Consider the following 72,089-nt stretch of genomic DNA (forward strand, 5'->3'; position numbering starts at 1 on the left):
GTGATTAAGTGGCTTGTCTAAAGTCACATAGCAAGTAGATGAGACTGAAAGGATTTGAATCCAGATCTCTCTAGTCCTTTTCTCACTCTGCTGGATGACCTCGCTGTAATTTTATGTGGAATAATGATAGTGCTAACAGTAGTAGCTAGTATTTAGATCGCGCTTAAAGGTTTGCAAAGGGTTTCTGTGGTTGTTATTGAGTCATGTCTAACTCTTGATGACCCCATTTGGGTTTTCTTGGCAAAGACATTGGAGTGATTTGCATTTCCTTCTCCAGCTCATTTTACAGATGAGGAAACGGAGGCAAACAGGGTTAAATGTCTTGCTCAGGGTTAAACAGTAAGTGTCTGAGGCCATACTTAGACTCAGGAAGATGAGTCTTTCTGACTTCAGAACTAGCGCTCTATCTACTGTGGTGCCACCTAGTACGAAGGGGTTTTATGTATGTTAACTTGCTTGATCCTTACAAACCTGCAAGATGGGTGCTATTATTATCCTCATATTAGAGATAAGGGAACTGAGGCCCATAGAATTTAAATGCCTTGTCTAGGATCACACAGCAAGTAAATATCCAAGGCAGGATTTGAACTCAAATCTTCCTGACCCAAAGCCCCAGGATCTATTTCCTGTGCCATCAAGCTGTTTGTATGTAACTAATCTTCACAACTGTCCTTATCCATAAGACACTGAGAAGATGCGAGACACAAGGGCCCATCAGGCCTGCTCAGAAAGCATCTTTTAGGCATTGTCTTAAATCAAAACACGTGTCCCCAAAAGCACAGGATCAAGAGTGGGCTTTCTATAGCAGGGGAATGGGAACATGAAATGACAAAGCGACTGCAGGGAGCAGGCATGGACATGGTGCCCACATGCCTCTCATGCTTCAAGAATGCTTTGAAGTGTTCCAAATGGAAAAACTCCTTATGACTTCTTGGAGTCTCTGTTCCACTTTTGCACATGCCATTGTATTTTCTCTAATTAGTCCCAGTCAAATCACACCCTGGTATCTATTTTTTCCTGGCCCTTCATGATTTTGTTTTTTAAAAATCAATAGTCCTCAAGGAAATTAGGTTGTACAGGGCCTCATTTTGACCACAAATAAGCACTGGACAAGTTTAATTTTGTCAAACTGATATATACATACACACATATAAATCTATCTACACATGTATATATGTATACACACATGTAATAAAATCACAGGTTAGTTTTATAAAAGCACACAAAGGGCTGCAAAAACATTAGTACAGTTTCAGGCTATCAAAGCAAAAGCAAAAACTGGTACAAAGATGGTAAGAGCGTCTTGCGCATGCATATGTGTGCATGCATATGTGTACATATATACGAACACATGCATATACACATAATATGACTAACATTTATACAGTGCTTACATATGTCAGACATTGTGCTAAATATTTTGCAATTTTATCTCATTTTATTCTTACAACAATTCTGTAAAGTAAGTTATTATTATCCATGTTTTAAAGATAAGGAAACTGAGGCCAAGAGAATTAAGGTGAATTGTTCAGAGTTATGCAGCCAGCAAGTGTCTGAGATTGGATTTAACTCATTTCCTCCTGACTTCAGGCCCAGTCCTATATCTGGTGTGAGATACACACACACATTCATGCATACAGAGACACATGCAAATCATATGTAGCATGATTGTGTATACTTACTTGTAATCCTATATGTATGTATAGTTATATTTGCCTATAATATAATACAGATGTTTATATAGCACATGTAAGTATTGTACACACATGTGCACATATGTATACTTGCACATATACATGCATTTTAAATATAATTTACCTGTACTTTCATTAGTGGAGGAAAATCTCCAGGGAGGAATCCAAATTATGTGAGGATCATTTGAAGGGCTTGAGGATGCTTATCCTGGAGCAGACAGTTATCTGGGATCTTAGTATCATTACAGCTAACATTTCTATTAGTACCTACTATGTGTCAGGCGCTGTGCTAAGTGCTTTACAATTATTATCTAATGGTGCTGTTATTATGCTCTTTTACAGATGAGGAAACTGAGGCAAACTGAGGTGAAGTGACTTGCCCAGGGTCACACATCTAGCAAATGTCTGCAGCTGGTTTTGAACTCAGGTTTTCTGGACTCCAGGCTGGGTTTCCTATTCAATCCTAGCTGTTTCTAGGGTAATGATAACAGTCTTTAAGCATTTGAAGGGATCTCATGGTGATACAACATTATTAGACCTGTCCTGTTAGACACCAGAGAGTGGCAGCTGAAGGAAGGGGTAGAAGTCTGAAAGAGACAAATCTGGTCTTGATGTTGGGAGACACCTCCCAATGATTAGAACTGTCCATGGTAGCATAAACTGCTTTGTGAGGTGATGGTTTTTCCCTCATTGGTGACCTTCAACTAAAGACTGGTTGACTCTTTGTCATCACACATCACACACACTAAGTTCCTCTCAAAATCTAAAATTCCATGATTCCATAATTCTTTTAGGGGCAATGAAGAACTACTGAAGGTTCTTCAGCAAGGGAGTGCCTGTTCAGGTCATGGCTGGCTGACTTTCAGGTTGGCTTTCTCCTTTTATTTTTACTCTTACCTACTCCACCCCGAGGTTTGGGAGGATGTTAGGAATGATCCCAGCACTGGGTCCCCAGTGAAAGAACTAATACAACCTTCCTACCCTCCCATAGTGAACTCCACAACGTTCTTTTGCCTCTTTCTGCTTCTCCTAAGCCTTAGTTTCCCCTGCCTCCTGACCTGCAGATTTTTTTTCTTGCTGCCACCTGGGGGAAACAATTTCTTTTGCAGCTAAGGAATCTTAGACTGGGTGGAGGGGAACCTTCTGAGTATTCTTATCTGCTAACTTTTCTCATCCTTAGTCTTCTCTAGTGAAGATTCTTCACACTGGTCGTATGGGCTGCTGACTACTGTCTGGCACATGGAAGATGCTGTTGCCTTGGTAGTCACTTTCAAAGAAATCCCATTTCTTTCCCTCTTCTGAGGTCTACTTGGCACCATCTGTTGATATTCCAAATCCTTTCTCAATCTAATCTATCCTCCACACAGTTAACAAAGTGATTTTCCTAAATCATAGGTTTGACTAGGTTACTCGCCTCTACTCATTAGACTCTAGTAGCTCCTCTACTAGAGTAGACTCAAATGTATACTCTGGCATTTAAAATTCTTTCAAATATGATCCCTTCCTATGTTCCTGACTTCTTATACTTTCCTCCCCTCTAAGCACTCAACCACCCAGTCATCTTGGTCTACTTCCTTTTCTTCATATGTAAACCTCCCATCTCCATGATAATCCCTGGAATTCCCTATACTTTGAATCCCTGACTTCTTTCAGGACTCAATTCAGTTAGCACCTGGTGCGGGAGACTTCTGCTGCTAATGCCTTCCCTTTCAAAGTTTTCTTGTATTAACTTTGTATATATCTTCTATGTGTCTACATATATATATGTATTATGTAGAATTTAAGCTCCTTGAGGGTAGAGACGATTCTCTTTGCAACCCCAACATCATAGCACAGTACATAATGGATGCTTAATTCAGTTCAATTTAATTTATTACAGAGGCTCCTGGGAGTTCAGAATGGTGACCATCAGGTATCTATATCTTCCAGGACACTATCCTCATAGACCCCCAATACTAGAATCACTGTGTGGGAACTCTGCATGCCTCAGTGTCTCCAGATGCTCACACTCTGGGAATACATGCTTACAGTCATTGTCATACTTCTCAGTCATCCCATACACTGTTTGAACAGCCATATTTCCCAGAGATCATGCGAAAACCTCTGGAGACTTAAACTTAAATTCCTGAAATACCCCCCTCAGCTTGGTGAGAGGGACTTACCAGTCTACCAATATACACATAACCTCAGATTGCTTCAGGTCTCACAATTTATGCAAACCAAACATTAATCCCAATATACACACACTCAAACTCTGATATATATGTATGTATATACACATACATATAGACATATATACATATATGCACATATATACACACATGCATATACATATATGGATATATATACACACATACGTACACACATTGTATATACATATACAGGCATACATTTATATACATACAGAGTTATGTATGTATATATAATATATATGATATATATCTTACATATATATGTATATCATATATATATATGGCATATGTATCTATCTATCTATTCTTTCCATATCTATCTATCTACCTACCTATTTATCTATCTGTCTCTTTCCCAAGAAACACTATGGGGCCAGCCTCTAATAATGCACTCTACCAATTACCAGCATCAGAAAACTTCCCTGACACTCCTTTATAGCCTGGGGATGTAGTTTCCCACTCCTGTGGGCAGCTATGAGTTTCTCTGATTAAAACAATACAACTGCTAGCCCTTCAAATGAGGTAACCCAAGTCCAGCATACAGAGCCACTAAAGTTTATTGAGCAGGGAAGTGATATGATTGGAGGGGGTGATTTTGGAAGGGTAATTTGATTGTAGGATCAGGAATTGATGTGTGGGAGCCAGGGAGACCTGTGATGAGGCTGGTTGTGATGAACTAGAGGAAAGGAAATAAGGTCTGAATCATTGTGGTGGAGATGGGAATGGGGAGTCAAGGACAAATGAGAAACATTTTGGAAGTAGAAATGACAGGATTTGGCAATTGTTTAAAAGTAGGAAATGAGTTAGATGAGAAAATCAAAGATGAGCTAGAGATTTTGAATTGAATGGAAGAGCATTTATTAATATATGCATTTATTAGCATTTATTACTGTAAGCCATGCACGGAGATAAATGCTGGGTGTACAGATGGACAAAGGAGATAGTCCTTGCTGAGACAAGCCATATTCTGATCAGGGGAGGTAGCACATAGAGTGAGAGTGAAGAAAAATTGATGAATTGAGTCAGGGAAATTGTTGAGTCAGGTAGAAAACTGAGAAAGGTTGAGTAGATCAGAATACTTTGGGATCCTATATTTGGAGATGGAAGGGATCTTCAAATCAATTGAGCTCAAACACTTTTTTTTATAGGTGAAGAGAATGAGGCTCAGAGAAATTAAGTTACTTATCCAAGGTCACACAACAATATCTGTCTTCATGCTGCCTCATCCCCCTGGACTTCCTGTACCAACTTCCACTTGGCTGGCATACCAGAGTGGAGTACCAGAGGGTAATGCCTATTGTTCTCCCCAGGGCTACAGAGGAAACCAAAAGGGGTTTAGTACTGTTGCTTTTAAGCCCCCATATGATGTGTTATCCCTATCAATTCATTAGCTGAAATGCTCCTAATATCAATTAACCAGTTGATATTGATAACTTTTGTACAGAGATGATTTGCTGAGAATGTATAGCCAGGACAAGAGCACATTGCAAAACCCACCCAAACATGGGCACACTCTTCTTTGCTGCACATGTTTAGTCCCTGAGGAGAGGGCTCAAACTTAAAATGATGGGCATATCCCTTCCCCTTCCCCTTCCCCTCCCTCTTGACTTTTTTTAATGTTTCAAGGGAAAATGGGCTTACATTTGAAATACAAAGCACTGAAACACATATGAGTGAGTATCTTTGGTCCAGGGAGTCTTTTTCTCCTTTTGTAGAATCCCTACTACATTCACTTTTGGGTCTATCATAATCACTGAATGAATTACTATGTTACTCCTAGGATATGGTGACTGAGTGCTAGATCAATTGACAGCTGGTTTGGGCTAATCAAGTAACTCCTTAACACTGGCTTCTCCCTGAACTTAGATGCCAATAGACTCTGATATCTATTCCCAGTTCCTGTAACTCTGATGGTTCTTCCAATTTTTTGAAGCTCTTAAAATCATAGTGTGGTCTCCCCCCCTCCCCCCGCCAACATTTACTCATGTAAGATTAGGAAAGAATGAATACCAAAGAAACAAGCACCATGAGCTCAAGGAAACATGGCAGCCAGGTGGGAGATTGGAGGCAATACTCTCTCCCCATCCCAGACCCACAAAATTTTCCCCTCCTGCTTTGAAATCCATCAAGAAAATGAGCAACAGATCACTCCTTGAACCTTTTGTATGCACCCCCACTTAAACAGCTTTTCATCAACACATAGTAAGGTAACATAAAATAGAAGACTCCTGTGTGTGCTTATACATGCCAGGAAGCATGCTCACAAAACATCCATGCGTACTGGAACTAGGCAGGACAAATTATACATACTCTAATGCCTGGGGTCTTATCTATTACTGTATGATTTGCCTTTTATTGATGTAAAATGAGTCTGGACAAAATTTCATCTCAGGAACATGTGTAATATACAAAGTACAATGTCCAAAGAGAGAAGAGGTATAATCAGGAAAATGGTCATAAATAAAAAATAATAAATTTTTAAAAAAGGAAAAGAGATGTGTTCATAAAATATTCTTACATTCAATTTAAATATTATGTTGTGTTATTATTAGCTTGCCACCACAGGGCTCTTAGCTGACATGACATTTTAAGCTAGAATGGCTAGTAGGTGCAGAAGTGCCAGATGTGTGAGTATTGCCTTTCTGTCAATTTACATCACCAGTACTTAAAGGAACATTGTAGAGAAAGCGACAGGGATAGGCAATGTGAAACACAATAGAGCCTTGCATTTGGTAACCTATGGGTGGGACTATGTGACCTGACCTAAGGCATGCAAAAGAACATTATGGGGGAAGCAGAAGCAACACAGGCAGCCCTCACATTGGGCAGGACTAGCACCTCCAGACTAGGGTAGCCCACTAGTAACCCACCTCAACTACAGGGCCAGGATCTACCTCTAGAGTAAGATAATAAGATACCAGATCAAGAGTTGAAAGAGAAGTTAGAGGCAACCTCTTCATTGCACAGATGAGGAAACTGAGGTCTAGATAGGTAAAGTGATTTGCTGAGGGTCACATACCTAGTAAGTACTTGTCTTTATGTTGTAACAACCCATTTGGGCTCTTTCCATAGGGGAGTTTCTAACCGTCCACTCTAATGGCTTGATTTGAGCTCAGGTTCTCTGCCTATGGAATAACTGCTTTCTCAATAGTGCCCAACTCTCTTAGATCTAGAACTTGAAGTGCACTCAGAATTCATGTAGTTCCCCCTCCTTGTTTTACATAGAAGTAAACTGAGGCCCATCTAAGTGAAGTGACTAATAAGCCTTAGAGACAAGATTTGAATCCAGGGCTGCTGTTCTTTCCACTTCGCCATAAGAACAGGAAAGAAGCACAATAAGAAACATTGCCTAAGAAGTTTAGGATTGGTGGTCTTCAGGTTATGGTACATGTTGGGAATCCAGAATGGTCTTAGATTTCTTAAGTCATTGTTCTTTGCTTCAGAGTAGGTTAGATGTATTTAGCATCAAAATAACTTTCTCAGCACCAAGGACAGGGACCCCTATGTGAATAGAGGGTCTTACATGTTTGATGTGTGTGTGTGTTCATCCTTCGTTGCTGAAGACCATGCCATCAGAGAAATAATGACATGACTTGCACTTGACTTTGTTTTGAATGAGGGAGGACTGTGCAGGTCACCAGCCTCACTTCTCCTCCAGAGTCATCTGAATCCAATGACCAGATATTCATCAGGATGACTGGAGATGACCCAGGATGAGGCAAATGAGGTTAAGTGACTTTCCTAAGGTCACACAGCTAGTGAATGTCAAGTGTCTGAGGTGAGACTTGAACTCAGGTCCTCCTGACTTCTGTACTGGTGCTCTATCCACTGCAATACCTAGTTGCACCCACACATTTAATAGGGGAGGGAGGGATCCCAAATGGTCCCAATGGGTCCCTCTCCATTGAGATCATAGTCAGGAAGGTCTCATTCACTGGGAAATTGAGAGTGTGTAGACTGGAACAGAAAAATTTTAGAGTAGAGGTTTCATGGAGGGGACATAAGATCATTGAGCTGGAGATGGAAGGGACTTCACTCAGTGCAACCTTCTCATTTTACAGATGAGGAAACCAGCACAGAGTGGTGAAGCAATTCTCCAAAATAACAGAAATCAATCTTGAGCCAGGGTTTGTACTCTGGACTTTAAACTCCACATGTAGCCTTTTTTCTACTGTTTCCCTCTGGAAGTCCAGAACGCATTCAATATCAGATAAAAAGCGGGAGAAAATAAAGTCGTAGACAATAGCTCAGAAAAAGACTGGGTAAAAGCAGCAGTGGTTTCTCAGCACCACAAAAGTGCCCAGAAAAATGTCACAGTTTCCTTCTCTTTGAATTCTGTCTTCAAGGGTATAGCTGAAAACTTGGCTCTAGGTAGCAATCTAAGGAATGTTTGCTATGATTCCGCTGCTCTTACATGAGTCACCCTGGGAGGAAACTGTCCCAGCTGATCAATATTACGGTGCCATTTAGGTTCATCTGTGTCTTAGTTCTTATAAGGCCCATGTCTCAAGTTAGAGTGTAGGTCCTATTCCATTGTTTCAAATACCACCTTCATTGTTGGAGAGATAATACTTTGCAAACTTAAAAAGGTTATACAAATGTTAGCTGTCATCATCATCATTATCATCTTCAGCATCAAAGTGCTTGACCTGGGATCCAGGAGGATCTCAGTTAAAATTTCATCTCAGACAATCACTAGCTTGGTGGCTTGGGCAGTCCCCTCGACCTCTCTTGACGTCAGCTTTCTTCTCTATAAAGTGAGGTTGATAATAACACCTACCTTGTAAGGTTGTTGTGAAAAATCAAATGAATTAACGTATGTAAAATACTTTGCAAATCTTCCAAATTCTGCAAAATTAAAAATTTCTATGTCCTTTATAAATAATAGCTACTATTCACAGTAGAATGAGTGTTCAGGTTGTAGTTTGAATCTGACTTTTGGCCTTTTGAATGTAGGGCAGGGCATTCCTTTTCTCTGACCCCTGTTTCTCTTCTGTGAAATGGGGACAAGCATCCCTATGATGCTGTAACAACAAGGACCCTGGCATACACAGGAGGGCCTGCTGTACAGGTTCTCATATCTGCTTTTCTAAAAACAAAACAACTTTTGAGAGGTCAACAGTCACTTTAATCAAGCACATATATCATTCACTTCTTTCAGGGAAAAAAGTCAACACCCTGAACTTCAGAGAAAATAGAAATAGAAAGACCAACAGGCAGGGCTTCCAATTGTCTGACCATAAGCAACACATACATCACAGATCAAGAGACAGATCCAATTGTCTGACCATTACATACATACATACATACTTGGTTACCAGACAGAGAAGCACCAACATCTGGATTTTCAAAGCCAGGGGTAGGGGTGGGATGAATGGGGCTCCTTAATGGCTGCTCAGAGTCTCATCTGGGACACCACATTTCTTCTAAAAATTAGCCCCAAAACAAGACCTCACCTCAGAGGATGTGTACTCTCTTCAAAGTCGGAGGGTATGACAATTCATGATCCAGTGTCTTCCTTCCTACAAAACAAGCCTCCCCCAATCAAGCCTCCCTCAATAGCCCCATCTGAGGCCTATCAATGGGCGGGGAAAATTTTTAACTCTTATTACAGATGTTTGTGTCATAGGGCTATGGATATAGGGAAAAAGCACATTTCAAATCTTACATCTTAGATAAAGGTCTATCATTAAGATTACTTCCCTTTTTTATTTTTGGCTATTATTACTTTTTCATAAAGAGCAGGTCTGACAATGTCAACAAATTCTAGTAGCTTCCTATTACCTTCAGAATCCAATACAAAACTCTTAGTTGGCACTCAAAGCCCTCTATATCCTAGTTCCTTCCTACATTTCCAGTCTTCTAGTTTACCCCACATTCTTAAATCCAGCAACACTAGGCTCTTTGCTGGCATTTTCATGGGCTGTCTCATGTGTCTAGAACACTCTCCCTTTTGACTTTCTTCAGGTTCATGGGGAGAAAAATCCCATATTCTGCAGAAAAGGCTCCATTTCCCAAAGTCTCTTATTTCTAATACCTCTCCTCTGTTTATTACTTCCTATTTATCATATATAAGGTATATCAGCTACATATAGCTATATATAAGAAATATGTAACTATATACACATATAATTATATATAAATAAAAAATATATATATGCATATATACATACACACATATATGTGTGTATGTATATAACCAGCTAGGTAGACAGACAGACAGTGTTTGTGCACGATTGTTTATATGTCATCTTTTCCAATCAGATTGTGAGCTCCTCAAGGATAGGGGCTGCCTTTTGCTTCTATCCGCATTGCTTAACAGAATGCCTGGCACACAGTAGGTGCTTAATCAGTATTTATTGATGAGTTTGGATGGTCTCCTAAATAAATATGCTCCGAATGAGACTCCTATAGAAAGCTCTGTATCAGTAGACCTTTCATCTGAACCTCATTCCAATCTAGTTCTACTGAAGACCTGAGAAGTCTCAGTCATGCTCCCTCTGTTAACTGATTTAAGTTCACACTTCTTTGTCTGGCATTCAAGGCTCTCTCTAAGTTTGCACCCCTTTCTTTTTTATTCTTATCTATGCATTATGCATTCCAACTCTCTGTCACCCCATGGTGATAGCATGCTATAATTCAAAAGTCTATTTGAGCTTATTTTATCTCATTTGAGCTAGTTCTTGTATGAAAGAGGAGGCCACATCATCCATGGTCCATGATTTTTAGAGGCAGTTGGTGGTACAATGGATAGAGCATTGGGACTGTAGTCAGGAAGACCTAAGTTCAAATCCAGACTCAGGCATTTACTAGCTGTGTGATCCTGGGCAAGGCACATAAACTCTGTTTGTCTCAGTGTCTTCAACTATATAAAAATGGAGAGAATAAAGGAACTTACCTCCCAGGGTTTTTATGAGGATTAGCACAGTAACTGGTACATAGTAGAGGCTTAATAATTGTTTATTTCCTTACTTCTTGTGTGACCCTGAACAAGTCATTTAGCCACTTTGACTTAAGCAATCCTCTGTAAAATGCTGGAAGAGTTAGAAGAGTTGGAAGAGATAGTCTCAGAGGTCCCTGCCAGCTCAGAATCTATGATCCTATGATCTAGAACCATAACTCTTAATGTGGATACAAATTATTGTTTTTATTTCACATAATCGATAATCACCTTTCTCTCCCTCCTCCTCCTCCTCCTCTTTCTTCAGCAGATGAAGCAGGAGTGTGATATAGTGAGAAGAGAGCTGGACCTGGAATCAGGAGAGCTGGGACCAGGAGGATGCAGGTAAATGTTAAACAACTGACTCTTGAAAAAAATTTCTACCAACTATGCTTTAAAGTTTAATCTACATTATTAACATTTTCTTAAGTCTAGACAATCAACAAAATAATCAAGTCCTGATTTGTAGCATTTGCAGATTTCTAAGGTGTAAACAATCACATTGAAAATTTCACATTAGGCTATTGTGAGCATGTTGGAGCTGATCAAGCAAGCCCCTTCTTGAGAAGCTCCAATACTTGCTCCCAGTGTGACCATGGACAGATCACACAACCTCTCTAGCTTCCGCAGTACAAATGTAGTGGGGATGCAGATGTCCCTTACAAGTTTGGTACTTAAGGCAATTTTTTAAAAATATCTTCTCAAATCAACTTTTAATGAAGAATTCATTTGAGAAGACTGGAGACAGAAATACTAGAATATTTTGAGGTTGTTTTTGTGGAATCCAAACTAGGAACTGAGAAAGTAAAATGGAACCAGGATGGTGAGGAACTCAATTATGGGCACAGCATGGAGGAGGGAACGTTCCTTCTTGTAGTTTCCTGTTATGACTATCTAGTCTTACTAATTGAGTACTAAGACTACTTCTTTTAACTTGCAGAAAGATTGTAAATACTATCTATGCCCTCAGAGAACTCAGCTAAAGACTTGTTTGTCTCTATCTAGTTAAATCATTTGGTGGATGATCCTCCCAAAGCCTTTGCTTCACTGAGATCCTATAATTCAATTTTTTTTTTTTTTGGGAGATGGTTCAGGCTTATGGCATCTGATGGAAGCCTTTTGCAGCATAATGCAAATCTGAAAGTGACTGAATGCAAAGAGGCAAAAAAGAGAGACTGTGTATTTGCAGGACAATTAATGAATCAGAATCTAAGATGGAAAATTGCAGGAGAAGTTGGGACGAGTGAGCTGTTACAAGAGATCCTATTAGTTCCATCAGATGTTGGAAAGTTTACTGAAGTCTCACATTGCCTACCTGGCTGAGTCATTCTGCTTGCCCAATTTGTCTTTCATGTTGATGGATGAAAGTCCCAGGAAGCACAGTTTGTCCAGCCTCTCCTCAATGAGGAGTGCCATTAGCATACAGAGGGCTGCCCAGGTAATTCCTTAATTGCATTTTACTTTCACAGTGATGACTCAGCTGAGCATCAAAGAGAGGAAATCTGGGACTTCCTAGAAGAGTAATGCTGGACAGAGGTCTTCATCAGTTTCGAGACACTGTAATAAGTACAAAACAAGCCAATGTTGGAGAGGATGAAGAAGGCAATTACAGCCAAATGTAATCTTGGAGCTGTTTTATCAACAGCTGACAGGCACCTGGGCAGGTTTGTTGCTACTAAATGGGACAGAATTCTTCCCAATAATTTTGTCATACGTTAATTTGCCAATTAGAGATGTAAATTGCCAAAGTACAAACTGCACATCTTATTAGCTGGGAAATAATTCAAGGGGGACTAAGTGCTCACAAATATGAGTAGGTGGGTGGGGGTAGCTTTGAGAAGGCTAGAGATAATTGGTCTCATCTTTCCCTGTCCTCTCTGAACACCTTAGTCCCTTAGGTGAAAAATCATCCTCTCCTTTTGACATCTGCTTTGACAGACACCCAGTTAATTTGACTTCATTGGTCTTAACTTGATTTGGAGTCTCTATAAATGTCTTGAAATTCTATTCAAATCCATTTTTCTATCCCTTCTCATTACTTGAAATTCCTTCAACAATTCTTAATTTCTTTCCTTCTTCTGACACCTCTTCACCTAACAAAATAGATTATCCAATACTGGTTTTCCCATTGGACAATAAGAGCAAACCCTTTGGAGCTCAGGTATGACTGTAAATCATTAGAGACATTTCTGATGTCAATGGAAACTGTCTCCTGAGTCATGAAAATATATTCTTAAACTCAGAGCAGTTCCTTCAGCATCTAGCACAGTACACACATGGAGTGGGTACTTGATCAGTGTTTGCTATTTGATCAGTGAGGAATTTGGCCCTATTGTGCAATGCTATTGATCTATGTATGTCACTATGCATACTTGTGGGAATATTTTTACATATATATGTATCTGTATGTCTATCATCTTGTGATGGTAAGCAAAGTGAGATCTTTTGCTGTTTTTGTTTTGATATAATCCAATGCCTCTAACTGAATCTTGCCTGTATCAGCCAAGAGTCTTTACTAGGACAAAAGTACAGAAACAAGAGTTTCCTTAACTAGAAACAATTTATGTTTTGGTATTGTTAATGTGATTAGAGATCTTCTCCATTCATTAACAAGCTTGCCCTCTGACTCTAAAAAAGGCATAAATACTCTGAGGGTGATGTTTTAATTTAGGATTTACTAGAAGTGTTTGTTTGGCCAGATGAGGATTCTGGGAAGTCACTAAGGAGTTCCCCGCTTGGAAAACCCCAATATCAGTGCTTCCCTCTTTGGTATCTATGGTCAGACAGTTGGACCTGTCTGTTGAGGGTCAGGCAAAGGAAGCCATGTCTGTTGATCTTTGATTTCTCTGTATTTTCTTTGAAGTTCAGGGTGCTGACTCCCCTGAACTAGGTGAATGATATATGTTCTTGGCTAAAGGAATGATATGTGTGCTTGATTAAAGAGACCGTTAACCTCTCAAAAGTTGCCTTTCCTTTTATGAATGCAGATCTAAGAACCTGTGGTAGCAGGCCCCCTGTTGGAATACTTACTGTTACACATCTCTCTATCTAACTGTCTATATATTAGTGTTTCTTCCTGAACTTTAGGGCCAGAAAAAAAAAAGAAACAACTTTGACCACTCATGTAGTATATGTCCCCCAGAGGATTATTGATTAAAGAATGGAAATGACTTTAGGGAATCATTCCAGTACAGTTCTCTTATTTTACAAATGAGGAAATTGAGGACCCCAAAGAAGACATGACTTGTTGAAGTTCATGAAATTAGTAAGTGGCAGAACTGGGATCCCAATCCTGCTAATCCAACTCTACCTCTAGCATCCCTCTAATGACAAGGCAAATCAAGCCAGTTATTGAAGGTAGGTGCTCTCTTTTCTATTTCTTTCATCTTTCTTCTTTTAATGCTTAAAATGTAAACCCCTTGAGGGTAAGGACTATTTCTCTTTTGTCTTCCTTCCCCATTGCTTAGAATATCTCCAGACACATAATAGAAATATAATATGTTTGTTCATTGATCATTATTTATGATAATTAGATCAATATTAAGTGGCAGCAAGAGTGGATGGGTAGAGTAGCAGAGTTGGAGTTTGGATTCTCCCTCTGACATTAGCTGTGTGATCCCATGTGTAAGTTATGTAGTCTGAAAAGGCTAAATTTTCTCATCTGGAAAATGGGGATAGAAAAACCCATAATGACAACCTTCCAGGGTTATAAAGATATCCAAATGAGGTAATATGTGTGCAGTACTTTACAGGTCCTCTATAAATGTCAGCAATTATTAGTAATAACCTACTCTGATTCTGTGCATGTCTTATTTTTTTGTTGCTTTCTTGGCTGCTGTATTCCTGCTTCTTCAGCCTGTCAAACATGACCTCTCTGGTCTTTTCCATTTCACTCTTCTCCAATCCCCTCTATCTGTCCTAGTTAGGCACGGAAGGACCCAACATTACTCCTATCTGTTCTGTTTGCTAGTCAAAGATATTAATTAGTGAGGCCTTGGGTCTGCAAGAAACAAGCCTTCCTAGCAGGAATGGTGTTATATGTATGCAGAGTGCATGGTCATTTCTGTGGCGTGATTTAAAGGTGGCAGAGACACTCCTTCCCCAATCTCCCCAATTAAAATAACAATTCTAACAACAACATTTGATTTAACACCATTAGGGATTCATTCTTTGGGATCACATATTGACCTCTCCTTGATTGTTTTTTCTTTAACAATGCAATCCCTCTTGGACCAGGTAGCATATTAATTCTGCAGCTCCTTAATGTTACTTCATTTCTTTGATTGACCGCTCTAATTTGTTGGAAAGGACAGTTCTTCTAAAAGAACTATGCAGAAATGAAATAGATTCCTTATGAAGTAGAAGGTCCTCACTTCTGGAAACATTTCCATATACTGTGAGTCAGGTTACTCAGCAGCCTTAACTATTCCATGGCCTCCATCACCTATGGCATGGGTGGCCCTGGTCTCTGAAAGACTTAGCTCCTGGAGCATAAGCTCTGATGGCTTCCACCAAACCTCTGGGATATTGTCTGTCTATAGGACCTCAGGATCCTAAAGCTAGAGCTGGGAGGGACCCCAGGCCTCTTATAGTCTAACCCCTTCATGATGGAACTAAAGTCACATACTAAGTAGGTGGAGGGTTCAGGCTATGACCCAGATTTTCAGGTTCAATATTCTTTCCCCATGGGGTTAGGTGTGGAGATAAGCATTTCTATAGTATCTATTACATGCCAGGCACTGTGCTAAGCACTTTTAAAAATATACATTTTATCTCATTTGATAAAATCCCTCCAGGATTTTAGTTGTTCAGTTGTTCAGTCACTTCCTACTCTTCATGATCCCATGGACCATGCTGTCCATAGGGTTTTCTTGGCAAAGTGGTTTACTATTTCCTTCTCCAGTGGATAAGGCAAACAGAGGTTAAGTGAATTGCCCAGAGTCATGGGCTAGTAAATGTGTGTGGTCACATTTGAATTCAGGTCTCTTGACTCCAGTCCCAATGTCCATCCATCGTAGCACCAGCTGCCTCTATAAACCATGGATCGTAGACGTCATCATTTCCTTCTTTCATCCAAGGACCAGCCCAGCTGTGGTTGGAGAGATCTGTCCCCAGGATGGCTTCAGGGTGAGGAATTTTTCAGCCACAGTGATTCTTGACTGAAATCTGAACTTTTTTGGGGAGGAATGAATATTCATGATGCATATCTGACACGTCCATGGGTGACTAGTTCTGTCTCATGTCTAGTATAGATCTGAGTTCTAATAATCTCCTAAACTAGTATGGCACTTCATGGTTCCAATGTGCTTTTAAACCCATTACCTCATTCTAGAGTGCTAATGATAACCAAGATGTAGAACCCTCCTAAACAATCTGACAACCCCAAAATTTTATTTTATAATGAATGACTTGTGAAAACTTTTATTTGTAGAATCATGATTAAGAGTAATTTATTATTGTGAAGCTAAATTCAATTAAACATATCTATTAAATGCCTACTCTGTGTGAAGAAATGGGCTAGGTACTGGGGATATGAAGAGAAAACCCAAATAATCCCTGCCCTCAAGAAATTTATATTCTAGAATGGTGGGGTTGCCTAGTACATGCAGTGAGGACTGTTAAATACAAAGTACAGACAAAATTATACAAACATTTTATGAAGGGAGGAGTTCTGGAAAGGCCTGGCTGTAGAAGGTGGCACTTGAACTCTGCTTCGGGGGAAGGTACTGCTTCTAAAGGTGAGGAGGGAGAGTGGTGGATGGTGGGAGATAAAGGATAGAATATTGGGTATTGGGAATAGCTAAATAACTGGAGTCAGAAAGACTCATCATCCTGAGTTCAAATCCAGCCTGAGATACTCACCAGCTGTATGACCTTGGGAAAGTCACTTAACCTTGTTTGCCTCATCTGTAAAATAAGCTGAAGAAGGAAATGGTAAATCATTCCAGTTTCTTTGCCAAGAAAACCCCATGGACACCATGGTCCATGGGGTCATGAAGAGTCAGACACAACTGAAATGAATGAAGAAAAGAGAGTGTATGACAAGGAGTCATGAAATGAGATTGGAAAGGTAGGTGAGAACCAGATTGTGGAGGCCTTAAAATGCTTGGTTAAGGATTTTGTATTTTATACTAGAGGCCAAATGGAGTTATACCATGTTCTGCAATGGAAAGAGTTATATCTTGAACCAGAGAGTTCATTTAAATCAACTCTGTCCTTTATGCCTGTGTGGTCTTGGCCAAGTCACATTCTCTTATCTTCTCATCTAAGATGAGGCAGGGTAGGGGACTCAATCATCTTAAGATCTCTTCACGCTCTAAAAGTCTGTTCCCATGAATTTTGAAGAACAGATTGAAATGGTCCAATTGGAATATCAGTTTGGCATTTGAGGGGAGGATGGATTGGAGAGGAGAAAGATACAGGGCAGGGAGACCAATTAAGAGCTTATTATAATGATCCAGATTAGAGGTGATGGCAGATCTTAGAATCATTGGAATGGAAGGTCTTGATGAGGTTGTCTCCACCACTTGTACTCAGGTAGAGTCATACGTTTCAAATGGAATTGGAGCTTATTGGAATTTAAACTTTTGCTTTTGGCAAAATACAACTGTACACTTCTCAGAAAAGTTTTCTAACGGAATCCTCAGAGGTATTTTAGATGTCACGGGGAATTCACAAAGGGTGGTTTGTTCAATGCTATTTCAGGACAACCAGAGCCAGGCTGGGCAAAGTTTTGATTGAGATAAGTATAAATCAATCTGGAGTTGATGTAAATGTTTACATAAGGCTTTAAAAATGAAAGAAAAACGTTCTAGGGACAAGGTGCATTTGTGGTTTTGCTGAATCCAAAATAGAAATGTTTACAGATGACCAAACTTAGATACCCCTATCCTAGTCTTGATCAGAGAGTTACATTAAAGGAAAACAGACTGCAATGTGACCTGCTTCCTTGAATGGTAAAATGGAGCCCTGAGCATTTCTCCTTTTCCCCTATTCTCTTTGCTAGAATTCATAATCCATAGCAGAGGTTCCCAAACTTGTTTGGCCCACTGCTGCTTTAAAAAAAAAAGAATTACTTCTCCCCAATCTACTTTCTTTAACCCTTTAATGGTTTTTTGAAATTTGCATCATTTAAAAAATGAAATGAAATTAATATAGTTTTTTATAAACCTTAAAGTGCTATATAAAGAATATTATTAATAATCGCCATTTTTGGTTATTTACACATTATCTCTCCCATTAGCCTGAACTCCTTGAGAGTGGGGACTCTTTTTTTGCCTTTTTTTGTATCCCCAGTGATTAACAGATTTCATGATACATAGTAGGTAATTTAACAAGTATTATCTGACTAACACTGGGGATACAAAGAAAGGCAAAAAATAGTTCCAGTCTCAAAGAGTTCCCAGTCTGTTGGGGGTCATGTCATTCAAACTAGGTATAAATAAAATATATACAGGATCAACTAAGGGGAGTCCCAGAAAGAAGGCATCAAAACTAAGAACTAGGAAAGGTTTCTTTTTTTTAAATTAAATTATTTTATTTGTTTTCAGTGTTCTACAATCACTTTCATAGATCTTAGATTGTTTTCCCCTTTCTTCTCCTTTTTCCCTCTCCTTCCCCACTCTCTCCCTGAGATGGCATACAATTTTATATAGGTTCTACACATACGTTCCTATTAAATACATTTTCACCTTAGTCATGTTGCATAGAAGAATTAAAATGAATGGGAGAAATTATAAAACAAAATAAAACAGAATACAAAAGAAAATGGTCTGCTTCATTCTGCAATTGACTTCCATAGTTCTTTCTCTGGATGTGGAAGGCATTTTGCCTCAAGGGTCCATTGGGAATTTTTTAGATCCTTGCATTGCCGTAAAGGACTAAGTCTACCAGAAAAATTCCTCTCACACTGTGATTGTTGCCGTGTACAAAGTTCTCCTGGTTCTGCTCCTTTCACTCAGCATCAGTTCATATTAGTCTTTCCGGGCCTCTCTGAAGTGGAAAAGGTTTTTTTCCACAAAAAGTGGAATTGCAAAGGAGTCTTCAAGGAAGCCAAGAAAGCTAGGAGTATAAATGAGAAAGGAGAGAATTCTAGGCATGGGAGAAAGCCAGTGAAAATGCTCACAGTCTGGAAAGGAAGAATGTTATTTGAGGAACAGCAATGAGGCCCATGTCACTGGCTTGAGGAGTCTGTGGACAGGTGTAAGGTATAAGAAAACTAGAAAGATATGAGAGGGCTAGGTTACGACAGGTTTGGGATACAAAATGAAGGATTTTATATTTGATTCTAGAAGTGATACGGAACATTGGGAATGATTGAATAATGAAGAGACATGGTTATACTTGCTTGTTAGGAAGATCAGTTTGACATCTGAATGGAAGATGAACTGAAATAAGAAGAGGCCTGAGTCAAGAAAATCAACCAGCAGGCTATTGCTAAAGCAAACAGGGTTAAATGACTTGCCCTGGGTTATAGCTAGCAAACGTCTGGAGTCAGATTTGAACTCAGGAAGTTCTCTTCCTGACTCCAGGTACAACACTTTAGACGCTGTGACTCCCAACTTCCCAAGTTCCAGTGAAAAGTCCGAATTACTTTAATTTTCCTTATTTCTAAAAATATTGATTGATTTAACTCCTTCCTACTCAAGGATTTCTCAAAAGTCTTCTCCAAGTACTGTAATTTTAAAGCATCGATTCTGTGGCATTGAGTGCACCTCTCACAGCCATACATCACTATTCCTTTTGGTAGGCATACCAACTTGTTGACTAGTTCAGTTTTGATTGCAAAACCTACACCATATTCACAGCTCTCTCTTTCACTGTGGACACTCCAGAAAAATGTATATCCAGCTGTGACTACAGTAAGCTGGCCTTCATTTGCTAGCCTTGTTTCACTCAGAGATGTTGTTTGGTTGAGATACCTGTTGAGTTCTCTTGCAACAAGAGTTGTTCTTGCTTATTATAGGGATGTCATTTTGGTCCTCTTCGAGAACAAGGACAATAACTAACCAACCAACTTTGCTAATAGGAAAAAAAAATCATAGCTTTGACTATATGGATCTTTGTTGCCAAGGTGATGTCTCTGCTTTTTAGTATGCTGTCCAGATTTGACATAGCTTTCCTTCCAAGGAGCAAGAATCTTTCAATTTCCTGACTTATAGTCACTATCTATAGTGATTTTTGAGTCCCAAGAACATAAAATCTGACAATGCTTCCATTTCCTGTTGCTCCATTTGCCAGGAAGTGATGGAAACAGTTGCCACTCTCCTCTTTCATCCTCATCAGGAGGTTTCCTAATTCTTCTTCAATTTCTGCCATCACCATGCTTTCATTTGCCTATCTGGCTCTGCTGTCATTTTTCCTGACAACTGCAATTCCAGTTTTTGATTTGTTCAGTCTGGTATTTCACACGTTGCACTCAGTGTATAAGTTAAGTAAGTGTGATAATTTACAGTCTTGTCATATTCCTTTTCCAATCTTAAACCAGTTGTTTCATGTTCAGTTCTAACTGTTGCTTCTCAACCTGCATACAAGTTCCTCAGGAGACAAAATGATCTGATACTCCCATCTCTATGTAGACTTGCCACATTTTGTTGTGATCCACACAATCAAAAGCTTTAGTTTAGTCAGTGAAGCAGAAGTAGATTTTTTTCTCCCTGGAACTCCTTGCTTTCTCTAATTCAGCAAATGTTGGCAATGTCATCTCTAGTTTCTCTGCCTCTTTGAAAACCAGTGTTCTACTAATTCTTGGTTCACATATTCTTAAGCCTAGCTCACACAATCTTAAGCATAGCCTTGTTGGCATGTGAAATGAGTGCAATTGTTTAGCAATTTGAGCATTCTTTGATATTGCCCTTTTTTAGAATTGGGGCATAAACGAATCTTTTCCAATTAACTGCTGTTGAGTTTTCCAAATTTGCTGGCATATGGAATGTGACACTTCATCAGTATCATCTTTTAGTATTTTAAATAGCTCAGCTGGAATTATAACAATCACTTCTACTAACCTTATTGTTAGCAATGCTTCCCAAGTTCCCTTGGCTTTATTCTTTAAGATATTCTAAATCAGTCACCACACCCTAGTGTCCATCTGTGATGTTAAAACTAATTGTATAGTTATGTATAGTCTTACCATCTCTTAATCACTTCTGTTTCTGTTACCATCTACAGTTTTTACCTTTATCATGTCATTTTTTTTGCATGAAGCATTCTGTTGTTTTCTCTAACATTCCTGAATAGATCTCTTATCCTTCCCATTCTATTGTTTTCCTTGATTTCTTTGCATTGCTCATTTAAGAAGTCTTTCTTATCTCTCCTATCTATTGTCTGGAATTCTGCAGTCAGTTGGGTATTTCTTTCCCTTTATCTTTTCCCTTTTGCATTCCTTCTTTCCTCACCTATTCATATTTATCCTCATCAGATAGTCATTTGGCTTTGTGCTCTTCTGTTTTTATTTCTGGAGTTTTGTTGCTGTTGCTGCTGCTTCCTCCTGTGTAATATCGCAGACCAACTGTTCTTTAGGTGCTTGGTCTACCAGACTGAATCCCTTAAATGTATTTATCACCTCACTTCATATTCATAAGGGATGTTATTTAGGTCATATCTATATGGTCCGATGGTTTTCCCTATTTTTTTCCCATTTAAGTCTGAATTTTGCAATAAGAATCTCATGGTTTGAGCCAATCAGGTCCAGGTCTTGTTTTAAATGACTGTATATAGCTTCTCCACTTTTGACTGCAAAGTATATAATTAATCTGATTTCGATATTGACCACCTGATGATGCCCATATTTAGCATCATCTTTTCAGTTGTTGATAAACGTTGTTTGCTATGACCAGGGAGTTATCTCAGCCAAACTCTATCAGTTAGATTTTGTGCACTGGGGCCAAACTTCCCTGTCATTGTAATTATCTTTTGATTTTCTATATCAGCATTACAGTCTTTTATGTGGAATGTAACATTTTTTATCTGTTTTATTTCGAGAAAATATTGCAGGTCTTTATAGAACGGATCAACTTTGTCATTTTTGGCATCATTGGTTGGAGAACAGATTTGTATTACTATGACACTGAATGGTTTGCCCTGGATTAGAACAGATATCATTCTGTCTTTATTGTTATTATGTCTCAGTACTGCTTTTCTCAATCTTTTATTGACTGTGTTCTTCTAAGGAATTCTTGCCCACAGTAGTATATGGGGTGATCACCTGAATTAATTTCACCCATTCCTATCTATTTAAATTCACTGACACCCAAGATGCTGATGTTTAATCTTTCCATCTCCTTTTTGAATGCACCCAGCTCATCCTGGCTTGAAGATCTTACATTCCAGGTTCCTATGCAATATTGATTTTTACAGTATCAGACTTTCCTTTCATCACCAGACACATCTGCAACTGAGCTTCCTTTCAGCTTTTGCCCAGATGCTTCATTAGTACTGGAGATACTTGGAGTCGTACTCTGATCTTCCCCAGTAGTATGTGGATACCCTCTGACCCAAGGGGCTCATCTTCCAGTGACCCTCTAAGGGATTTTCTTGGCAAAGATACTGGAGTGGTTTGCCATTTCCTTCTCCAGTGGATTACCTTTTGTCAGAACTCTCTGCCATGCCCCATTCTTCTCATAATTTCATTGAGCTATGCAAGCCCCTCCTGCATGGCAAAGTAGTATTCCAGAAGAGGAAGGATGACTTATAATTTATAAACCTTAGGGATTGGAATGACGGGGGAATCCTGGACAGAAATAGAAAGTTAAAAAGAAAATTACATTTTTAGGGAAACATAGGTTGTGTTTTGAACAAAATAAATTTATGAAGCCTATGATACATTATATGTGAAGAGATTATTAGTTACCTAGTGACATGGGGCTGGAATTAGGGAGTGAGAAAAATAATGTGATTTTCAAGGCACTTAAAATCTATGGAGATGGAGTAATCTATAAAGACATTAACATCGCTCCCTAAGATCTTGTGGCAAATTGCCCTACTAATGAATGCTTGGACCTCAGATCAGGGCCTGAAAAACTAACCCTCTTCCAAATCCTGAATTCTGACCCTACCTGGGTATCTCTCCTTAATCCAACTCCTGATTAATATTTCACATGATATACTATATCGAGCCAGTCCTAAACCTTCTTTCCTATTTCCTTCTTTCCTAGAACCGTAAGTAAATCAATATTACTATTGTTAATCGAAAGTGTATGTCATTCTACTTTCTGAATCCTGAAACTTTCCACACCATAACATCTTGCTCTGACTCCCTCTCCCTTATATGTGTTGTTTTCTCCTATTAAAAGATCTACACTTTGAGGGCAGAGACTATCGCTATTTGTATAATTGTAAACTCCACCATTGCTTGATGCACTGTATAAACTTTATAAACTTTTTAAAAGTAAACTTCTCCCAAAGCCTTGCTTTATAGAGGTCTCAAAACTTTCCAGTTAAACACTTCATTTTCCACCAGCAGCTCTGCTTAGTCTTGACTCTGTGAACCCTTTTCCAGCTTCGTGTTGGGTGTTGTCTTTCCCCATTAGGTTGTAAGTTCCTTGAAGTTATGGAATGTCTCTTTTCCTTATTTTTAACTCCAGGGCTTTGCCCAATGTCTGTCACAAGGTGCATCCTTAATGTTCATTGATTATACTAAGCTCTTAAGGAATGTTTTTTTCATTCATTCATTCCTACATTCATTCCAACAAATATAAAATATGCACAAAATACATACAAACAGCATGATGGAAGGACTAAAGAACCAGACTTGATTTTGGGTAGACTTAAGTTGAATTCCTGCCTCATCACTTAACCTCAGACAGTACTCAGATTTAAAATGGCAGAAGAGCAGGTGATCACCACTGGAAGATCTCAGGACTGAAACAATTGCATCAAAACTCTCAAAGTAACGTGGGAGTACAAGAGTCCCAGCAAATGGGCGAATCATGGAAAACTTGATGTACAATCAACCCGACTGCTCACCATCACTCTGTGAAGTGATTACTCATTAAGTATTGTAATTGACACAGACATCTGTCTGAATTTGACAGAGATTGATGGACTCCCTGTTGGGTGTGTTGGGAAAAATTGGGCTAAACGAACTCCCAAGCTATCCACTCCAAACCATTAAGCATTAGTTAAACAATTGATTTACGCATGTCATCTTTTCAAGTGTGAGAGACTTAAAGACCAAAAGTGCCAAGCCTAGAGGCCTGTATTGGGCTACCCGAGTCTTTCTTACCTGTCCCAGGTCTTCGGTTGGCCAAACTGGATAAACGTATGAGAGAAAGGACGTTCCAGAGTCGAACAGGGGTTGAGCTTTATTACAGGGTTTCGGTTACAAGTGCAGGGCGATCTTCCTTAGGAGGAAGAGGGGGAGATTTCCTAAGGAGGCTAGATCTTAAGGGATTGGAAGTAGAAGTACAAGCGGGGAGAGAGGGGGAGGGGAGAGAGGAAAGAAAAGAAGCGGAGCCCTACTATCCTCTTTGGCTCCACACGTGCTAAGAGAGAGCTTTCAGGCTTCCTCAATCCTACTTAATCTTCAGCCACACAGTTTGCATCTCAATACCATGCTGTTAGGTAACTAGGTGTGCTCCAATCCGGGACGATCTCGAGGGCAGGGAGACTCTACCCATCACGTATCTCCCGGGGAGAGGCGGAAATACCCGAGCTAGCCGAGCTAGCTCAGTCTAACCTTCTCGAATCCCCGCTGTTCATGGAGGGCCTCGTAAGACTCTAAGATTTAGAAGTCCCACTTTTACCCGCCCGAGACCGTCCACACGGAATTGAGCTTCCAGTCCCAACACAAAAGAAAAATAGTATTCACTGAGTCTAGCATAGTGCTTACAATAAAAAAAATAAAGTTATGACATCATTTGTGTAAGAAAATCCCATTGAGGAAACTGCTTCTACCAATGTAGATCAGCAACTCATCTGCAATTTAGATTCTCTGAGAGTCTTGAGTTACTGAGAGCTTCCTTGACTTGCCTGATATCAAGTGGGCTGCAAGAATCAGAGACAGGGCATGAAAGCTTTCCAAGGAGGGCTCTTTTGTCAGTCCCCCACACTGCTTATATATTAGTAAGTAGTTGGATGAATGTTTGTTGAATTCATGAAGAAAGAATGAATTATTTGACATCAACTCATGTCTATGAAACCCATCGTTTTTCTCTTTTGGTGACAGATGTATCTTAATGAACACACTAGATGATCCCTTGACAGAGACATCACTTTTATTTCCAGCTGCTGTCCTAGGCTAATATTTGCCAAGCAAACTCATGATTTTGGGTTCCAATTCATTCTGTATTTAAATCAACCTCAGAGGAGAGGAGAGTAGCAACAGAGAGAAGGGCAATAATTATGGTCTTTTAATGTGTACGGCTTTTTATGCACTGTGTCATTAGACAGTATATATTAAGTGGAGATAAACACCAGGAGTCCAGCAACAGGTGCAATGCTGAAAAGATAACTAACTAAAATTTTCCCTTTGTTTTAGCTGTGGCCTTCACCTTCATGTACTATAAAGGTCATGGAAGACAGCTTCACCTATATCACACTTGACAAAACAATGCACCCAACCTAAAGGATCTTTCAGCTCATCATTAGACATGTCTAATTTGGAATACAAGTGCAACTCATTTATTTACTCTGGCATGAGATTAGTGTATGAAAAAAGAGGCTTCTACTTATTTTCCAGTGTAGAACCTGACTCGTAAAATGGTAAAGTCTGCACATTGAAAAAAAAATATTCAGAGGACATCTTCCGAGATAGATAGAAAATATTCATGTTTCTAGAAAGAAGGGAAATACAATTCTTGGAAGAATAAATAATTGAACATCTCAAGGAAAGTAATAGAAAATAAGAATGAGTGAAGAACAGCACTTTCAGACCACAAACTTCACCGTGAAGCAGTTTTTACCAAAACTATTTGGTACTGGCTTAAATATGAAAAAAAAAACAACAAATGAATAAACAAGGAAAACATAAATTATTGGGAAAGGCTTCACTATTTCACAGAAACTGCTAGGAAAATTGGAAAACAGTTTAAAGAAAAACTGGTTTAGTGTAGAACAACATCTTATACAACCTACCACAATAAGTTACAAATTAATACCTAAATATAAAAGGCCATATTATTTCAGATTTGGAAGAAGTGGATGGAGGTACCTCTCAGGAAACATTTCCTCACAATTAGAGTCATTCCAAAATAGAATTGGCTGCGTCGGGGGAATGAACTCCTCGTCATTAGAGATCTTCAAGCAGAGAGATAATCACTCTTCATGATGTTGGAGTACCATTCTTTTTTAGTATAAGGCGTACTATTAAGGCATTCTGTGATTCTATGAGGAAATAAGTGGAATATTGTTTGGTGGCCCTTCCCTCCACTTGCCTTCCTTCCCCTCCCGTCCTTCCCTCCTCTCCCTTCTCTTACCTCCCTTCCCTTCCCTCCCTCCCTTCCTTCCTTCCTTCCTTCCTTCCTTCCTTCCTTCCTTCCTTCCTTCCTTCCTTCCTTCCTTCCTTCCTTCCTTCCAACTGTTACAGCTCACTACCTCAGGATCCCAGGGTAACCTTGATGGGGAGAATATACTCTTACTATATACTATATACTTTGACTATACTGTAACTCCTGAGCCTCCATGGTATGCTTCCCATGCAACACACTAGCTGAGATGTCTATATTAGCTTTTAGTGAAAAACATTTGCCAAATGGAGATCAAAGGAAGAATAATTATCACATAGTATTCTACTTGTAAACCTGTGACACCTCCTACTAATGCAAACATTATCTATGGATTGGAGAGTAAGCATAAGCTTAGAGAGCTACAGCGAAGAGGTACATGAGTAGGAAATGCATGTGCCCAAGGTCAACTCACAACCTAAGACAACCAACCGGGACATTTTTTACCTTCAGAAATGATCTAAATTACACTCACGGGTATTGAGTGGGTTCACTGTGGGTGGAACAACTCTGTTGGTTGCAACTCTTCTGGGTCTCTACTGCTAGAGGAAGTGACTTCCTTGCTCACTACTGTGCCTGATTTTCTTCTTTTCTGGTATGCTCAGGTGTGCTCATTTGATATTTCAGATGAATGAGTATGTATTTTTGTAATAAATGGGATAGGCAAAGAGAGCGTTAGAAGAGTGTTAATTAATATTTTAATATTTTTCAGCAATAGAGAGCCCTAAGCATAATATCTGTAAGACTTTTCCAGTTCTGCTCCCTTGTCTAGATTCTCTGGTAGTATGAATGCTCTTTCAGAAAAAAAAAGAAACCCTAAGTCTGGGGCCTGCAGAGCTTTTCGAAGTCTACCTCTTATTCAAGGAATTTTCAGGCAATAGGTGGCAGTGCAAGCCCCAAGGTCTCTCCTCAACTCTTGGCTCTTGGCTAAGCTCAGCTCTGCTATAAACTCGGTTTTTCTCTGAACTCTAAGCCCAGTTTAGTTCCCAGCAGTAGGTAGAAAATCATTTTTTCTTCTTCTAGTTCTAAGCAGAAGGTGGCAGTTCAGGTTCTGAGGAGTTATCTTTTTTGTTTTTAAGACCTGACTGGAGTATTTTTTTCTGACCCAACTTTATGGTCTATCTCAGAGATATGGCCTTCACCAATCTTATTGGATATCATGTGTGAAGTGACTCATCTCTACCTCATGGTGAGAAACCAAAAATGTATATTCTTGACAATCAAGTCATAATTAGGCAGTATCCATTTGTCTCATGGCTGCCAAATAGATGTGGGTATTGGGATTTCCCAGGTATCAACCTTATTTTGTAAATTAGATGCTGGGAAACAGGACACATTGGCTACCTCAACTCTGATTCAGTGATTTTTCTTTGTGGGCTGTTTTCTTACTTATTTTTATTTAACAACTGTCTTTTGTGTCTGTCCCTTTCTGGTAGTAAAATTGTCTGGATAAGAAAGGACATTATCTTACAATGAAGTCATAGATTTAGGGCTGGAGGGAAATCTTGAAAACCAATATACTCATTTTGCAGAAAATTGAAGCCTATGGAAGTTAGGTGAAATTACCTGTAAAAAAAGACAGCAACAGAGGCAAAATTTGAATCCATGACCTCCGAACCTAAACCAACCACACTGTGCTCTTCCTGTTTCACCATTCTACTTATTTGCCTGGAAACCTTAGGCTAATGATATGTATGATACCTACTTACTTTGAGGACTATTGTGAAACTCATGAGATAATGTTAAAGTGATTTTCAGAATATAAGTTTTCAGAATATAAGTTGTTTTTGGTTGTGAATTTGGTTGACTGGTATTTATTTATTAAGTGACTGCTATGATGGGACCATTCCATATAAATAAATATTTCTGCTTTCATTATCCTCTCTATTACTCTCTGTCTGGTTTTGAACACTACTGAAGGTGATTATGGTTAGGTGCCTATGCAAATGGCCTGAGGAGTGTACATGACTAGGTCTCTACAAAAATGAACTCCACACAGAGTTTACTCTGATTCAGTGATGATAGTCAACATTTATAAAGTACTTTAAGGTTTATAAAACACTGTAAATTCAGTTGGACTCAATTCTACTCAGTGCAATAAGTATTTCAGTACCTGCTATGTGTCAAAAACTATGCTAGATATTGTACATATAAAGACAAAATATGCCTGCATGAGCAAATAGATGGTTTATGTGTAAGGAAAAAGTTGGAATTTGTAGATCTTCCTTCCTTCTTTCATTTAATGCATTTGGAAATGTTATTCTGAGAAATGATCCATAGACTTTACCTGACTGTCAAAGGGATACCAATTACAGAAAAGTTAAGAATTTCTGACCTAGAGGAGTGCATGCCAGCCTGTCTCTTGGCTCTATGCCGACTTTTGGTTATTTTCATTCCTTTCCATTGCATGGTTATTTCCCATCACTCAAACCCCACATGCATAGTTCATCAGACTTGTTAAAAGCATAGTAAAGAGCTTTAGAGGACTAACATCAACTCTCATTTAGCTAATTCATGTAACTTCAGTTTTATTTTTCTAACCTAATTGACCTCTTTCTTGCCTACACCCTCAACAAAGATTGGAGGACATGAGTACAACAAGAAAGCTGACCAAGCTCTACTTGGAACCACATTATCCACACAGTCTAAGAGTCATTTTACCTTACCTTAGGAACTCTGCTTTCTGTGCCTTTGGATTTACCTCTAGTACTGAATCAAGACTCTTTTATGCTGTGCCTCCTTAGCTAGCTTTATTCTTTGGCTTTTATTAACGCATCATTGTCCTTGCTTGGATCTTGCTCATGCCCCAAAGGGTACTCTTTGGTATTTAAAGTCTTAGGATAGCTAATGGGGGGAAAGAAGAGGCAGTTTGACCCTATTAGGACTGCCATGTTCCTATAGAGAACCCACTATACTGACATTCCCTAGTCTCAATTCTCTCCTATGATTTCATATTTTCCACCCACATATTTTGCCCAATATCAGGTTTAAAATAAGAAAGTGAAATTGACCTCAGCACATTGTAGGTAATTAAAGTAACAATAACAACAGTGGCTTAGCCCAGTAAGTGGGATAGCTTAATAAAAATTATATCTTATCTCATCTTCTCTTGTTTTATCTTATCGAATATCATTCTAAGGAATATATGACAATTCATATCTCATTATATCCTCACTACAATACAATAAAGGATATCTAGACTATTATAGTACAATGGGCAAAGACATCGACCAGGATGTAGGAGACCTGGATTCTAGGAATAATTCTGACAGTGACTAACTATAAGACCTTAGGTAAGTAACTTTATGTCACTGGACCCTATTCTCCTCATCTATAAAATCAGAGAATTTCAAAACTAGCAATAATATGTAATTGTAATGTCATATCTACAACAAATATGTTGTGTAAATGTAGAATGATATCTACAGTGGATGAGTATCTGATATCCTAGGAGATCTCTAGTGAAGGACAACCCCCCATTTTCTGAGGAACCCTTCCCATTTTGGGGTCATAAGGATCCTGTATTATATGTCCTCAGAAATTTCTTTCCAGCTTTGTTATTCCAAAACGTTATGTGATTATGAGATGAGAAGGACTGTGGCTATTTCTTCTTGCACTCCCAAGCTAGAAATTAGTTCATTTTGGAGCAGGAAATAAGAAGCATGACCTTGGTTGAATGCTGATGAAACACTGGAGACTACTACTGAGGAATGAGATGGAATTTTCATCAGTGAAAACTTTAAAAATAAGAGATTTTCTGTGTCAATGCTAAGTTTTTAATTTTCAAAATTCGTCCTGCCTCATGCAGTTAATTCAGTGGTAGACTGGGTCTGGGGTGCCTGGAGCAATCATTTATTTCATTTATTGCTGTAAGTATCACAAATTTGGCCCAGCAATTTTCACATGCAATTATATATTTAATGTCCATTACTGTTCTGCTGAGATTACTAGCTATAGGGCACAGTTTGGCTGTGAATCCTCATTTATATTTCTTTACAGGCAGTGAAACATAAAATAAGAGGAACTTTCACCATCATCATTAATTTCAGTTGCTGATGTATGGTAGATAATTTACAACCTTTTTTCCCCACTATCTTTCATCAACCCCTACCAGTATGCTTCTCTGTAGCAAAGCAGTGAAGAGCATGGTCATGGTCCAGTCCATTTCAAGAAGTACAGTGATAAGCTGGGGATGTCCTTAGGAGAGTGGTCAGTATGGTGAAGGGTCTATCAAAGGGTCTGTGCAGGGTCTGTGCCAAATGAGAATTACTTGAAGGAGCTGGGACTCTTTATCCTGGAGAGGAGAAGGCTTGAGGGAGTTCATGATATTTATCTTCAAGTATCTGAAAGGCTGCCATGTGAAAGATGACTTACACTCGTTCCCAAAGGACAGACCTAGGAGCAGTGAGTGGGTGAAAAATTGGGGAGTTAGAGTTTGGATTGAAAGTAAAACAAAACAAAACAAAATAAATCTAGCTAAAATGAGACCTGGTGGTTGTTCTTTGTTACCAAAGTGGGCTAAAATAACATCACTATTTCAAAGTCAATGTTTCTGACTGTGACTGATCAGATGAGTAGGAGCTCAGAAGGCTCTACCACAGGTGGGTACAAATAATCCATATGACTATCTATTTGGGAGGAATATGGCTCTGAATGTGTGCATCTCATGTTTCCTTTGTGCTACTGTAATTCTGTTTTGCTCATAGAGCACAGCTCCTTGTTTGATATGGGCATGCCATACTGGGGTATCCTGTGCCAATATCTCCCATGTTTCACAATTTATAGCAAAGTTATTCAGAGAGACCTTGAGAGTGTCCTTGTACTCCTTCTAACCACTGTGTGAGCCCTTGCTTTGTGTAAGTTCTGATATATTCTTTTAGCCAAATGTACTTTTGGCCTTCAGACAACGTGGCCATCCACTGGGGTGGTGCTGTCTGCAGTAGATTTTGAATGCTTGGCACTTCATTTCAAGAAAGGACCTAAGTTTCAGATACCTTATCTTGACAGGTGGTCTTCAGAAACTTCCTAAGGCAATTCCAATAGAAACAATTCAGTTTCCTGTCATGGTGCCAGTATACTGTTCAGATTTCACAAGCATACTGCAATGAGACCAGGACGATAGCTCTGTAGACTTTAACTTTGATAGGCAATCTAATATCTCTTCTCACTTATATTTTCCTCCATAGGCTCCCAAACGCTCAGCTAGCTCCAGCAATGTGTGTCAACCTTGTCATCTATGAGTACACCACTGGGAAGTATACTGCTAAGGTAAGTGAACTTATCCACAGTATTCAGTATTGGATGGTGCGGTGCTTGCTGGTGGAGCACCTGTGTTTTCTTGGTGTTCATTGTGGGGCCAAAATTAGCACAAATGACAGAGAATCAGTTCATATTCTGTTGCATCTCAGCTTCAGAGGCTGCATTGAGTATACAATCATCTGTGAACAAAAAGTCACATACCAACACTCCCTCCACTTTAGCCTTGACTTGCAGTTTTTTCATATTAAATAATTTATAGTCAGTGTGATATCTGACATTTATTCCCCTTTTATCCTCACTGAAGGTATCTGACAACATCACTGCAAACATGTTAAAAAGCATGGGAGCAAGCACACAGCCCTGTTTCACTTCATTGTTGGCTGGGAAAGCTCAAAAGTTTGGTTCATTATTCAGAACCTGTGTAAGCATGCTATCATACAATACATGGCAAGTAAATTTTGTCATGATCTTCCACAAGCCGTCATGGTTGAGAGTATCAAAGTCCTTGATTAGGTCAATGAACATTGTGTATAGACCTCAGTTGTACTCATACCATTTCTCCTGAAATTGTTGGGCAACAAACACCATGATCAACCATTTCCCAGTCCTCTGTGAAGCCACATTGACTCTTGGGTAGATGATCATCTTCCAAGTGAAAGATCAGCCTATTAAGGAGGACTCTGGCAAGAATTTTGCCAGGAGTGACTAAGAGAGAGACCCCCCACCCTCCCACTCCCATCAGGACAATCTATTTCTTTTACATTTATAGAGATGGACAATGGAGGCATCCTTGAACTTCTAGGGGATAACCTTCTCTGGCCATGCATCCCAGAAAATTTCAGTCAGCTTTTCTATGAGTAGGGGCCCCTTTGCCATGTAAATCTCAGCTGGAAGTCACTTTTCTTCATAGGATCATTGAGCTAAAAGGGAATTTGTGATCATTTAGTTAAAACTTTTCCTTTTATAGATGAGGAATTTATGGTCTAAATAGGCGAAATGACTTATCTAAGATCACAGAACTAGTAAGAAATAATAATAATAATGCTAGCTAATAAAAGCAGCATTTTAAGATTTATAAAGCACTTTATAAATACTATCTCAGTTTATCCTTAGTGGGTAGCTAGGTGGTGCAGCGGACAGCTCACTGGGCTCAGTATTAGGAAGACCCGTCTTCATGAGTTCAAATCTGGTCTCAAACACTTACTAGCTGGGTGAGTCACTTAACTCTGTTAGCCTCAGTTTCCTCATCTGTAAAATGAGCTGGAGAAAGAAATGGCAAATTACTAGAATATCTCTTCTAAGAAAATCCCAGATGGGGCCATGAAGAGTTTGGACACAACTGAAACAGCATCATTTTATTCTCACAATAGCCCTGGCATGTTGGTGCTATTATTAGCCCCAGTTTGCAGATGGAGAAACTGAGGTAGATAATGATGAAATGATTTTCTCAGTATAACACAGCTACTGAAGCCAGATTTGAACTAGGGTCTTGCTGATAACAGGTCCAGCACTCTAACCACTGCTCTACCTAGCTATCTATAACCTAGGACTCTTGTCTCTAAAAATGCTGCTCTTTCCACTGCAGTATAAATTTCAGAGATGGAGGAGATTTCAGAAATCACCTAGCCTAATCACTTTATTTTATAGAACAAGTAACTGAGGCCCAGAAGGGCTAAATATCTTATCCAAGAACACAGAGCTAGTGAGTGACTGAAAGTGACAGATAAGGGACAGCCCCTCTAGCAAGCTGCCAAGGGTAATGGGATTGCTATGACTGTTAGTCTTTTGTACTCCAAGAGGACCAATAATGTCATGACGTTGGGGTCAAGGTTCAGTGTGTTTGGCCATGGCTGATCAGTCCTGTAGGAATTGGGAAGACTCTGCCACTGCTTGGGCACAAATAGTCTATTTGAACATTTGGGATGGAGATGTCCTTAGATTTGTGCATCTCACGTTTCCATTGTGCTATTACGATTCTGCTTTGCTCGTGGAGCACAGCTCCTTCTTTGATGTGGGCATGCTGTGCTGGGTGGTGCTGTGCCAGCGTCTCCCATGTCTTATAAGCAATACCAAAGTTCTTCAGAGAGACAGTGGGAGTGTCCTGCTAATAATAACTGAGGGATAAGATGATTAGAATTAGCATATTTCATTGTCACATTTCAATATTTTTGATTATTTTCCATTCCGTTCTATTCAATGAATATTTATCAAGGAACACCTGTGTGTACGGCATTAGGCCTTGAGGATGTAAAGACAAAAAAACCCCCAAAACATTAATTCTTGATCTTCAGGAACTTACATTTCCCTGAAGGGTAGGGGTGGGTAACAAGAGAGGAAATCAATTAGTCAACTAACGAACACTATTAAGCACTATTTTGTGTCAGATAAAGAAGTACAAAACATAAATACAGTTTAAAAAAGTGATCTCAAAGAAAGATTACTAAGAACTGAGAGGATGTGAAAAGATCTCCTGTAGAATATAGCTTCTGAGCCATATTTAGAATTCTAGAAAAATCCAAAGAGGTAGACATGAGCAGGGAGACTTCAAGAGGAGATGAGAAGTCTTCATGCAGATGTTTCCAGGATGATGCTTGCGCATTTCACTGTTCGTATGATCTGACCTCCTTCATTTGGTTCTATCTCACATGTACAAGCAAACAATGACTTGGAGGGAGAAGATGTAGCTTCAGTGGGGGGTGGGAAGATCAGAGGTGGAGGGTGGAGGAGTTGGGCGGTAGAGGGAGCATCTGCTTTCTTCTGACAAGATTATTCATGTAATCACACCCTCAGAAAATGCACAGTTTGGTAGATGTATTTTTAAAGCACATTATCACGCACACATGAAGGAACTGGGTAGTAACAAATAATCTTCTCTGGATATGCTCATTTAATAGGTGGCTTCAGTTATCATGGGGAAATGGTCCTGCCTATATATCTGAGTGATGGAGAAGAACATATAAAAATATTTGGTCATCAATTATTTTAAAATGATGGTTAAAAAAATAGAACAGAACCACAAAATAAAGTGACAATGCAGCAATCAATAAATATTTTTTAAGCACTTACCAGGTGCCAACTACTGTGCTAGACTGTGCACAAAAAAAAACAGATTAATAACAAAAACGAAATCAAAGCAGCAGCAACAGAAACAAACCAGCTCCTGCCCTCAAAGAGCTTATACTCTGAGAGGGGAGGCAATAAATAATTTATTTTGTAGTAACAAGTAACAGTTGGAGGGGACCAAATCTAACCAGTAACCCCAAACCTCCCATGCTCCCCCTCCCAGGCAGAGAAGCTGGTTGACTATGAGCTGAGGACAAGATTAAGGAGATGACTCTTTTGAGGACCCTAAGCATGTCTGTCAATTTAGATAAGCCAAGAATGGAGAACTGGGCTTCTAAATTATAGAACAAGATATTTTATATAATAAGAGCTTTCTAGTCCTGGGCACAGCTTCCATGGATAAGGAAGTGATTGTCCTACCAAAAAGCCTCTGTCTTGGTCACACTGTACCTGGAGTGTTGTGTATATTTGGGGTGCTATATCTCCCAAAGAACATTGATAACGTGGGAAGTCTCCAAAGGAGGCAGCCATGATCGTGAAGCTTCTTGTGCTTACATCATTTTTAATGTGGTTGTTTAGTCCTTTCATATGTGTCCAACTCTATCACTCCGTTTGAGATTTTGTGGCAAAGATACTGACGGGGTTTGCTGTTTCCTTTTCCACTCACTTTACAGATGAGGAAACACGGACAAATAGGGTTAAGTGACTTGCCCAGGTTCACATAGCTAGTAAGCATCTGAGGCCAGATTTGAACTCAGGAAGATGAATTTTCCTCATGCCCGGCTTGGCACTCTGTCCACTGTACATCCTAACTGCCCATACATTTGAGAAACCTTCAAAGAACTGGACATGTTAAGTGAAAGAAAAAAATCAGGAAAGACATAGTTGCTGTCGTCAAGTATTTGAAGGGAGGTCCATTTTTAAAATTAAATTTTGTTTTTTATTTTCAGTCCCACATTTTCTCCCTCCCTTCATATCTTCCCCCATTGAGAAAGCAAGAATACGGTAGCCATTATTCATATTTAGTCATTCACGTTAGCTGTTTCCTGAAAAAAAAAAAAACAAAAAAAAGACAAATAAAGGGGAAAATATGCTTTAATCTGCATCCTGAGTCCATCAGTTCTCTTTCTACTGAAGGATAGTAGTATATTTAATCCTAAATCCTTTGAAGTTATGGTGGATCATTGTACTGATCAGAGTTCCTAAGTTTTTCTCAGTTGATTTTCCTTACAATATTGTTGTGCTCTTCTAGCTCTCCTCATTTCACTTTCCATCAGTTTATTTAGGTCTTCCCATTTTTTCCCCAAAGGGCAGTCACTTGGAAGATATATTAGACATTGTCCATTTGGATTCAGAAGGTAGAACTGGAAACTGGATCCACTGAGACTCTTGGACTGTGGCGGAGAATCACCTTGGCCAGACTTGAGTTTGGGTATCTTGGGACACCACATTCAATTCACTGACTGTGGCTACAGGCAATCTATCCTCATCTCTGAAGGATTCTAGGGAGAAACAGTTCTTTCCACTGAGGTCCTCAAACCAACTTATCACCAGTTTCAAGTATTGATATCTCCTGTATTCACTCTAAAAGTCTTTTTCTGAATGCTCTGCTCCATTTCCAGGTGCTCACCTCACCTCTCATTCTGCCCCATTTCTGACAGATCACCTGAAGTGGATTCCAAATGCTTATTTTTTTGACCAATTCAGTCATTGCTAGATAGGTTGATTTTTTCTCCCTTGCCAGGCCAGATTCTTTTTCTCTCCAGAATTCCCTAACATGTAGGATTCCTCCAAGAAACAATTTCAATGACAGAAGAAACCTCATGGTAGACTTGTCTGACCTCACATCAATCTTGTTTAAAACCTATCTAACAAATGGCCATCCCAGCTCTACTCTCAGGGTTCTAATGAATTGGTACTTAACAATGCCCCAGGTATCTTGCTCCAACTCTGGATTAATACAATTGTTAGATGTTTTTCCTGCCATTGATGATGAATGCACATTTTTTTCAACAAGTATTTATTTAGCACCTACCATGAGCCAGCTCTGTGCTAGGGAGGGGTTATATAAAAGAAAAAAAAGAAAAGAATTACTGTTCTATAGAAGCTTACATTGTCCTTGTGGGGAACAACATGTTCACATACAAGTGAATGCAAAATATATGCAAATGGGAAGTGCAAAGCAATGCAATTTGAGGTGGAGAAGGAACAGTGCTCTGAGCAGAGAAGTAGGCATTTGAAGAGGTGGAGGTGAGGAAAGAAAGCATTCTAGGAATGGCTGACTGGCTGGGCAACAGGTATAGAAAAAGCAGATTAATGTCATGTACAGGGAATCAGTAAATATGGCAGTTTAGTGGGGGGGATTGTGCCACGTTTTAAAAGCATCGATTAGCCTTTGGCTCTGGGAGCATGTATAAATGCTGATCTCAGTTTCTTTCCACAATTTCCCAGACATTTATTTTATTTTATTTTATTGCCTAATATTAGGCGCATCTTATACAGAATACAGAGGGAGCAGTTGTAGGGAAATCTGCTATAGGATACTGAACATTTAAATAAGACAAATTTTCATAGAATGATTTTACATTGTAATTTATCAAAAAGAAAATACATACGTTTTATTTTAAAAGAAAAATCCTTCATGTCATATTGATTTCACATATAATACTCCATCAGTACCTTTACCAACGACTTATAGTGGTTTACTTGTGTTCTTCGACTGAGCACATGACTTCCCAACATTTTTACTTAGACTGTGGAGCTGCTGCACCAGTGTTTTATGTACAAAACAGAAAACCCATTCTATTAAAAATGTTGACTTTCTCCAAGCAAACATGAAAGTTTTTTTTCTTGTTTGTTTCTCTTTCTTTTTTCTTCCTTCCTTCCTTCCTTCCTTCCTTCCTTCCTTCCTTCCTTCCTTCCTTCCTTCCTTCCTATCTTCCTTCCTTCCTATCTTTCTTCCTTCCTTCCTATCTTTCTTCCTTCCTTCCTTCCTTCTTTCCTTCCTTCCTTCCTTCCTTCCTTCCTTCCTTCCTTCCTTCCTTCCTTCCTTCCTTCCTATCTTCCTTCCTTCCTTCCTTATCTTTCTTTCTTTCTTCCTTCCTTCCTTCCTTCCTTCCTTCCTTCCTTCCTTCCTTCCTTCCTTCCTTCCTTCCTTCCTTCTTTCCTTCCTTCCTATCTTCCTTCCTTCCTATCTTCCTTCCTTCCTTCCTTCCTTCCTTCCTTCCTTCCTTCCTTCCTTCCTTCCTTCCTTCCTTCCTTCCTTCCTTCCTTCCTTCCTCCCTCCCTCCTTTCTTCCATTTTCTTTCTTTCTCTTGGCTATAATGGGTCAAATTCTAAACACTTAATTTCTAAACATCTTTCACTTTCCCTCTTCTTCTAATCTTTGGATTATTTCCAAGCTTCAAGTCTCTCTATTCCACTTCAGTCTTTCCCGAGGTAGCTGGTGGAGCACTGAATAGATCTAGTTATGTTGTTTTTGTTGAGTTGTTCAGTTATTTCCAACTCTTTGTGACCCCATGGACCACAGCACTCTAGGCTACATCCTATGATCTCAGGCCTCAGTTCAAACCTGCCTTCAGACAGTAGCTTTGTGATCACAAGTAAGTCACTTACTTTCTATTCGCCTGAGTTTCTATAATTGTGACATAGTTATATAAAACCCTCCTTGAGGTATTGTTTAGTGTCAAGTTAAAAAGAAAAAAAACCCAAAAAGTGTTTAGCGCAGTCCCTGGCAGATAGTAGATGCTATAGAAACACTTTTCTTCCTTTCTTTTTTCCTCTCATTTCTTACTTTGTCTCCTTAGGGTCATCATTATCACCATCCCTAATAACTACTGTTAATATAGCATGCTTTAAAAGTTTGTAAAACACTTTGCATAAATTATATTATTTGAACTTAACTACCTAGTGAGGCAGAAATGATAGATTTTACTGTCATTCCTCTTTTACAAATGAAGCAACTGAGACTGAAATAAATCAATTGACCATGTTCACATTACTTTCAAATACTATAGATGAGAGTTGAACCAAGGACTTTCTGACTCCCAGGCTAGCTTATCTAGCCCTTATAACAGAAGCAGGATCTGAGTCAGCCATTTATCCAGCAATCTGGAGGTAGGTATTTGAATGCAAGTCTTCCTGACTCCAAATTTTACCTTTTAGCTAGTCACAGGATTTGAGTCAGTCCTCTTATTAACAAAACATGCTGAATTGGAACCTAGATCTTCATTACCTTTCATTCAGTCCTCCAGACATAAAACCACAAGCATTCCCTTTTCCAATATACCAGAGGTGGGGTTTGAATCTAGGTCTTCCTGAGTCTAAACCCAGATATCTATCCCTTATGCTGTGCGTGAAGAAGGAGCTTCAGAGCCCTATCACTAGAGAGGCGGCAGGCCCTTTTCTCACTCACCCGTAGTTGCTTGAAACATTCCATTCCATTTGTTCAGGAGACTTCATGCTACCCTTATTTTAACCTCACCTCTGTTGATTCTTGCCTTTCTTGCCCTTCCTATGACACTCCTCCTTTTTGCTTCTCATGACCAGGAAGCTGGATGAATCCTTATTGCCAAAGCAGGATTATTCAGAAAGGTTTACTATGTCCATATTTACATATGCAAGGTTAGCTACTGCACTGGTGGTAAACTAAGTTGAAAAAACTACAAGCCAAGATCAAAGTGGAAGGAGAGCTGGTGCATGACCTTTTGTTCACAGATGATTGTGCACTCAATGAAGCCTCTGAGAGGAGATGCAAGAGTGTGGAATCATTCTCTGTCACTTTTGCTAATTTTGGCCTGACAATCAATGCCAAGATGGAAGTTCCCCACCAGCCAGCACCACATCATCCATATGTGATGCTTTGGTTACAGCAAGTGGAGAAACTTTGATGTGGATAAGTTCAGTTACTGTGGCAGTATACTCTAGAGGGATGTCCACATAGATGATGAGATTGATGCACACACTGTCAGAGCTAACTCAGTGTTTGAGAGGCTTCAAAAGAAAGTGTGGAAGACATGAAATATTAGGCATCCCACCAAACTGACATTCTACAGAGCTGTTGTTTTGATTTCATTGTTGTATGCCAGGAAACTGAATTGCTTCCATTGGAATTGTCTTAGAAAGATTCTGAAGATCACCTGGCAGGATAAGGTACGAGATGCTGAGGTCCTTTTTCAAGCTTAACTGCCAAGCATTCAAACTCTTTTGTAGAGAGCTCAACTCTGATGGACTGGTCACAAAGCCCAAATGCCAAATGTATAATCACCTAAAGACTATTTTATGGAGAACTCATACAAGGCAGGCACACACATGGTGGTCAGAAGAAGTAATACAAGGACACTATCAAGATCTCTCTGAAGAACTTTGGTATCAATTGTTAGACATGAGAGACACTGGCACAGAACTGCCCAGCATGGTGTGCCCACATCAAAGAAAGCTCTGTGCTCCATGAGCAAAGCAGAGTCACAGTAGAACAAAGCAAGTGAGAGGTACAAGTCCAGAGACATCTCTATTCCAAATGTTCTAATGAACTACAGGTACCCAACCTGTGGGAGAGTCTTCCAAGCTTGTTTTGGACTGATAACCCGCAACTTATCATACCATACCCAGACCTTTACATTGCAATGTCATTGGTCCTCTTCAGAAACAAAAGTCGAAAACAAAATCTATACATATACGAAGGTTCCTGTACCTGGTGCTGTGGCTAGTCACAGGTGGCATTAGCCTTTAATATCTTATAGCTAAACTCAGACTTTTCTTCATTTCATATAAAACCCTGGCATTTTATTGGTTTCACTCAACTGTAGTGATTGCATATTTAAAAACATTACTTGATTTCTTAATATTTTTACCAAATTAAGCTTAAACAATGAGTGCTTTTAAAAAAGACTATTCAATTTGGCAATTCAATGTGTAAAATGTTAAATACTGGAGAGGCGCAGAAAAAAAGAAATGAAAACAGTTCCTGTTCTCAAGGAGGTTTTATTCATTTGGGAGGATACACACGGCATGCATCATGTAATTAGGAAGCATAATATAGGCACAAAGGCTCTGATCATGGGACTTGTGTCCTATCTTTGTGGGAGGGGTTGTGAACTATATTTCAATATAATTGACTTCCTTTGTAATTCTATGTATTTTATTGTATGTATTTGAAAATAGTCTTTTGTTAAGTGGCCCCTAACCTTCAGCAGACTGCCAAAAGGGTTTATGGATAAAATGGTGAACTGGGAGTCAAGAAGGCTAGGTCTGAATCTTGACTAAAGCACTTACTTGCTCTGGGACTATGGGCAAGCCACCTACTCTTTCTGGGTCTCAGTTTCCTCCTGTAAAAAATGCGATGGTTGGATTTTATAACCTCTATGGTCTCTTCCAGATCCTAGGATGTCATTCACAAATAATCAGCCTATAGACTTCCTCTACACTGGCTGCAATGACAAAGGGAAAAGCCCAGATCTGAAATAGTCACTGACCTTAAGGAACTTTGTTGTGTGGAGAGGACACACCACCTACCCAAGTATGGAACTTTGTGAGTAGATGAAGTGAATGCAAAGTAATTTCAAGGGAGAGAGAGCACTAACACCTGGATGTCAGGAAGGGCCTAACATAGGCGGGGGTACATGTCCCTCTACTGTGCTTTGTAAGAACCTGAGGAGACTGTGAGGCAGCAGGAAGGAGGGAGGGCATTCCAGTCAAGGGGCCAGGTTGGGCATCGGAAGCGTTTGAAAGATGGCATGGGTGATACCTTTATGTAAAACAAGCAGCACTTTTTTATAACAGATGATGGAGTGAACTGGATCCTTCTGGCAAGTGATTTTAATCAAATTTTCCTGGCTGATTATTTAAATTGGGTTATCTGACTATGTTGAGTTCAGTTGCTTTGTATTAAAGTTCACCTTTCAGTATTCCCTATGTATTTGATATTTTATTGGGAGATATATCTATTATTACATTGGAGATGTATCTATCTATACAGATATATCTATACACACAAAGCACACATTATACATAACAAAAGCATATATACATACAAACACATACACACATTTCTATATATATATACATGTATGTGTATATATGTATACACACATGGGTTGATATTGATGTATGCATTGTGATACACACATATACACACCTCTGGCAGAGCATGAGCTTCTTTTTTTTTCAGTCTATATCTTATACTCCCTGTTTTCCAGTCTCCTGTGTTAGAAGACAAAGAATCAGAAAGATGCAATAGTTTCCCCAGGCTTATTCAGAGAAGTAAGGAAGGGTCTAGGGGCAGAGCCAAGACATGATGATTCTCCCACCCAGTTCCGGACACTAGGATGGTTCTCATACAGGCTGCCTATGCTGCAGATGCAGAACCTAGCATGGAATACTTCCCACCAGCCCAAGCTAATGGGGAGAAAACTACAATTTTCCATTAGCCCTGAGCATGCTGATAGATGACATGGCTGAATTAGTTTATTTTTCTCTTCCAAGAATTGCTTTGGATCTGTGTAGTTAAATATTTCTTTAAAAAAAGAAAAAGAAAAGGAAAAGAAAAACCAGAAAGGATTCCTCCTCTGCCTAATCCCTGGTGGCGTTCACTTAATCTGTTTTCCAATCTCCTCATCAATTCCCTGCAGTTTAACTGATCCTGCCCTAGGCCTTGACATGGCTGGGGACTGAAGCTGGGCTCCAGGGCCTGGCAGCCTGGCCCTGCTCTCGCAGCCCAGAAGGAAGACAGGATATTTGTCTTTGTTCATTTCCTTTCCTAAACGAGAACTGGCTGTTGGCTGCAGTGGAACAGGCTTGGAATGAGAAGTAGACAGCAAATGAGCTCAGGCTGAGGAGTTCCTGAGAATGGCAGACTTTCAGAGGGAGTGGAGGGATCCCAGAACTACAGCCTCTGCCTCAAACCTGAACTAGAGTCCTCTCTACACCATCCCCCTCAAGTGGTTATCTGGCATCTGCTGGAAGACTTCCACAGAGGCAGAATGCAGCTGCCCTCAAGGCAGCTTATTCCACTTTTGGACAGCTCTGTCTTAGCAACTTTTACCTAACAGTAAACTTAATGCTGCCATTCTGCGGAAATTCTAGCTCTGCCCTCTGGGGTCAAGCAGAAGAAGTCCATTTTTTTTCCATTCACATAAAAGCCCTTCAAGTATGTGAAGAGTTATTTTTACCTTCTACCCAGCAAAAACCTGCTTTTCTCCATGGTCTATACTGTCATTCATTTTCAAACAACATGATTGGAGAGCACCCTAAATGCTAGGCTAAGGTGCTGGGTAAGAGGAGGTAAGGTGAAGTAGATAGGGCACTGGATTTGGATGCCAGAAGACCTTGCTCCAAATCCTCCCCTTAGACATTTACCAGCTGTGTGATCCTGGGCAAGTCAGTCAGTAGAGAAACATTTATTAAATTCCTACTACTTGCCATTGGGCAACAGACTGGTGCAGTAGGTAGAACACTGGGCCCTGAAAGTCAGAATGACTTGAGTTCATATATGGTTTCAGACACTTATCAGTTGGGTGACCCTGGGAAAGTCACTTAACCCCGTTTGCTTCAGTTTCATTAATCTGTAAAATGAGCTGGAGGAGGAAATGGCAAACCAGTCGAGTATCTTTGCCAAGAAAACCCCAAATGAGGTCACCACCAGTCAATCGTAACTGAAACAACTGAACCACCACAACAAACTCTTTACCAGGCACTGTTCTAAGTACTTGGGATACAAAAAGAGGCAAAGACCTAGTCCCTACCCTTGAGGAGCTTATGATCTAAGGACAATCCAATGAAATAACTTCTCCCTTGTGAATTTCATTTTCCACATCTGTAACATGAGGAAATTAGACTTGCTGGCCTCCTCTGTCTCTTCTGGCTCTAAATCCACAAGACTTCATGAAAAGAGAAAGCAAAAGTTTGACATCCTTTGTGTCTGAAATGTGCCCTGTGTTCATCTCCAGCTCATACAATCCCCAGCTTCTTTCAACGTTGGATTCAGGTGTCACCTCCTATGGGCACTCTTTCCTGATCCATTCTTTCCCTCCTCCTCAAATGATCACAAATGTGCTTGTGTGTTTTTATCCCACTAGGAGATTTCAAAGTTTAAGGAGAGGCACAGAAAATAACCGCAAAATCCTTGGAACCTCTTAATGCACTGTGGTGTGATCCAATGATATCAACCTCCTGTACATATGGAGGCAATAAATCGTACATAAGGACACTTGAAGGCTGTACACTGACTTGGAAAATCACATATTAACATTACCTATGTTCTATTGTATATTTGTTTATTTTGTTAAATATTTCCCAATTACATTTTCATCTCATTCATTGGTATGTGTTGGATACCTCTGGTGTAGAGTAAAGAACATTGGATTTGGACATTAAGATAATTGTGTTTAACTTTGATTTTGCTGCTTACAACATTTGGTCACTTAAATGTCTCTTGTCTTGAGTTTTCATCTCTGTAAAATGGGAAGGGGATGGATTAGATGAACTCTAAGATATTTTAAAGTTCTAAATCCAATGATCCTATGAAGGCTTTTGCCCTTGTGTTCTCAGGATGGAACAGTGTCTTTTAATTTGCAAGCACTTAATTCATGTTTATTCCATTGTAATAGACCACTGGTCTAGTATGTTATAGAGAGTGTTTCCTTTCATGTGCAGGTTGGATTTAATGGCTTCTAAGACTCTCCTTGTACCCCTAGAGTCTAGTTCAGTGACTGAACTACATAACTACTTGATGCTGGATTGATTGATTGATTATAGTTCCCAGATTCTGTAATAATAGGGAGCCATTGTAGGGTTTGGAGTAGGAGAGAGACATGCTAAAAATGGAGAATGACTAGCCAGGCAACAAGACCTTGCAAAACAAACAAGACTCAGTTTTTCCTGCTTCTAACACAAACAAAAATTGGGAACAAGAAGAGCTTTTTAGCCTCATGTCAATGTTCTCTCAAGGCTGGTGAAAGGGAATGTTATTTCCAGTCTCTGCAGATTCAGTAGGCAACATTTTTTGCAGTGTAAGGAATGCAAAAGGTTTCCCAGCCAACCTGGAATGTTCAGACCTCCTCTTTTCAATTCCTGGCATTCACTCCACAATTAATGACCTTTCTTTGTCTAAATCGATTGGTAGATCAGGTACCATTCCAGCTTCAGTGAGTCTGCCCTTTTGTTGTGGAAAAATCAAGCTTTCCCTTTGCTCTTAGGCTTACATTTCAGAGTTAACTGTTCAGAGGTCCCTGGATCTCTTCATCTGTTGGTAAAGATCCTTGACCAAAGTCCAGTAGCATTGTTGGAGAATAAAAGGTTAATCCTGGCTGGTTTGTACAAAAAAAGACTCCATTTTTGTCACTTTTATCCAGAGATGTCAAAAGTGCCCAACTTGGGGTTCAGGCTTTCAAATTCTGATTTCTCCTTTGTGCTTCTGTGGGTGAGTTACTGCCCTTCCTTGAATACTAGTTTCCATCTATAAAATACGAGTGATAATACTTGTACTCCCCACTTTACAAGGTTGGGAGGAGAAAAACATGGTTCTTCTTGACTACTGATTTCAAAATTCACTGTCCTGTGAGGGAACAACTGAAATCCAGGGCCCTGTCTGGTTAAGTCCCTGGGCGGGGTGGATGTCATCATGTAGGAGCCAGGCCACGGACTTCTCACATAGGAGAATACCTAACACAGGTTCAGAGTATTCTCTCTGTCTCCATCCACTGAAACTACAGCTCATGAGCCCCTAACAATGTGCTTATATTTTTGTCTAGTATACACAATCTATTCAAAGCCAAAGCTTTTCATGAAATATCCTAGTAAGAAAAGTCACGATTGAGCATTTCCAATATATATCTGAAGGCATTATCTTCAAAAATATACGTAATATCAATGGAGAGAATGAACACTCAAAGGAATCATGACTTTGGGACACACCCATGGAGAAAAATGCTGTCAGGTCGCAGGCATGTAGAGAGACAACTTATGCCTTTAATGCTATAGGACTGATCAGCAGCCTTCTTTTGTGATGTCCTCATGCTAAATTCATGTTCTTACTTTTTCTGTCCCTAGATGGGTCTGGCAGTTCCAATGGGCCCATTGGTCAACTACTGCCCCCTGGTATTATAGTGACTACTAGGCAAATAGTCGGCTGAGCTTTGCACTGCTGATTTCTGGTGGTAGATTTTACTGAATGTTGGTCCTTATGAAAGTGTCTGGTTTTCACCTCTTTAGGGCCATCTATGCACTATCTCAAATCTATTATGCTAGAGTATAGATAATGTATGCATTTCTTTCACCACAAAACAAATATTTTAAAGACAAAACTCATAAGTATGTATTAACAAATACATAAAATATGAAACAATAACTCAGCATCTGTCATACTGTCCTTGGAAACAACAAACTTTGTAGGATTGTTGAACAGCTATTTCAAGTATCTCTGAGCAACTCAAAAGATCCAGATCTCCTGGGTATCCTGGGCATTTCTTTGGCCTTCCTAGTCTACAGAATTCTTCTGATCATGTTCATCTTCTCCTCTGAGAAGTCATGGAGCTAGGAAGCTAGCATAAACTAGAAATTATTTCTCAGACTCATCAGATAGGCACGATGTCTCCAAATAGTCACCACTCAAGATCACTGTTGAGTGAGCTGTGCCTAGGAATAGAAATATGAAGTAGAAGAGACATTAAGTCACTAGGTTCATCTTGGAAAATATGTTCTCGGTGGCATGTGTTTGTAGTTACTGAGGCCACTGGGAAAATCTTTTCTACTACCCTGACCTAAGAAGATCAAAGAATGACCAACAGAATCTTAAGTGACCTCAGAAGGCAGGGAGCTTGGCTCTTTGCTACTTTAGATATTCTCCCAAATGGGCAGTGCTCCCCCGACTCAGTCCCCAGTCATCTTAGACACAATACCTCCCTCCCAATCATGGGATCTAGTAAGTGATGCCAGGTTGTCCCAGAATGCACAAATCCTTCAGAGTGGGGTCAGAATATGTGTAAATCCTCATTGAGCCAGAGGTCATGTGATTTCAAAGAGGGTTACCAAAGTGGAGCAAAGTAAGATTGGGGTGCTCCTTTGATTAACCCTGAAAAGCACACATTTTAAAATCTCTTTTTGTGGATATTCACTTTATTCTCCTAAGACACCTTAAATTTTTCCTCTATATAATTATTTCTCTTCAAATGCATTCTTGACAGTTTCTTGTATCTCTGGGGATGACTTCCTTTATAGAATTTAAATTCATGGAACGCTGTCTATGCTATCTTCGAGTAGACCATGAATATTAGAAGACGTTGGACTTTCTTCTCCTGCATCACTAATTGTAGAAGATAGTGGTCACTTTCCCATATGCTGCCAAACATGTTGACATCAACAAACTATTCTTTCTTATTAGTGAGTGAATGAACAAAGGAGCTTTAATGAAGCATGTAGCTGTGATCCAGGTTCTATGTTAAGCACTACAGATGAAAATATGAAAGGGAAACTATTCCTGCCCTTAAGAATATTACATTGGAACAGGGGGAAATAACATTTATACACACGTACACACATTACACATGCATATGCGCATATATGTATGCACATATTCATGCACACATATATGTATTATGTATGTATGCACACATGTGTGCATCTGTGTGGTGGTCACAGAAGGGAGTTGATCTACAATTACAAAGATCCAGAAAGGTGAGTTGATTCACAAGCAAGTCAGTTGACATATCCTTCTTGGAACACTAATCGTAGTATAAATGTGATTGTTGAGCCCAGAGCAAGAGGTAGAAAAGGGAGGTGTGGTATGAATATGATGGCAAAGTAGATGGCAAGATGTCCAGACTGGATGGTTGGATGGAATGAAAGGTAGTTCAACAACACAAGAATCGAATTTCTCCCTATTGATTCCTTTACATTTTGAAGAATGATATGCTTATTAAGGTAAGCCAAAAAGTGAACTGATGCTCTATTTTGGCAGATAGAGTTCTAGCAGATATCAGGGTAAACCAAGTCAGAAGATCATAAAATCATAGATTTCAAACTGGAAATGACTCTAAAGGCCCTTTGAGTCAAACCCCCTCATTTTACAGAGGACAAAACAGACTGAAAGTGACTTGTCTAGAATCACATAGCTAGTAAATTTTTGAGATTTTGAACCCAGAACTTTCTAGCTCCATGTCCTGACCCAATCCATTATGGCATGCTGCTTCTTTATGTTGCCTCTCATCATTTCTGTGGAGCAGGGCTCTGTGCCAGGCTTATCATGTATTTCCTAAACTCCTTTTCCACTTCCTTTTTTTCAGGTGATCTGTAGCCTAAAATTTAAGAAAAAAAATGCCTTTATTCTCCCCCTTCCCACCACTGATCTTCACCCAAAACTTTTTTTTACCATGTTTTCCTCTTCTGGTGGCTATTCTCTGGCAGTGGTTTTCAAATTTTTTAATCCCAGAAGCCCTTTACATTCCATAAAATATTGAGGATGTCCCAAAGAATTTTTGTTTATGTGAGTTTATTTATATTTACCAAATTCAAAATTAAAATGTTTTAATATTATTATGAAACTAGTTTTGATATGGTAGACTCCCTGAAAGAGTCTTGGGAACCCCTCAGGAGTACATGGAGCACTCTTTGAGACCCACTTCTCTATGATATCTACCTCAGTGGAAATAAATAAGTAGTTTTCTTTCTCCCTTATGCTTTCTATTCATCAGCACATGGTATGTCCTCCAAAGGAATACAAGCTCCTTTAGGCAAAGAAGCTTTAAGTTTCATCTCGGCATCCACAGTGCCTTGCACAAGGCTGAGGAGAGCATAGTACATGCCAAATAAAATGCTTGTTCATTGATTGATCCAGTTTCAAAGTTTTTAGATTAAATTTCAAAAATCCAGACAAATTAATGCTTAATAGCAAAATCCTTTGGAAATCTTTAAGACCTAAGTAAATGTCAACCTGTTGTTTTTACTCTGGTAGATTTGTGACTGTAGAATGCCTATTGTGGGTCAACATTCCCAACTCAGATCCATTTCTCTTGAAGATAGTCCATCAGGTCAGGCATCAGAGATTATAGGAATATGCTCCATTTTCTTCTTTTCACCATCATCTTTCGTCATCATCATCATCCTCATCATTAGTATCTTCTTTTTCTTTCTTTCTTCTCCTCCTCCTTTTCCTTCTTCTTCAACTACTACTACTTCTACATTTCAATATCATTGCCTTCCTTTGGAATCTTACATGTTATGTTGCATTTAAAAACATTATTCTGAGAAAGGGTCCATAGGCTTTACTAGACTGCCCCAGAGAATTCTAGCATACCAAAATGTTAAAGATCCTTGCACTGGATGGACATATCCAATCCCTGCTTGCCCACCTGAAGGATTCTATTCTGGGGGACATTTTTAGAAGTCTACTTGTTTGAAGAAGTGCTTTTGGGTTCTCCTTTAACTTTATTAGGCCCCAAGGAAAGAGGCAAGAAAGGGACTTCACAGGTAATCTAATCCCATCATCTCCAATTATAGTTAAAGAGATTGAGGCAAGGGAATTTAACAAACTTGCCCAAAATTATATAGATAATAAACGTCATAGGTGAGATTTGAATCTGAGAACATAGGATCATAGGACCAGAAATTTAAAGCTGTAAAGGACTTAAGAGGCCATTATCCAACCATCTCATTTTACAGACTAGGAAATCAAGGGACAGAGCACTTAAATGACTTGCACAGGGTCACAAAGCTAGTAAGTCCTTGAAACAGGGTTTGAACCTGGGTTTTTCTGACACTAGTTTCAGGTTTTATCCATTGCTCCACAAACTCACAAATTTTGACTGCAGAGCTAGCATTCTTTGCACTATAGCATTGTGCTTCAGAAGCTCTCTATCTAGCCAGATCAGCAACTAATTTGCTATTCAAAATATTAGTGAGTTCTTTGGGTACACTGAGGTGTCAAGTGCCTTGCTCAGTGTCACATACTCAGGGTGTGTCAGAGGTAAAGTATGAGTATCTTGAGGTTGGCTCCCACTATGTCACGGTGCCTTGCATTTAAATCATTTGATCCATTCCAAAAATGAAAGCTGGTTCTTAAGCTTTAAAACATTTTTTAGGCTATTAACAACTAAGTTTCATTGGATGAAAGCCTATTATCACTCTTTAGCACCAAGGAAAGAGACTTAAGGGTATAATAAAAATTTTTCTTCTTCTATTATAGTCTTAATGCTGGTTATACACAGTTTTCCTTTGTCTGTTTTAATAGATAGATTTTCTCTGGTCCCAAAAAGGAGATGGAATGGAAAACTAATCTATAAAGGAATGAGAACAGTTCTGTTCAGAGTCTGCAACTTATTTGGTAAGATGACAACAAGGCAAGATACACATTTGGATTTTATTTTCAAACAATGATCTTACTGTCTCATTCTCACACTTAAATTATTTCCCTCATTAGGTATTTTTGCTTGTTTATATTTTGGTTCAGACCTATGATTTTTAGTGCGATGATCACTACATTAAAGATTTAGAACTTTGTTAAGGGCACTAAAGAAGGAAGAAAGTAGAGGTTAGGGCTTGATCTTTACTTCTAAGAGTCATTTTCATAGAAAATACAGTTGAATCATGGTAGGTAAGGACAGAGAGAGAGAGAGAGAGAGAGAGAGAGAGAGAGAGAGAGAGAGAGAGAGAGAGAGAGAGAGAGAGAGAAGGATCTCAGGCAAAGGTATGGAAAATGTCCACGGTTAGGGCACATGGCATGGATGATGGTTTTACAAAAGAATCTGAGAAGGAGAGATCAGATTCATAGTGAAAGAACCAAAACGGAGTTGTTCTATGTATTTCCAAAGAGGAGCAGGTAGTCAATAGCAAAAATTCTTGAAGACAAAGACTGAGAAAAAGGTTGTGGTTTTAGAAAGAAAAGCATCATTGGTGACCTTGGAGAGAGGATGGGGATAATAACACTTGTCTTAAAGGACAATTATGAGGATAAAATGAGGTTATATCTGTAGAGCACTTTGGAAATCTACAAACATAGTATAGACACAGCTCAGGATGTCTTGGTGTTCCAGCCATGGCCTCACCACTTAGATGTGTGAATTTGGGCAAGTTGCTTATAGTCTCTTCTTCTATAAATTGGAGATAATAAAAATTGGGCTTCCTTGTCTACAGTATACTTTCATTAGCAGCTCACCTATAATTTGTGGTCTTTGAGAGATATACAAAGCTCAGAGAGGTAAAGATCTGCCCAGTCATACATCACAAACCCATTAGAATAAAGGTTTGAACCCAGATCTTCTGATGCCATGGATGACCCCTAGTTCATTCTGCTATGGAAGGGATGCCATGGTCGCTATGATTAATTAACAGGAAAATTCATAAGATTTATTGGAAGGGACTATTCAGACCATAAGAGGGTTCATAAGAGTTTAGAGCAAGGTTCCTTAGAAACCAAGAAGCCCCAATTTTTTATTTCTCAGATGAGGTAACTGAGGCCCAGACAAAGGAAGTATGTATCTAACACGCAATGGAGCCATGATCTACATACAGGTTCTCCAACTCGAAAAACAAAGCTCTTTTTATCCCACACCCCACTAGTGTTGTTAGACACTATCGTATTAATCAGGAAGAATGGGAAATGTTTTCCTGAAAGTTAGAACCAATGTTGGCCTCTAAATTAGCTGGACTCTCATAAACAGGGATCCCTTCCTCAAAGAAGGCCATGATTGGATTTCAGAAAAAAGTAACCACTTTCTCCTCTGCATTGTGCTTATATATGTGTGTATATACAAATATATGTATACATATATATGTATGTATACATATATATACATACACACATATATGTGTATACACACATATACACACACATATATAGATCTATATAGATCTGTCTATAGATTGATCGACCCATCTATCTATCTGTCTATTTATCTATCTATCTATCTGACTTTCTGCTTCAGAAAATAAACAGCCAGGCCCTGTTTTCCATTGCAAATGGACCTATGACTTGGTAATGAAAACTTGACTGGAACACGGAGCATTGTAAAAAAACAAATGACTAAGCAAGCTGTCTTAATAATAATTGTAGGCCTCACAGATCTTAGATTCATGATTGCCCAAGGCAATGGCAACAACCAAGAAATGACACGGAACTAGAGGGAAAATGTAGCATACTGGAGGCAGGGAGGGCAGAATCCAGCCAAGAGGAGGTGGACAGATGAAAGCTTGGCACAGAATCTACTGAGATGAAAATTTCAAAAATGACTGAATCTGTGAGGCCAGTGATAGGGGGAATTCTTTGTGTGGAAATTCCCATTTGACTCCTACTTTAAACTTACAGTCTGAGAGAATTGCCTAAAATCTTGAGAAATTAAGTGATTTACCCAGGTCCATGCAGCCAGGATATATCAGAGATGAGATTCAAACCCAGGTTTTCCTGAACCAAAGATTGGCTCTGTAATCACTGTAGCAGCCTTGTTTTTCTATTTTTTTAAAAACTGGACCTATGATTTAATATGTATAGAGAATCTCTAGTGAAAAACTTCCTTTACTAATAAAGGTTGGTGCCTTCTCTGAGACATCAAGTCCTTGGATCTTGCCTGGAGTCACCAAGAAATTGAATGAATTGCCTATTGTCACTTTACCAGAATGTGTCAGAGATCTTCCTTCCTTCTCATTCTTTACTGATTGTATTATATTGTCTTCCCACTAACATGCAATATAGTAGAAATAATGCAAAGTCTCTGGTTAAAAAGAGTTAGCTTCCCAAGAAAAAGATGTTGACATTATGGCTAGACAAGCACACCCGAAACAGAGCATTAGTGAATGATAAGTTCAATAGAAGAACAATGCACACTCATCCTTTTCAGGGATGGCTCTGTTTAGGGCTAATGTGAGTTAAGGGTGGGATATAGTGGCTGAGAAACAAATGTGATCTTGGGTTGCATTACCAGAGGCCTAGCTGCCAGAACTAGGGAAGTGATGGTCTCTCTGTGTGCTGTCCTGACCAGACTACATCTGGAGCCGATTTTTTGGGATCCCCATGTTAGGAAGGAATTGTTAAGTTGGAATCCTGCCAGAGAAATGAAATCAATCAATCAGTCAATCAATAAGTATTTATTAAGCACTTGCTATGTGTCAGGGCCTTTTCTAGATACTGAGGAGAAAAAAGAGACAGTCCTTGCCCTAAGGAGTTAACAATCTAATGGGGGAAACCATATGCAAACAAATACATGCAAAGTAAGCTCTGTGCAGTATACATGGAAGATGATTACCAGAGAGAAAGCATTAGAATTTAAGAGGGTTGGGAAAATAGGATTTTAGATGAGATTTAAAGGAAGTCAGGGAACTTGAATTGAGGAGGGAGAGCATTCCAGACTTAGGGAGAGCCAGAAGAAATTCCTGGAGCTGAGAGATGTAGTGTCTTATTTGTGGAATAGCTAGGAGGCCAATGTCACTGGATCAAAGAGTAGGGAGTGAGGAGACTAGAAGACTAGAGAGTTGGGAGGGAGTTGGGAATACCAAACAAAGAATTTTGCATTTGCTGCTGGAGACAACAGGAAGTCCCATGGAGTTTACTGTGAGTGTAAAGGTGACATGGTTGGACTTGTGCTTGAGAAAAATCACTTGAGTGGCCAAATGCAGAATGGAATTGAGCAGGGAGAGACTTGAGGCAGGCAGACTCAGAAGAAGGTCATTGCAATAGTTAGAGCACGAGTCATGAGGGTCTTCCCTAAAGTGATGGTAGTGTCATAGAAGAGAAGGGAACATCTTTGAGATATGCTGCCAAGTTGAAATTGAAAGTCCTTGTCCAAGTCTTGGATATGAGTGTTGGAAAGTAAGATGTCAAGCATGATTCCTATATTGTGAACCTCAGGTACTGGGGAGATGGTGTTTCTACAGCCATAGGGAACATAGTGGAGGGAGGGATTAAGGGAGCAATAATGAGTTTTGCTTCAGACATGTTTAGTTTAAGGTGTCTACTGGACATCTAATTCAGTATCACTGAAAAGGAGTTGAAGATGTGAGATTGGAAGTCAACAGAGAGACTGGGGTAGGATAGCTAGATTTGAGAATTTTTACCATAAAGCTGGTAATTAAATCCATGGGAACTGACCATCAGGATGGGGAAGGGCTGTAAGGTCATATTGAATTATTGAATGGGAATTAGTAAGGTATGGGGGGTATTTAATTTGGAGTAGAGATGATTTTGTAAGGGTCATGACAGATGACTTGAAAGGTTTTATGCAGAACAGTGCTTAGATTTATTTTGCTTGGCTCCCAAGTGAAGAACTAGGAACCATGGATAGAAGGTGGGGACAAATTTATATACACTCAAAACATCAAAGGCTTAAGCTAAAAGTCATAGTAGAGGTCATTATGTCCAGTCCTTTCATTTAACAGATGAGGAAACTGAGGCATAGTGAGGTTGTGTCTTACCCAGGGTTAAAAGACTGAAGCATTATTTGTACTTAGCTCTTCCTAATTTCAAAATGTCCTAATTGAAGTCATCCAAATATGGAAGGAGATCTAGTGGAAGTACATGAATGTACTTTCCTGCATTGGAGGTCTTCAAGGAGAAGCTGGATGTTGATTTGCTAAATCTCTTGTAGAAAGGATTTTTCTTCAGACATTGCTTGGACTAGGCGACCACTGAGGTTCTGTCTAGTTCGTAAGTTCTGCAACTCTCTGAAACCATTGCAGTCAAAATATAGGTGCAACTCCACAAACATATACTTAGTGTTTCCCCTTCATAACCAAAAGTCAGCTCAGTATTGATATAGCCTGACTGTTGGTTATGAGGACAATCTTTGCCTTGAAGAGCTTAAAATCTAATAGCTATGGGATGACCAATGCATTAGTGAATAATGAATGATAACGCATGATAAATTCACAGCAGAAGTAATTTGGTGGCAGGGAGATCATTTCTGACTCGAGGATAAGGAAAGACTTCATGGAAGTGGTCCAGACAGGGTTAAAATTTGGAGTATAATATTCCATGTACAGGGAATAGCAGGAGTCATGCCATTAGTGAAATGAAAGACATGAATTGGTAGGGCGGGGGGAGGTATCCACTTTGGCTAGGATCTAGCATGCATGGAACAGAGTGGTTTGAAAGCTTGCTAAAATGTAGGGCAGCAGGTCTTGAGTGCCAAGCTAAGAAGTTTGAATTTTATCCAGGAGGGAACAGAGAGACCCTACTGGATTTTTGGGCAGAAGAATATTGGGCCAGATAGTAATGGCATTGCTGTGAAGTATAGCTCAAAGCAGAGAGGACAAATGGAGAAGAGGACCTAGGAAGCTATTGTAATATCACAGGGAAATTGTCAGTATGGCTAGTACGTGATAGGTGACCATGGGAATGAGACAAAAGGAATGCAGGTAAGAAAGATTAAGATTATAAACAAGCAAAATGTGAAGTTTTCCATGGCAGTTTCATCTAGATTAAAAGGCATTTTTTCATGTTTGATCTTATTGTATTTGTCAAGGTTAGAAATAGATATGAATTAGAACAGATGGAGACGATGCACAGAAATCCAACAATACAGAGACCTGAGGAAAGATACGAACAAAAATGGGATATACTTATTTCAAAACATTCACAAATCACATCTTCTTCAGTTTCTATAGAAAATGTGATGTGAGCAACTAATTATGAAATGGCAGATACAATCATTGCATTTTGTTCTATATAAAAACACCCATTAATCATAGATGGACAGAGAGAGGAAAAAATAAAACCTTGATGATGTCTTAAAGTACAGCACACTCGCTTTACAGGGAATATTTCTCAAGCAGGAATCACCAGAGGAGTTGTCCTCATGGTTTTTTTTTAAACTAGAATTTGCAGACTTCAGAGATTAAACATTGAGACTTAGAGTTGTTAACATGACTTGTCCAAAATCAGATAGCCAGAGAATGATAAAATCAAGGCTCAATCCAAGTTTCCTGGTAGTTATTTAAGGTCAGCAAGAAATGAGAAATATCTTTGTTCCAAAGTTACCTAAACTCTTTTTATTTATTAAATTTATTTATTCATTAAAAATTTAGCACTGTGATGATAATTTATGCATGCATGTGCTTATAGAATTATTCATACTTTACAATTATTCACACATGTGCATATGTAATTATTTATCCCTTATGATTATGCATACATGTGCAATATAATTGTTTATGCATAAATATGCACATATATAATTATTATAATAGCTTGTTGTTTAGAGGAAAGAGTCCTGCTACAATTAAAGTCAAGGAGCTTCTGTTTGAAGCATGGGTGCAACATCACCCGTGTGATCATGGACAAGTCTGGGATTTCTTCACCTTAGTTTCTTCATTACTCTATCAACCAACCATTATTAATAAGTCCTTGCCAACTCTAAGATTCTATGATTCCATGGAATTGAGGCCAAAATCTCATCTTCTGTGATCCCAGTTAGATCATGTGAGAAGGGACACATTTTGCTTTTTCTCCAATGATACTCGACAAAGATTTTTCATACACAGACTAAGATCTCAGAGTGTTGGAGCTGGAAGAAACCAAAGGAGTCATAGGTTCAACTCAAACCCAAGTGACCATTCCCTCTGCAACATCTACCAGCCCACGTTTGGAGATCTCCAGGGAGAGGGAACCCACCACCTCTCAAGGCAGTCCTTTCCATTTTGGGTGAACTCTAGTTGTAGAATACCTCACCTATCATCTTTTAATGGGCTCCAAGCGAAAAAAAAATTAGCTTAAATAATATTGAACAGGATAGCTGAGAACAATGTTATAAATGAGTGATTGACTCAAAAGCATTATGATGGACTGGGTTTTGTTGCTACATAATAATCTCATTTGTGAATAGCTGACATCGGTTAAGGAAATTTCATTGAACAGTATAATCAACATCAAATGATAATATATATGTACATATGCATACATGCATATACACATATACATATTACAATGTGATTGCCACTCACAGGAAAACAGCAGTGCCTATGCTCCCACCAGAATCTGACTGTGCAACAGGGGAGACACTGGAACAGGACCGCTCAGCATGGCGTGCCCACATCAGAAAGGATGCTGTGCTCTACGAGCAAAGCAGAATTGAAATGGCACAAAGTAAACGCAGGATGCGCAAATTTGGGATATCTACCCCAAATATTCACACAGACAATCTGTGCCCAATCTGTGGTAGAGCATTCCAAACTTCTATTGGTCTGATCAGCCACAGTCAGACAAACTGAAATTTCACTTTATCATGGTGATGTCATTTTGGTCCTCTGTGAAGACGAAGGATAACAGCCAACACACATATATACATACATATGCATATATATATATATATATACACACACACATATATACAGATATAAATACATGTATATGTGTGTGTATATATATATATATATATATATATATATATGTATACATACATATATAAAAGAAATGTCCTCCCTCTACTGTGTTGTACTCTACCCTGTTCAGACCACATCTGGAACATTGCATACAATCTGGACAGCATACTTTAGGAAGAACACTGACAACATTCAGGGTGTCCAAAGGAGGTCAACCATAATGGGAAAGCCCTCAAATTATTGACAAATGAATATCCATTGGAGGAACTAGGGATATTTAACCTATAGAGGAGAAAACTTAGGTTGGACATAGAAACTATCTTTTAGATTTTGAAGTTTATTCTACTAGAAGAATTCCAGCTTCTTGAGGGTAGAAAGTATTTTATTGTCGTTTTTGTATCCTCATTGTGTAGCTATTAGAAGCATGGCATAATGGATAGAAAACTGATCTTGAAGACAGGAAGGCCCAGGTTTAAGGAATACCTCTGATACACGATGGCTCTGTGTTACAGGCAAGTGACCTCATTCCTGAGTATTCTAGGTTATTGGTGTCAAACTCAAATAGAAATCGGGCCATTAAATTATATATATGAATCCCTGCAGGTGCAGGTTGACTTAGAAAATGACATAGTAACATTATTGATATTTTAGTGTCTTGTTATTTATTTTATTAATTATTTCCCAATTATATTTTAATCAGGTTCAGTCCACATTGGCAGCGTTTCCAGCCACCTGCACCCTTCAAGATGCATGCTTGTCACTTCTGTTCTAAGCAACTCTTTAGGACTACAAGTTGAAGAGAAAGTTCAAGTCAGTAGCAATAGAGACTTTAGAGAAGTATGAGAAGGTTTATATGTCCTGATGCAGAATGAAATAAAAAGTGAAAAAAGGAGTACACAATGACCACAGTTATGTAAATGGATTAAAATAACAAACATGAATGCTGTATAATTATAACTAATATGCTGGCCCAGAAGAAACTGTGGGAACATGCTTCTTCTTTATTTGTAGAGTTGGGGAAATATGAATAAGTAACTTTACATATCCTCTCACTCAGTTATGTGCTGGCTAGTTTTACTCAAGCATTTTTATTTTTCTGTCTTATTCTTTACAGCAAGGAATGTGTTTTTTTTTTTTAGTAGTGGATGATGGAGGTTTGAAAATGAAGGGGATATAAATGCAAAAACCCATAATTTTTAAAAATACACTATGGTAGGATAGTATAGGATGAGGAAAAAGATATGTTATGGTCGAATAAAACCTGTGAGATATTCAGTTTGATTGTTATTATCCCCAGAGGAAATGGAATCAGAGGAATAAAGTGACTTCATGATCATATAACTGGCAGTATTGGGATCTGAACTCACATCATTTTGGATTAGATCAGAGTTCTAGAAGTGCAAAGGCTATCAGAAGCCATGTATTCCAACTCCCAAATTTTACAGATGAGGAAACTGAGATCTAGAGAAATGAGGGTGACTTGTCCCAAGTCTCACAAGCCAGGAAGTGGCAGAATGAAGACATGAAGCCAGGTCAGTTGATTAGAAATCCATCATTCTTCCCAATTCACTGGAGTGCCAAATATGCTACAATTCCATTACTTTCACTTTCACATAATTATAGAAATAATGTGCTGGGTTCTGCCAGGTATAAGCAAGTAAATTACTTTCTTTTAAAAAGTGTAGCAATTTTCTGAAGCCCCCTGGGTTCTTCCTGGAAATGGCCTATTCCATCACCTCGAATGAGCTTTTTAGTAGAAGAGGAAAGAATTAGTGCTTCTCTCCAGAGAGAACAATTTACTCCCTTACTACTCAAATGCAGTATCAAGCGATTAATACAAAGATCCCCTTTGTGTAAATGCAGTAATCCTTTTGTTGAGCCTAGTAAGCATGTGCAGACACTGTTAGTACTCAATGATGCTGTGTTCTCTTTTAAAAAGAACTCAACTTTCCAGAAGAAATTTTATTTTCCTGATAAAGACCTTATGTCTCAAATATATGGAGAAATGAGTCAAATTTGTGATAATACAAGTCATTCACCAAATTGATAAATGGTCAAAGATATCAACAGGTAGCTCTCAGATGAAAAAAATCAAAGCTATCTATACTCGTGTAGAAATGCTCTAAATCACTATTGATTGGAGAAATGAAATATTTAACTTCTGTGAGCCACTATCTCACAGCCAGCAGATTGGCTTATGTGGCAGAAAATGAAAATGAAAAATGTTTGATGGGATATGGAAAACTTAGGACTCAAATGCATTGTTGATAGAATTTTGAAGTGATCCAACCCTTCTGGAGAGTAATTTGGAACTATGTCCAAAGGGCTGTAAAACTGCACATACCCTTCAACTCAGCAATACCACTTCTAAGTCTGTATCCCAGGTAGATAATCTAAAACAAAAAAAGAAAGGTATGAAAATATTTATAGCAGCTCTTTTTGTGCTGGCAAAGTATTGGAAACTGAGGAAATTCTCATTGATTGGGAAATGGCTGAACAAGTTGTGGTATGTTATTATGATAGACGACTGTTGTACTATAAGAATGACGAGCAGGATACTTTTAGAAAATCCTGGAAAGATATGAACTGATACATAGTGAAATAAGCAGAACTAGGAGAACATTGTATGTGGTAAAAGCAATATTACACAATGATCAACTATTAATGACAGCTTTCCAAACAACACAAAGATCCAAGATAATTCTGAAAAACTTATGATGAGAAATGTCCACCTTCAGAGAAAGAACTGATGGAATCTCAATGCAGATCTAAGCATATTTTTTAACTTTTTAAATTTTTCTCCTTTTTTGCCTGTATTTCCTTTCACAAAGAGACTAATATGGAAATACATGTTGCATGACTGCACATGCATAACCTTTATCAAATTGCTTGCCTTCTCAATGATGGGGGAAGGTGGGAGAGAATTTGGAACTCAAAATTGTAAAAAAAACCCCTAAATTTATTTTTACGTGCAGTTGGAAAAAACGACAAATTGTTAAAATTAAAAAAAGAAAACGACTATGCTTTCCATCTTGGAGAATATTAATCAAGGACAAAAAACACTTTCTTTTCATGCAATAATAGTTCAGTTGGAATGGTTCTCATCAACTTTCCAGTTCAGTTCAAACTTGAATAATAATTTCCCTCTTTCCTCCAATAAATCCAACAATAGCCACCCAACCTTTGTTTAAGGAACAGAACCTACTCCCAACTATTTTTTGAAAGCTGTAAATTTTAGCAAGTGAAGGCTTAGTTCTAAAATAAAATGTTTTGAGTTGGAATCAACCTTAGAACATAAAATGTTAGCACTGGAAGTAACAGAGCATCAGAGCTAGAAGGCACCTTAATGCAGAATGACAGAACTAGAAGGTGTCCTAGAAGACCCCTAGAATCTAAATAGAGTCTAGCTTATATCTGATAATGGGTGCCTCTACAGTATGCCTGCAAAGTGGTCATGCAGACTTTGCCTGTAACTCTCCAGTGTGGGGAAAGACACCATCACCTGAATGTGCACATTCCACACTAGAAGAACTCTCTTTGCTAATGGTATCTGCCTTCTCACATCTCTGTAACTTTCTCCCGGTGGTCTTTCTGGTTGACCGCCCCCTCCCCTCCCGAAGAGCTTATGTCATATCATTGAGAAACAATAGATACAGAATAGGTGAGCCAGAAAGGTCCTTAATTGTCACCAGATCCAACCCTGTAAGTTCCTGTAACACTGTTTAACTGAACTTTTTATATTCATTATCATTTGTGGTGCAGCAATATTCCATTGCATTTATGAAACACAATTTGGCTAGTCTCCTCATCAACAGAGACATCCTTTGCTTCTGATTCTTAGTTTTTCCAAAGTATTGCCATGAATATATTAGAATATACGGGGCTTTTCTTTCTCTTTTTCATGTCTTGGGGATACACACAGAGTAACAACTTGTATCTCTCAGCCAGAGTATGGGGATTCTAATCACTTTTTAAAGCTTGATTCCAAACTGCTTTCCAGAAGGGCTGGATCCATTCACAGCTCCCCCACTTGTGACCCTGTCTTCCTACTCCCTCTTTAAATGGATTATTTTCCTGATTTAGCATCTTTGCCACTTTGCTAGGCAGAAGGTAAGGATTCATATTGTGTTATTAATGATGTGGACAGCTTGGATAAAACATTGAGATGAGAAAGGAAGACCTAAATTCAGATTCTGCTACAGACACTTGCTAGTGGTGGGACCTGGAACTCATTTGCCCTTTCTAAGACTCAGTTTCCCTGTCTATAAAATGAGGATAATCATCACCTTTTCCCCAGAGTTGTTGTAAGAATCAAATGAGAAAATATTTGTAAAGTACTTTGAAGTGTTATATGAATGTTAACTATTCCTACCATTACTACTACTACTACTACTTCTATGACTACTACCACTACTATTATGGCCCCATCATCATCATCATCATAGATCATGTGGTTTGGGCTCTGACCCCTCCCAGGTTCTCCTATGCAATCTCTACTTTTCAGCTGGATTGCTTACTCATCAGTTTTTTTGTGAGCTGTACTACCTCTCCTTGCCTTTGTACAGTCCCCCAGGTCTGTAACACTCTCTTTCCCCCACCCTTGCCTCTTTGAATCCCTAGCTTTCTTGAAGACTCAGCTCAAGGGTTTCCTTCTGATCTGACGTTCGTCTTCATCTCTCCAATTACTAATGTTGTCTCTCCTGAATTATGTTGTATTTACTTGGCATATATCTTGTATTTATTGATCTGTGGACATGGTGTCATTCTCTCTCTCCCACCCTCGAAGGAAGTGTAAACTCCTTGAGTGCAGGGAATCTTTTATATATTTTTGTTCATATTTGTAGTGCCTAGCAAAATAATGATTTTCAAATTTGTTGAGTTAATATTTATTGAAAGAATAAATAAATGAATGGACCATACAACATCATATGTCATAGTTCAAAGAAGATTTGGAATGTAGGATGGGAGAAATAATACAGACCACAGAAAGTTATGACTTTAAAAGGACCTTAGAATATAGCACAAAATGTATGAGAATTTGAAAAGACTTTGGAGTCTAGAATGGCAAAACTGGAGAGCTCCAAAGAATACAGAACAAGGAGAGTTTGAGCTTAAACTGACCTGAGACTAGAAAACACAGAATCTTGGGCCTGGCAGTAGCATTATGTTATGGACCCTTCTAACTGGGAGGAATCTAGAACACAGAATGTTCGAGCTGGAAGGCCTTTCGAGTCTACAGTTCAGAGCTGAGAAAGAACTTTTGGAGATCTTGTTTACAGCTCCTAATTGAATTAAAGATATTCCACATTTTCTTTTATCTTCCTGGCACTACTTCCTGGCTGCTTTCCTTTCCAAGTTGGCTCTTCTCTTTCCTGCCTGCTCACCATGCGTTTCACAGAGAATAAATTCTCTTGAATTTTGCTGGCATTTTGTTTTCCAAAATTAGTGATTGCTTCTTTCCATCGGTTGAGTGTCATAATTTCTGTTCCCTATCATACTCCCCCGCCTAATGCCCCAGAGAAAACTGATGACGCTTTACTCAGGGATGTAGCAGAACAAGAGAAGATTTGCACCCTTGTTCCCCTTTGTAAGTCTGGGAAGAAATACTGGACATTTTCTGGGGGGACATAAAGTGCCTCAGATGAAGCCGTCCATAAAAATGGGGAAGACTACTAGCTGATATTTTAAAACAAATCAAAACAATAGCAAAGCACTCAAAGGTCAGTTTAATTTAGCTGACATCAGTTTAATACCTATTATAAACCAGGGCATGGGCTGGGCTCAGGGGAAAGAAAGATATATGTCGTGTGTGTGTGTGTGTGTGTGTGTGTGTGCGTGCACGCGCGCACGCGTGTGTGGTATAATCATCCCAGAAAGACAGGTTGGTGTCAGATTATGAAGAGCTTTAAATGTCAAACAAAGGAATTTTTATTTGAGCCTTGAGGTAATAGTGAGCCATGGAAGCATTATGCCCAGTTTAGTGACATGTTCAAACCTGGACTTCAGGAATATCAAGTAAACACTAATTTGGAGGCTAGAGTGGAAAGGGGAGAGGACTGATTCTAGGAGACTGTTTGTTTTGCCTGATGGTACCACTTATTTTCGTGGTACTGAGAGACTTCAATACACATGTTGACTCTCCCTTAAACACTTAGTTCCTCAACCAGTTTTCTCTCTTCCATGCCACCTCAGTCCCACACAAAAGTGGCCATACCTTTGTCTTGCCATCACCCATAAATGCACCATCTCCCCGTACGTGAATTCTGAAATTCTTTATGTGATCATCATCCATTGACTTTCTGCTCTCCCTCTTTATTCCAGTACCAAATCTTCTTTAATTTTTTTTAAATTTAATTTTTAATTTATGGAGTAAAACAAGCATTTGCATAATATAGTATATAAAAAGTTGATTGCACATGAAACTGTAAATTTATTATGTACGAAATACTATTCCTTTTAAATATATAACCAAGTTGTTAAATAATTTTTCTTTTTTTCTTCCCTTCATCCTAGAGATGGCTATCATCAGATACAAATATGTATATGTAAGTATATGTATATACTTATATACACATATATATATTTATACACACACATATATATATGTAAAACCATTCTATACATACTTTTATTTTTCAGTTGTTTTCTTTGGCTGCAGTCGGCGTCTTTCTTCCTATGTTCTTTGGAGTTAATTTAGCAATTTATAATAGTCAAAAGAACTCATTCATTCAAATTTGTTCTTAAAACAATACTGCTGCTACTGTATATGATGTTCTCTTGGTTCTGCACATATACCTTCATTATTTTATGAAAGTCTATCCATGTTTTTCTAAGAGTATCAAACTCATCATCTCTTATAGTACAGTAGTGTTTATCACATCCACATACCCCAACTTATTCTGCCATTCCCCAAATAATGGGCATTCCTGCAATTTCCAGTTCTTTGCCAACACAAAGAAAGCTGCTATCACCATTTTAGAACATAAAGGTCCTTTTCCTTTTCTCCTGATCTCATCTTGGCAAATGGACTTAGCTGTGTTCCTTTTAATTCTAATTCCTTCTCTCTGTTGATTATTTCATGTTTATCCTATATATAGCATATTTCTATCTCAGATTTGGCATGCTATCTCCCTCGCTTGAGTGTAACTCCTTGAGATCTGGGATTGTCTTTTGCCTTTCTTCTGTCCCAAGTGCTTAGCCCACCACTCAGCTCTTGGTTTTTTAATAAATATTCCTTCATTGATTGACTGGACTAAGGTATTCATTGAAATAATTGGTCTTAATTTTGTAAATTAAGAAAATATGTATTTGGTGGCACAGTGGATAAAGTGCCAGGTCTAGTCAGGAAAACTCACCTACGTGAGTTCAAATTCAGTCTTAGACACTTACTAGCTATGTGACCCTGGGCAAGTTGCTTTACCCTATTTGCCTCAGTTTCCTCATCTGTAAAGTGAGCTGGAGAGGGAAATGGCAAACCATTTCAATGTCTTTACCAAGAAAACCCCAAATGGGGTCAGGAGGAGTCAGACATGACTGAAACAACTGAACCATAACAACAGCAAATGTTGGAGGAATTGAATTAACCAATTTGTCACGATTTTTCTTCCTTAGAAAAAAGCAGGAAATGTATTTGAGTTGCTACTAGAAAGATGAGGACAAGAATATTCAGTTGCGTTGAATTATCTCCTGAAAGAATCACCTTTTAGTAGTGGAAAGTCAGCTGTATGGCAAAAATCCAGCAGGAGTTTTTAGAGAGAATGAATGAAAAGGTCATCTGGTAAGACCATACCAGGGGATAAGCAGTGGGCTAAGCACTGAGGATACAGTTAGAAAGGAGGCAGCCTCTGGCTGCAGGGAACTCACCTTCTAACTGGACTTGTTCAGTTGAATTTAAGGCACACCTACTCTTCCTGACCCCATTTAAGGTTTTCTTGGCAGAGATACTGGAGTGATTTGCCATTTCCACTTTCCAGGTCATTTTATGATGAAGAGCTGAGGTGAGCAGGGTTAAGTGACTTGCCCAGGGTCACACAAATAGTAAATGTCTGAGGTCTGATTTGAACTCAGATCTCTCTGACTTCAGGTCCAGCACTCTATCCGCTGTACCACCTAGCTGCCAGAGTTCTGCTGGAGGACATACCACAAATAGGATGTTGAAGCTACTGGGTAGAGGTGAGTCTTAGAGAATTTGGAGGACACACACAATAGTAGGGTTCAGCCCCATGGAATCTGTGCTCCATTAAGAGAGGCCTAGTATTCAGAAGTCAGAAGGTGGAAGTCCTGCTGTTCTCTGCCCTGTTCAGATATCTGAGTTGTGTCCATTTCAGGCCTAGAGGAGAATGAAAGAGCTTATAAGAATCTATTGAATGACTTGGGGATGTTGAACCCTAGGAAAAAGAGACTTAGAGCATTTGTACTAATTGTCTTGAGGTGATACCAGCCCATTCGAGATTTAGAGTTGAAAGGGACCTTGAAGATGAACTTTAGCCATGTCATTTTACAGATAAATAAACTGAGGCTGAGAGAGGTTAAGGGCTAAAGAGCTAGTAAGTGTCTAAAACAGGCACAGGTATTAAACTTGCTCTTTTGGACCCCAGAAGGTAGAACTGAAAGCAGTGTGTGGACGTTGTGCAGAGACCAATTTCAGTTTTATTTAAGGGGTAAATCCTAATAATTAGGGTGGTCTTGACTTCGAATGGGCTGTTTAAAGAGGTCATGGATTCTCTCTCAATAGTGGTCTTTTAGTAAAGGCTGGATAATGAACAGGCTGCTAGGTGGCACAGTGGACAGAGTATCAGGCCTCGAGTCAGGAAGACCAGAGTTCAAATTTTACTTCGAATACTTAATAGTTGTGACTTGGCAAGTCACTTAAACCCATTTGCCCTGATTTCCTGAATTACAAAAATGGGGATCGTAACATCACTTTGACCCCAGGGATGTTATGAGAATTACATACTATGATAATCATCTATTCTGCAAACTTTAAAGCAGTAATTATTGCAGAATGGGCAGAGTGACCACCTTGCCCCTTCCAATTCTGGGGTTTTGTGATATGGTGACTCATCTTTGATCCAACGGTTCTTTTGATTGTCCAGCACTGCCTCTACAGGAGCCACGCTTCTGACTAGGGAGGGTAGGGCTCATTGTGCTTTGGTCTGCCCATTGTTGGCTACACTAATCAGTAATTCTATTCTAAGATTTAATGAGCAGCAATTATTTTGCTTGGAGGAGCTGCACGGACCATCCTTATGACTTTCCAATAACTGCTTATTTAATAATCCCCAAACGGTATGTACAGATGATGAATGAGCTAAACCAGTTTTGGTTATTCAGGAAATCATGGTACTCAATGGCTCCATCACCTGCAGTCTCAGTCAAGCTGAGCAGTGAGACAAAAGAGGAAGAAGGCTGGAGGGAGAAGAGATCAAAAGCAGAATGCGATGAAAATAATGCTAACTGACTGAAAACAGCTGCATGGAAAGTAACTGGGCAGGATTTTCTGTGATTCACTTTAGGTGTAAAAAAATCTTTGTCAGAATTCCCAAGTAATTCACAGCATGAGGCTAATGGAAGGAGAAATGAATTTGGTTTCAGTAGAACTTGGGCTAAAATCCAATAGGAATATAAACTAGCTAAATGACATTGGGTAAAACTTTTGAGACTTAGTCTCTTTGTCTGTAAAATGGGACCATATAAATTTATTGCCATATAAATGTAGGGAAATCGCTTATGTGATCAGAAGATTTTGAATTACAAGTGACCTTGGACATAATCAATGGATTCAAATTTATTCACAGAAAAATCTTCTGTCTGGAGTTGGAGGTTATTTAGTCCTGTTTTATGGATAAAGACTCTGAGGCCCACAGAGGGGAAGAGACAGAACAGAATTCAGACTCAGGTCATGTGGCTAACTCTCTGCTGCATCACTGTGCCTCCCAATTCATTCATTCAACCATTAATTTATTCAACTACTCCTCCATTAAGCATTTATTAATTCTGTATTACATGCCAAGTACTGTCTTCAGGAAAGAGAGAGAAAAAAGACATTTAGTCCCCATCCTTCATAAGTTTACATTCTATTGGGAAAAAATATAGAAATGTAAATACAAAATATGAAACAGAGTAGATTTTTGAGAGGTGTGAAATAAAGGAAGACCCTAGAAAGACAGAAACCATTATTTTTTGTAGATAAGAATGCCAAGGTCCAAAGAGAAGGCTGACTTTCCCCAAATACAAGCATGTATTTGGCCTCAAATCTGACCTCATCTACTTACTAGCTGTGTGACCATGGTCAAGTCAGTTTTTGTTTGCCTCAGTTTTCTTATCTGTAAAATGAGTTGGAGAAAGAAATGGCAAAGCACTCTAGTATCTTTGCCAAAAAAACCCAAATGAGATCACAAAGAGTCAGAAATGACTGAACACCAACACCAACTACCACTCCAAATCCTCAGTTTTCTCAACTGAAGAATGTGGAATTTGGTCTAGGTGTTCTCCAAGGTCATTATTGGCTCTAAGATTCTTTCATCCTATAATTCTACAATAACGAGGTTGCTGTGAAGGACAAAGGAGATAATGTAGGTAAAGCCACTACAAACGATGAAACTGCCTATATAAGTAGCATATTATTCTCCATTCGGAACAGGGGATGCATGGTTCTTAGAAGATCATCTAGTTTAACCTTCCCCATCCCATGGGATAGATCAAGAAATAAGGTTCAATAGGGTGAGTGACTTGCTCAAACTCACAGGGGTAGTAAGTGATGGAGGTCACATTCAAAAACAATTCCTCTAACTTCAAATCCAGTGCTCTTTCAACTGCACTACAGTGCTTAACAACCACCCAATTGACACTATGTGCCAGATGCTAGGCTAAGCTCTGAGGACACAAAGGGGGACAGATTCTGTGGAGTTTTTATTCAGAGGGAGGAGACAACATTTATACATGGAGGTATATTCATAATATGCACAAAATGAACAAATACCCATTAGGTTTGGGAGGGTGGGCATTAGCAGCTGGGTGGAGGGAAGGATAAGGAAAGGCTTTATGTAGGAGGTGTATTAGCTGAGTGTTGAAGGAAATTAGGATTCCAAGGGTAGAAGTGAGGAAGGAGAACATTTTGATCATGGGGGACAGTGAGGGCAAAGGTATGGTGATGGGAAATATAACTCTGTGAGTGTGTGTGTGTGTGTGTGTGTGTGTGTGTGATTTGTAGTTGTACCCTCAAGCCTTAAGGCGCCATGATTAGAAAAAAGTTGAAATCAGCATACTATGCTCTTAATAAATGTTCTGTCTGTCTGTTGATTCATGTTATCTATCTATCTATCTACTTATCTTTTGTCAGTATATCCTATCAATCAGTTATCTGCATGTACTTCTCACTGTCTTCCTCCCTCTCTCCCTCCCTCCCTCCTTCTCTCTCTCTCTCTCTCTCTCTCTTTCTCTCTCTCTCTCTCTCTCCTCTAGAATAGTCCAAAGACCAATTTAAATGGATCCTGGAGTGGAAGGCAGTAAAGTGTAAGAAGAATGGAAAAGTAGGAAGTGACCATGTTGTAAAGAGATTTATATGGTAAGGAAAGTAAATTATCTGACCCTAGAGATTCTTTTCCAGCTCTAAGGCCTGTGATCACCAAATCATGCCATTTTGAAAGCATTTAAAATTCTGGATTTCAGGGCAGAGCCAAGATGGCAGAGTATAAGCAGGGACTTGCTTGAGCTCTCTCCCTAATCCCTTGCATATACCTGTAAAAATGACTCAAAACAAATTTTAGAGCTGCAGAACTCACTAAATGACAGAGTGAACCAAATCTCCAGCACAAGACATACTGGAAAGTTGATAGGAAGCATCTATTGCACCAGGCTGGGAGCGAGCAGAGCAGAGCTCAATCTAGCATGGGCTGTGCCAGTACAGACAGGGCCAGAGCAGGCCTCAGGTGACCGAATCACTGGCAGTTGTGGAAGTTTCCAGACTTCTCAACCCACAAATGCCAAAGACAACATAGAAGGTTAGTGGGAAAACCTTGTTGGACCTGAGTGGGGTGGAATGGGGAGGCTTGGGCCTCCTGGGTCTAACCCCAGACCCAGGGCAGAGGAGGAGGAGGCTATGCTGGAACTGGTGGTAGCAGCAGCAGCAGCAGCAGCAGCAGCAGCAGCTTCCATAGCTGTGGGCCCACAGAAAGTGGGGGATAGAGAAGCTGATATAAAACCTCTGAAGCCTGGGACAGTACCCCCACCCCACCCCCACTCCCAACCACACTAGAAGCAGAGTTCTATCTTGACAAAGAATTAGAAAGTCAAATATTTGGCTGTAAAGATGAGCAAACAGAGGGAACAAAGTCAGAATATGGAATCTTACTTTGATGAAAAAAGATCAGAACGTACAACCAGAAGAAAGCAAAGTCAAAACTCTTATATCAAAAGGTTCCAAGAAACATATGAATTGGCCTCAGGCTGTGAAAGAGCTGAAAAAGGATTTTGAAGATGAAAAAAGAGAACTAGAGGAAAAACTGGAAAGAGAAAGGAGAGAGATCCAGGAAAATCATGAAAAATGAGCTTGCTAAAGGAGACTCTCCCCCCTCAAATACTGAAGACAGTAATACTTTAAAAAATAGACTACCTGAAATGGCAAAAGAGGTCCAAAAAGCCAGTGAGGAGAAGAATGCCTTAAAAAACAAGATTGGCCAAATGGAAAAGGAGATCCAAAAAGTCACTGAAGAAAATAATTTCTTCAAAATTAGAATGGAGCCAATGGAAGCTAATGACTTTATAAGAAATCAAGAAATAGAATCAAAAGACTGAAAAAAATATAGAAGACAATCTGAAATATCTAGCTGAAAAAAACGCTGACCTGGAAAACACCAGGAGAGATAATTTCAAAATTATTGGACTACCTGAAAGCCATGATAAAAAAAAAAAGAGCCCAGACATCATCTTTCAAGAAATTATCAAGGAAAACTGCCCTGATATTTTAGAACAAGAGGGTAAAATAGAAATGGAATGAATCTACAGATTACCTCCTGAAAGATATCCCAAAAGAAAAACTCCTAGGAATACTGTAGCCAAATTCCAGGGTTTCCAGGTCAAGGAGAAAATATTGCCAGCAGCCAGAAAGAAACAATTCAAGTACTGTGGAAATATAATCAGGACAACACAAGATCTAGTAGCTTCTACATTAAGGAACTGAAGGGTTTGGAATGTGGTATTCTGGAGCTCAGAGGAGCTAGGATAAAAACCAACAATCACCTACTCGGGAAAACTGAGCATAATATTTCAGGGTAAAACAATGGTCATTTAACGAAATAGAGGACTTCCAAGCATTCTTGATGAAAAGATCAGAGCTGAATAGATAATCTGACTTTCAGATACAAGAATCAAGAGAAGCATGAGAAGATAAACAGGAAAGAGAAATCATATGGGACTTACTAAGGTTGAACTGCTTACATTCCTACATAGAAAGATTTTGCTTAGTATTAAGGTAGTTGGAGGAAATATGGTTTGGTTTTGTTTGATTGTTATCCTTCCATCTCTAAGAGGACCAAAATGACATCACCATGATAAAGAGAAGTTTCAGTGTGTCTGACTGTGGCTGATCAGACCAATACAAGCTCAGAATGCTCTACTAGAGATTGGGTACAGATTGTCCATGTGAATATTTGGGGTGGTTACCCCAAATCTGTGCATGTTGTTTACTTTGTGCTATCTCAATTCTGCTTTGCTCATAGAGCACAGCACCCTTTCTGATGTGGGCTCACCATGCTGAGCAGTCCTGTGCCAGTGTCTCCCATGTTGCACAGTCAAATCCAAAGTTCTTGAGAGAGACCTTGAGGGTGTTCTTATATCTCTTCTTCTGACCACCATGTGATCGCCTGCCTCATGTGAATTCTCCATAAAATAGGCTTTTTGGCAAGCGTACATTTTGCATTCGAACAACATGGCCAGCCCATTGGAATTGTTCTCTCTGAAGCAGAGTTTGAATGCTTGGCAGTTCAGCTCGAGCAAGGACTTCAGTATCTGGCACCTTATCCTGCCAGGTGATCTTCAGAATCTTTCTAAGGCAGTTCAAATGGAAGCAATTCAGTTTCCTGGCATGGTGCTGGTATACTGTACATGTTTCACAAGCATACAACAATGAGGTCAGCACAATGCCTCTGTAAACCTTCAGTTTGGTAGTCAGCCTAATACCTCTTCTCTACCAAACTTTTCTTTGGAACTTCCCAAACACTGAGCTAGCTCCAGCAATGCGTGCATCAACCTCATTATCAATGTGTACGTCCTGGAAAGGACACTTCCAAGGTAAGTAAACTTGTCCACATCATTCAAAACTTCTCTGGTGTGGTGGTGCCTGATGGAGCACCTGTGTTTTCTTGGTGTTAATTATTAGGCCAAAATTAGCACAGACAGAAGAGAATTGACTCATACTTTGGTGCATTTCAGTATTAGAGGCTGCACTGAGTGCACAATCATCTGCAAACAGAAAATCATGTATCAACACTCCCTCCACTTTGGTCCTGGCTTGTAGCCTTTTCCAGTTGAAGAACTACCATCAGTATGGTAGTTGGCTTTAACGTTGTGTTCATCCTCATTGACAGCTTTTGACAACATGGCTGAAACATCATACTCAAAAGAATGGGAGCAAGCACACAGCCCTGTTTCACTCCACTGGTGACTCGGAAGGCATGAGAGCATTGTTCACTATCCAGAACCTGGGCAAATATACCATCATAAAATTGACATACAATATTGATGAACTTCTCTGGGCAACCAAATTTTAACATAGTTTTCCATAAGCTCTCATGACTAACGGTGTCAAAGGTCTTGGTCAGATCTGCAAATGTTGAATAGAGACCTCTATTTTGCTCATGGCATTTCTCCTGGAATTGGGCAGCAAACATCATATTGAAGGTTCCTTGGCCGTTTCTGAAGCCTCACTGGCTCTCTGGTATATGACATCTTCCAGGTAAAAGATCAGCCTATTAAGGAGGACTCCAGCATGAATTTTGCCAGCAATGACTAAGTTGGAGGAAATATAGATAGATGATAGGTAGATAGATAGATAGACAGATAGATAGATAAATAGATAGATAGAGGACACAGAGTAAGTTGAATATGAAGGAATGGTATCTAAAAATAATTAAATTACGGGGTGAAAGAGGAATATATTGGGAGAAGTAGAAAGGGAGAGATAGAATGGTGTAAATTATCTCAC

General features: G+C 39.2%; 1 long non-coding RNA gene across 3 annotated transcripts; it reads left to right on the plus strand.

Annotated features, from left to right (window-relative positions):
- Window positions 1–428: 428 nt before the first annotated feature.
- LOC140524233 (uncharacterized) lies at window positions 429–58,469 on the plus strand. 3 transcript variants are annotated; one of them, XR_011973629.1, is made up of 9 exons: window positions 429–2,560; window positions 3,574–3,606; window positions 5,035–5,173; window positions 11,098–11,171; window positions 12,296–12,490; window positions 31,456–31,537; window positions 40,968–41,108; window positions 49,812–49,904; window positions 57,588–58,469. It is a non-coding gene; the product is annotated as an uncharacterized lncRNA (long non-coding RNA). The 3 variants fall into 3 exon arrangements; XR_011973633.1 differs by having other exon boundaries at window positions 429–2,172; XR_011973647.1 differs by lacking the exon at window positions 3,574–3,606 and having other exon boundaries at window positions 429–2,172.
- Window positions 58,470–72,089: the final 13,620 nt, after the last annotated feature.

This window comes from Notamacropus eugenii, chromosome 1 (assembly GCF_028372415.1).
Source record: "Notamacropus eugenii isolate mMacEug1 chromosome 1, mMacEug1.pri_v2, whole genome shotgun sequence".
Taxonomy (NCBI): domain Eukaryota; kingdom Metazoa; phylum Chordata; class Mammalia; order Diprotodontia; family Macropodidae; genus Notamacropus; species Notamacropus eugenii.